This window comes from Schistocerca serialis, chromosome 6 (assembly GCF_023864345.2).
Source record: "Schistocerca serialis cubense isolate TAMUIC-IGC-003099 chromosome 6, iqSchSeri2.2, whole genome shotgun sequence".
Classification (NCBI taxonomy): Eukaryota; Metazoa; Arthropoda; class Insecta; order Orthoptera; family Acrididae; genus Schistocerca; species Schistocerca serialis.
Window position 1 is genome coordinate 712482014 of NC_064643.1, and position 72089 is coordinate 712554102.

Sequence of the window (72089 nt, forward strand, 5' to 3'; positions counted from 1 at the left end):
TTCATGGCAGATTAAAACTGTGTGCCCGACCGAGACTCGAACTCGGGACCTTTGCCTTTCGCGGGCAAGTGCTCTACCATCTGAGCTACCGAAGCACGACTAGTCGTGCACACAGTTTTAATCTGCCAGGAAGTTTCATATCAGCGCACACTCCGCTGCAGAGTGAAAATCTCATTCTGGATTCAATTGTACGTTTCTGGTTGTAAAGGGATTGAGAGTCGCCTGTATTCTGGGTTGGGAGTTTCTGAGGGAAAGGAATGCCTATATGGACCTCTCTCGAGGTATTTTCGGTTTGGGCAATAGGTAAGTGAGAGTGAGACTGGAATCGCTGCGCAATAAAACTATACAAGGCAAGTATTGTCAGAATGTTAAGGTGAAGTTTAACCTGCCAAAAATACTGCATACACTGCAGTGTTTTGGTGGGCGAGATTACAGCCGTCTGGTGGGGAGAATGTTAGTACCACAGAGTCCTGCCAATGAATAAACAGTAAAGTAGAGGAATCCACGTATCTGACACCAGAGCAACATATACAATTACCTCAAATGCTGAAGGAACGGTTCGCAGCTCGTGGTCTTGCGGTAGCGTTCTCGCTTACCGCGCACGGGGTCCAGGATTCGATTCCCGGCGGGGTCAGGGATTTTCCCTGCCTCGAGATGACTGGATGTTGTTGTGTCATCTTCACCATCATCATTCATCCCCATTATGGTCGGAAGAAGGCAATGGCAAACCACCTCCGCTAGGACCTTGCCTAGACGGCGTTGCGGGTCTCCCACACCGTCCCCTATGCTTCTCGGCGTACGGGACCTCATTATCATCATTGAAGGAACATATAGAGGTATTCTCTGAAGGCAGAGATACGTAAGATGCTAGAATGTGGAATAATTGAGCTGTCAATGTCACCTTATAGCAGCCCGTTACTAGCGGTTACAAAAGACAGTGGGAAAATGCTCGCGACATTAATAAAGTTATTGTACCAGTAAGGACTAGGCCAGAGAATTTAGAGGAGCAGTTGCAGAAGTCCCTTGGAGCAAAGTATCTTTCATCCATTGATTTGCTATTTCCCTGCTGGCGGATCCCCTTGACGGAACAGTCGAGATAGTGTACAGCTTTCACTTCGCTGGTCGGAGTTACCGGTTTAAAGTGCTCCCATTCGGACTAAATACGGGTGCTGGGGTATACATGGCAGCTCTTGATCCGGTGTTAGGCCCAGGGTTGCTTGATAGAGTCACCGTATATGTGGATGACATTTTTATTGCGACTCCTACCTGAGAAGAGCATATTGAGATAATAAATGCATTTCCAGGGGCAGATGTGGTCTCTGACCACAATCTATTGGTTATGACCTGTAGATTAAAACTGAAGAAACTGCAAAAAGGTGGGAATTTAAGGAGATGGGACCTGGATAAACTGAAAGAACCAGAGGTTGTACAGAGTTTCAGGGAAAGCATAAGGGAACAATTGACAGGAATGGGGGAAAGAAATACAGTAGAAGAAGAATGGGTGGCTTTGAGGGATGAAGTAGTGAAGGCAGCAGAGGATCAAGTAGATAAAAAGACAAGGGCTAGTAGAAATCCTTGGGTAACAGAAGAACTATTGAATTTAATTGATGAAAGGAGAAAATATAAAAATGCAGTAAATGAAGCAGGCAAAAAGGAATACAAACGTCTCAAAAATGGGATCGACAGGAAGTGCAAAATGGCTAAGCAGGGATGGCTAGAGGACAAATGCAAGGATGTAGAGGCTTATTTCACTAGGGGTAAGATAGATACTGCCTACAGGAAAATTAAAGAGACCTTAAGAGATAAGAGAACCACTTGTATGAACATCAAGAGCTCAGATGGAAACCCAGTTCTAAGCAAAGAAGGGAAAGCAGAAAGGTGAAAGGAGTATATAGAGAGTCTATACAAGGGCGATGTACTTGAGCACAATATTATGGAAATGGAAGAGGATGTAGATGAAGATGAAATGGGAGATACGATACTGCGTGAAGAGTTTGACAGAGCACTGAAAGACCTGAGCCGAAACAAGGCCCCCGGAGTAGACAACATTCCATTAGAACTACTGACGGACTTGGGAGAGCCAGTCCTGACAAAATTCTACCATCTAGTGAGCAAAATGTATGAAACAGGCGAAATACCCACAGACTTCAAGAAGAATATAATAATTCCAATCCCAAAGAAAGCAGGTGTTGACAGATGTGAAAATTACCGAACAATCAGTTTAATAAGCCACAGCTGCAAAATACTAACACGTATTCTTTACAGACGAATGGAAAAACTAGTAGAAGCCGACCTCGGGGAAGATCAGTTTGGATTCCGTAGAAATACTGGAACACGTGAGGCAATACTAACCTTACGACTTATCTTAGAAGAAAGATTAAGGAAAGGCAAACCTACGTTTCTAGCATTTGTAGACTTAGAGAAAGCTTTTGACAATGTTGACTGGAATACTCTCTTTCAAATTCTAAAGGTGGCAGGGGTAAAATACAGGGAGCGAAAGGCTATTTACAATTTGTACAGAAACCAGATGGCAGTTATAAGAGTCGAGGGACATGAAAGGGAAGCAGTGGTTGGGAAGGGAGTAAGATAGGGTTGTAGCCTCTCCCCGAAGTTATTCAATCTGTATATTGAGCAAGCAGTAAAGGAAACAAAAGAAAAATTCGGAGTAGGTATTAAAATCCATGGAGAAGAAATAAAAAATTTGAGCTTCGCCGATGACATTGTAATTCTCTCAGAGACAGCAAAGGACTTGGAAGAGCAGTTGAATGGAATGGATGGTGTCTTGAAGGGAGGATATAAGATGAACATCAACAAAAGCAAAACGAGGATAATGGAATGCAGTCGAATTAAGTCGGGTGATGTTGAGGGTATTAGATTAGGAAATGAGACACTTAAAGAAGTAAAGGAGTTTTGCTATTTGGGGAGCAAAATAACTGATGATATGTATGCTATTGTTGGTGACAGCTCTCTGAGAAAAATTAGCCGTGGATTTTAACAAACATAACAAGTAAAAGACTTATTAATTCTATTTTTCAAAACCATTTCATACAATAAGAATAACGGCACAGTTATCGTTGTATGAAGAATTCAGTAATAACCATTCAATTAATTAATCATTACGCTATAACAGCAACATATGCCCATCAACAACACGTACCTTAAATGAACTAGATGCAACAGTTCATAAAACCATTACTGTCACATTTTAGACTTGTAGCAATACTAAACAGGGAAAAGCTTGAAACGATTCTGATTTAAATCTGGGGGTCTGTTAATGATCATACTCTATAACTTCACAGCTTATTACAGGAAATCTATGACTCTGCATTAACCAACTTGCATTAGAATAGCTAACACAGTAAATATTTCTTTCTTAAACTCGATCTGAAGCAATTAAACAGAAAGAAAATCTAACTGCACTGGCTCTGAAGGAGCCTTTGCATTGCTTCATTAACTAACTATCCTAGTACATGAGGATCCTTAAACTTCCATGGTTTGAAGATCCATGCTCATTAACAAAACTACACGAATATTATGAGAAATTGTAAATATTCTTATCAATAATCACTAATTAAGTTGAGTACAACAAACTATAACTCTTTAAATAACAAATGTGCTTTGATAAGCAGGCTTCGAACCTACTCAAAATATAATTGGCTGCGCAGATGCAAACACAACATTAAATTCAAATTCAAACCATTTCCCATGAAATGAACACAGATAAAACGTCTTAATTATCAATCTTTTTTCATTTCAGATTAACTTCACTATTTTCAGAGGGCTTTCCAAGTAAGGTAAATTATTTAAAGAAATGACTGCAGATTGGTCTACAAATGCACTGGAAGTGGAGTATTTTCAAACTATATATCTGAGCTTTAAATACTATGACACCACACATTAGAAATCAATCATAACTATTTTTACAACTGCTGAATAAAACTTTCCATAATAAATTACGACACTCGGAATCAAATTTGCTAGGATAGGATTCCTCTCCAGGTTCGTGATTTGGAATAATCACAGGTGTAAGATAGAGTTTCTAGCTACACTTGATTATTATTAAAATCAACCAAATTTCACAAATACTTGATCCATTTACAGAGTGCCAAATATAAACAATCTTGTGGAAGGCTGATGGAACTGGTGGCGTAATTTGCAGTGGCTATTAACATGGCGGCGATACAGTCGTGGCAGTACTATTGGCCTCGCCCTGTTACAGATCATATTGGCGTCGGAATTATATTTTTATAGAGCTGAAAACCATGCCATGATAATATTATCACCAAATACAACATCAGAGGTCCACAAATACTGCTTTTAAGCTCTTCTGGCCTCAGAACTCCAAGAACATGAGCCACAATGATCCTCTACTGTTAGCGAGATGTTAACCACAGCATTGCTCTGCCCAGACTCCTAACCCATCACAAAGGACGAGTTGCTATTTGCGCGCCAACCCTACCTTTTGAACTCCTCTAGGCTACTTCTATAGCTGTGGGGCTTCTCCACATCTTTTACATTCAAACCCATGTTCCCTAACTATGGACCATGTCATTTACAGTACATTATACAACGATAATTCATGTAGCTACTTAAATTCAGAAGCATGACTTAAACAACATTGCACAAAAGTTAACATAACTGAATACACAGTCAAAGAATTTCCACGACAGATACAACATTCTATATAAGCAAAACCACAAAATGACATAGAAGAATCGATACAGATAAAAAATAAGAAGAAAATAGGTGTTACACATGCCCCATGGTTCACCGATGTTTCCTGATAGGGATACGTCAATGAAACATCAATAACACCTACATGGTGTCGAGCAGCAAAAAAAAAAGAAAAAAAAATCCTACCAAAGTTGGGCATGAAAAAAAAATTCATTACAAAACACACTAAAACACTGTATGCCTTATACATATCATTACCAAAACGAGACATATACATCAATATTCAATTCTGTACACCTATCATAATTGACTCTCATTTTGTGAAACAGTAAGTTGAGTAGTAATCAAAATTTTTCTGTACTGCTAAGAATATTGAGTAGCATGTTCTAAGCATTCAAAATATGTAGGTACACATATACAAGTATACACCTAACAATATCAGAAGAAATTTTAACACCGTACATGTAATACATCCTACAGAAAAATTTAGAAGTTACTATGCAAGTTGATAATTACATAAACATACAAATATAATTAAACTGAACCTAGTATTCTTTTCTCACTGCCCTTGTTTGAAACAGACAGTCCAACGCTGAAACCCATAGCAAAGCGCATATAACAGTAACCAAGATAATAATCAAATATTTTTGCTGCCTGCAATAGCGTCTGGAAGTCCATGTTTGCAAATATTTCAACACTGTATATTCATTATACATTAGACATTTGACTTCCCATTTTGGATTTTATGGCAGTTCATTACTGACACAAATTTAAACACATAAAACACTCAAAATGATTTCAGTTTCAAATGCTGCCTATTTGTGAGGTATGGCAGTCCATGTTTGACAACATTTTACGACATTCAGACATATGTTCTTGCCCCACTTTGGCAAGTCTATTATGCTGCCCACTCTATATTTAAAGCACTCAACATTTCTTTACAGCCGGCCGGTGTGGCCTTGCGGTTCTAGGCGCTTCAGTCTGGAACCGCGTGACCGCTACGGTCGCAGGTTCGAATCCTGCCTCGGGCATGGATGTGTGTGATGTCCTTAGGTTAGTTAGGTTTAAGTAGTTCTAAGTTATAGGGGACTGATGACCACAGATGTTAAGTCTCATAGTGCTCAGAGCCAGCCATTTCTTTACAATTTGGCAACATTTGCCTTTAGCCATTTGAATATAGGGTTTCACATATTTCACAACAATTTTTAGAATTTGAAACTTACAAGAAAGTATCAGCAATTTTACATAGAGCAATATTTTTATAAAGACATGAGTTATAGTTAAATATAGTACAGTAATTTTGTAAGGTAGGTATATGTCTTTTACAGTCAAGAACACCTTTAAGGCGTCAGCGACGCTAGTATGAACACCTCACTCAGTTTGAACTAGGTCGTGTAATAGGTCTACGAGAAGTCGGATGTTCCTTCTGGGCTGTTGCTGGAAGACTTACCAGAAATGTAGCCACTATCCGTGGTACTGGCAGCCGTGGTCACAAGAATCTACGGTCGCAAGAAGACCTGTCTCTGGACAGCCACGTGGCACAACCGAGAGGGTAGAGTATAGTGTTAGGCGTATGGCTCTGGCACGTCGTACTGCATCTGCAGCAGCAGTCAGAGCAGCAGTTGGCGCCACAGTGACACAACGAACTGGTACAAATCGGTTACTTCAAGGAGAGCTCCAAGACAGATGCCCTGTAGCATAAATCCCACTTAACACAAACCACCGCCGTTTTCGACGTTAGTGGTGTCAAGCGAGGGCTCATTGGAGGGCGGAGTAGAGGTCCGTTGTGTTTTCCCATGAAAGCTGGTTCCGCTCGATACCAGCTATGGCTGTGTGTTGATTAGAAGGGACCCTCCTGAGGGCCTTCAACCAACTTTTCAGGGTGCTAGACAGACTGGATCTACATCTGGAGCTATGTTCTGTTGTGTGCGCCCTCACTGCAAATTTGGGCTCACATGCCACTGTTGTAACGTAACGTGCTCTACACGGCATCGAGACGTTACCTTGGCCTGTGCGATCGCCAGATCAGTCTCCAGTGGAGCACGTATCGGACATCTCAGACGACAACTACAGCGTGATCCACAAACAGCATTAACAGTCCCCATATTGACCGACCAAATGCTTCAGGTCTTGTATCACGCCTGGATAGGCGGCGCGTGGATCTGCTCCTGTGAACTGCTTCTGCAAAACAGGCCTAGATTGAAAGATGCGAGTATGAGCAGGAAAAGATGAAATACTTCGGTGTTGTTGTTGTTCTGGTCTTCAGTCCTGAGACTGGTCTGATGCAGCTCTCCACGCTATCCTATCCCGTGCAAGCCTCTTCATCTCCCAGTACCTACTGCAACTTACATCCTTCTGAATCTGCTTAGTGTATTCATCTCTTGGTCTCCCTCTACGATTTTTACCCTCCACGCTGTCCTCCAATGCTAAATTTGTGATCCCTCAATGCCTCAGAACATGTCCTACAAACCGGTCCCTTCTTCTAGTCAAGTTGTGCCACAAACTCCTCCCAAATTCTATTCAATACCTCCTCATTAGTTATGTGATCTACCCATCTAATCTTCAGCGTTCTTCTGTAGCACCACATTTCGAAAGCTTCTGTTCTCTTCTTGCCCAAACTATTTATCGTCCATGTTTCACTTCCATACATGGCTACACTCAATAGAAATACTTTCAGAAACGACTTCCTGACACTTAAATCTATACTCGATGTTAACAAATTTTTCTTCTTCAGAAATGCTGTCCTTGCCATTGCCAGTCTACATTTTATATCTTCTCTACTTCGACCATCATCAGTTATTTTGCTCCCCAAATAGCAAAACTCCTTTACTACTTTAAGTGTCTCATTTCCTAATCTAATTCCCTCAGCATCACCCGACTTAATTCGACTACATTCCATTATCCTCGTTTTGCTTTTGTTGATGTTCATCTTATATCCTCCTTTCTAGACACTGTCCATTCCGTTCAACTGCTCTTCCAAGTCCTTTGCTGTCTCTGATAGAATTACAATGTCATTGGCGAACCAGAAAGGTTTTATTTCTTCTCCATGGATTTTAATGCCTACTCCGAATTTTTCTTTTGTTTCCTTTACTGCTTGCTCAATATACAGATTGAATAACATCGGAGAGTGGCTACATCCTTGTCTCACTCCCTTCCCAACCACTGCTTCACTTCCATTCCCCTCGACTCTTATAACTGCCATCTGGTTTCTGTACAAATTGTAATTAGCTTCTCGCTCCCTGTATTTTACCCCTGCCACCTTTACAATTTGAGAGTAATCCAGTCAACATTGTCAAAAGCTTTCTCTAAGTCTACAAATGCTAGAAACGTAGGTTTGCCTTTCCTTAATCTTTCTTCTAAGATGAGTCGTATGGTCAGTATTGCCTCACGTGTTCCAATATTTCTACGGAATCCAAACTGATCTTCCCCGAGGTCAGCTTCTACCAGTTTTTCCATTCATCTGTAAAGAAATCCAGTTAGTATTTTGCAGCTGTGACTTATTAACCTGTTAGTTCGGTAAATTTCACATCTGTCAACACCTGCTTACTTCGGTACTGCGTGTAAATTTAATGCACCTCCACTATAGGTTTTTTTTTTCTTTATTGTATTTCAATTCCCCATCGGGGCGGGCTGGCAGCAGCATATGCGCTGCTCTTCAGCCGAAAGACGTAGAACAAACAAGAGAAGACATTTAAAAATAACAAAGGAGAGAATATGGTGAACATAGATATAAAAAAGGGGGAACATCACGGAAGAAAAAAAAACGGGGTGACCGTAAAATGGAGATAATAAAACTGTGAAAACTGCTTAAAAGTAGCACACACAAAAAGCCACACACTGCGACAATTAAAAGAACACAAGGCACAGTATGACTGGAGCATAAAAGGTATCGACGGATGGCGTAGCACATAACAAAGACTGACGGCGAACCGCAAGGCAGTACACAATTAAAATCACACCTCTTGACGCACAGGAGAAACAGCACTAAACACAACATTGATGTGGCACACTGACGATGATCAAAACAGAGGATCTGCCAGGTGCAAGGAGATGAGGGAGACTGGAAGAAGGGAGGGAGGGGAAGAGATGGTGGAGATGAGTGGGGGGTGCGCTGAACAGGGCCAGGTAGGGAGGGATGTGGGAAGGAAAGAGGCAAGTATGCGGTGCAGGGTCTCGGGGGGGGGGGGGGGGAGAATGAGGAAAATCCGCTTTGGGAGAAGAAGGGAAGAGGAAAAAAGGGGGCCCTGTGGAGGGGGGGGTGGAACAAGGCCAGGTTATAGTTGGACGGAAGGGTAGACGTCACTGCGAAGTTCATCATCTGGGAGGGGGAGGCGTTGGAAATTGCCCTGATGAAGGAGATGGAGGGTGTGAAGGTGGAGAGAGGGAGGGATACAGCGATAGAGGCGCGGCAATGGGCGTGGGGTGGAGAGGAAGGAGGAAACCAGAGGGTGGGGGGAATCAAGCCTGCGGACAACGTAAAGGATGCGGAGATGTTGGAGGAACAGGAGGAGGTGGGGGAAGGGAATCAGTTCATACAGGAGCCGAGTGGGGGAAGGAAGGCGGATATGGAAGGCAAGGCGGAGTGCATGGCGTTCAAGGATTTGGAGGGTCTTGTAAAAGCGGGTGGGGGTGAAGATCCAGGCAATGCTGGCATAACAGAGGATAGGACGGATGAGGGATTTGTAGGTGTGGAGGATGGTAGAAGAATGCAATTCCCATGTGCGGCCAGAAAGGAGTTTCAGAAGGCGGAGGTGGGAATGGGCTTTCTGCTGGACGGTCTGGAGATGAGGGGTCCAGGTGAGGTGTCGGTCAAGGGTGAGGCCAAGGTATTTCAGGGTGGGGGTGAGCTGGATGGGACGACCATAAAGGGTGAGATAGAATCATGGAGGCGAAAGGAGCGGCCTATGATGATTGCCTGGGTTTTGGAGGGGTTGAGACGGAGGAACCACTGGTTACACCAAGTGGTGAACTGGTGAAGGTGGGTTTGGAGGGTAGGATAGAGAGCCAGGAAGGCGGTGTCATCAGCATACTGGAGAAGGTGGACTGGTGGGGGTGGCTTGGGCATATCAGCTGTATACAAGAGATAAAGGAGAGGGGAGAGGACAGAACCCTGGGGGACGCCAGCCGTGGGATAAAAGATACGCGAGTTGGTGTTGTGGAGGGTGACATAGGAAGGGTGGTGCGAGAGGAAGGAAGCGACCAGACGGACAAAATTGATAGGCAGGGCGTAGGTTTGGAGTTTAAAGAGGAGACCGGGATGCCATACACGGTCATAGGCATTTTGGAGGTCAAGGGAAACAAAAATGGCAGAGCGGCGGGAGTTGAGCTGGAGGGACAGAAGGAGTTGGTCTTCAGCAGAGAAGGAGGTTCACTATAGGAAGAATATGAATACGTAAATTGTTACTTAACTTGGGCTGAGACGAGCATGTAGCTGCGAAGCCATACATCAATCAAAGCTAACATCGTCTAGAAGTTACAAAGGCAAAATCTGTAGTGGCTCGCCCACTATGCAGTAGAAACAATCTTGCTGGGTCGTCTGCTCTTAATCAAATTGGCTGAATCTGCAGCGGCGCTCGTAGAGCTGCACAGCGCCGGCTAGTGGGCGCTGTCGTCGGCGAAGATCTTTCGCTCTCGTAGTGCCAACATAAGAACGGGGGCACCTACGCTGTGGCATCGTAGCTATCGATACCACAACAGGCATGGAACTCCTTCCCACAAACTGACATTTGGCTCCCATATCGCACAATGCATGCATGTTTGCGTCCTTGCATTCAATATTCTGGCGGTTACATCGGTTATTAATGTACCAGTATTTCACATTTGCAACTGCTTATCTTGCGCTTACATTAACATATGATCTTGCAATGTTAATCATTTAAAGATATTACCTAGAAAAATCTGTTCCCGAAATTTTATTACTCTACATTATGTATTTTTTGGCGTTGCGATTTTTTCCCGTCAGTCTATTTATTTATATCGTTAGATGGTCGTCTAAGGATCACGATAAGCTTACATCCTTACGATAGTCGTTCTCAGATTTTCTTCTCTTCCTTTGAGCCATAGGTTTCCCATCAATGCCCTGTACTCAGCATGGTGTTCACCCGACCATTCGTCAGCAGCTTTTAGTTTCTCATCTCAGAAGTCACAATCATCATTACAGTGGTTCTGTCTGCGTCTTTGCATGTGTTCTTGCTGCTTACCCATTTCATGTGCCACAGAATTTTTGTTACGAGTCGAAAATGTTCAAGGTTGTTGTTGTTGTGGTCTTCAGTCCTGAGACTGGTTTGATGCAGCTCTCCATGCTGCTCTATCCTGTGCAAGCTTCTTCATCTCCCAGTACTTACTGCAACTTACATCCTTCTGAATCTGCTTGGTGTATTCATCTCTTGGTCTCCCTCTACGATTTTTACCCTCCACGCTGCCCTCCAATACTAAATTGGTGATCCCTTGATCCCTCAGAATATGCCCTACCAACCGATTTCTTCTTCTAGTCAAGTTGTGCCACAAATTTCTCTTCTCTCCAATTTTATTCAATACTTCCTCATTAGTTATGTGATCCACCCATCTAATCTTCAGCATTCTTCTGTAGCACCACATTTCGAAAGCTTGTATTCTCTTCTTGTCTAAACTATTTATCGTCCATGTTTCACTTCCATGGCTACACTCCATACAAATACTTTCAGAAACGACTTCCTGACACTTAAATCTATACTCGATGTTAACAAATTTTTCTTCTTCAGAAATGCTTTCCTTGCCATTGCCAGTCTAGATTTTATATCCTCTCTACTTCGACCATCATCAGTTATTTTGCTCTCCAAATAGCAAAACTCCTTTACTACTTTAAGTGTCTCATTTCCTAATCTAATACCCTCAACAGCACCCGACTTCATTCGTCTATTTGGAATCATTCATTCTTTTTACGTGGCCATAAAACTGAATTCTGCGTTTGTGCGATTTGTCCGTAAATTTTATTTTAGAATAGATTTCTTGTTTAGATTTTTTATATAAACCTTAATTTTCTAATTTGGATCTAGTCATAGACTTGCTAAAAATAAAAATAAATAAACTAACCATTAGTGCTAGTATTCCCTTACTGAACAGGGAAGGACTACTGTTGTGCGACAACAATGCGTAAACGTGGTTGTTAGGTTTCTTTTTATGAACAGCGACAGGAAGAATGGAACGGGAAAAAAGAAAGAAAGAATGTTAAATTTCGCAGTTTAATCATTGGTGGTTATTTCATTCCTTCTACTATTATTATCGCATAATATTTTCTCAGAAAAATAATAGTTCTACATTACTCAGCTGATAGCACAGAGGCATGCTGAAAAAGAAGGGCTCCGACTATTCCATGTGAAAACTCTTAACGAGTTTTAAATAAAGCAAATGTTATTAATCTTCCGCATATTTAATATGTATTTCTTTCCAGAATACGTATTTATTTCTCAACATAGTCACCCTGGAGGTGAACACATCTCTCCAAAAGAGAGACCAGTTTGTTAATACCGTCATAGTAGAATGTTTGACTTTGTGTATTGTGCCACATATGGTTCAAATGGCTCTGAGCACTATGGGACTTAACATCTGAGGTCATCAGTCCCCTAGAACTTAGAACTACTTAAACCTAAGTAACCTAAGGACATCACATACATCCATGCCCGAGGCAGGATTCGAACCTACGACCATAGCGATCGCGTGGTGCCAGATTGAAGCGCCTTGAACCGCTCGGCCACAACGGCCTGCGATTGTACCATAACCTCACCTCTGCTTACACCGCTTAATTACTCTCGAAGTCATATCCTCGAACGTGTTCTGTAAAGTTCTGAAAACAGATGAAGATCGGATGGGACCAAGTCGGGACTGTATGGAGGACGATCGATGACAAGCGAACACAAGATATCGCAGCGCTCATGCGTCGTCTGGCACAGCCATGTTCAAGGCTGAGGGGGAGGGGCACCGTGTCTGGAAGAACATTTTCTCCGGTTAGAAATTCGATTGCAGCACGTTGTTTGCCACGCAGTGACTTAGTCCCGTTACACACCGCCATGTTATATGCTACAATTCGGAGCCGTTTAGCGGCAAGGCGATGCAAATATGAAGATATGAAGAATAAAGGTAAGTCAACAATCTTTGTTTTATTTAAAAAGCTTTAAGAATTTTCACATACAAAATTCGGACGCATTACGTTTCAACACACCCTATTATATGAATGTATGTGTGCGTTTAAGTTCCCTCTAATCATTCAGTTAGAAACGCACGGCTGCGACTCGCAGCGAAAATTTTCGACTTACAGCAAATCATGTGGTGTCCTCTGCCCTCTTTGAAGAAAGCTGCTAGCTAGAAAAGTATGTGAATACACGTCAAGCAAAGGACGGTGCTATACTCATAATATCTGAATTACCATCTAATACAAATAACTTACAGCATGTATAATTGTGTACTTGTATCTTTTCCAGGTTACTACGGAAGGAAATAACAGAAGCCGACAAATTAAGTTAATGGTATTCAAAACGAATGTGAGAATTAAACGACTAGTTCAAGATATACTGCATATCACAGCTACTAATTTCCATCAGGTTCAAGCAAATTAAAGAAAAAAATACAATAAAACTATCGAAAGTAAGGAAGAAAATTTGTGAGATATAAAAAGAAGTTAAGCACTGTGAAAAATAAGTGCACAACACAGACGCAGAAGTTGTGTCACTTCGGAAATAGTAAACAAGAACTGTAAGTAAAAAATTACTGAAAGATAAAATAGCCTTACTTCCCGTCTTTTGATATATACCTAATACAGAAAACTAGTAAAATACATTCATTTAAGATTAGATTAGAGTTTCATGTCCTCTCACACATTATACCAATGTCCGCCCCCGGTAGCTTAGTGGCCAGCGCGACCGAATACAGTCCAAAGGGCCCGGATACGATTCGCGGCTGGGTCGGAGATTTTCTCCGCTGTGGGACTGGGTATTGTGTTGTCCTAATCATAATCATTTCATCCCCATCGACACGCAAGTCGCCGAAGTGGCGTCAAATCGAAAGACTTGCACCAGGCGAACGGTCTACCCGTCGGGAGGCCCTAGTCACACGAAATTTACATTTTTACCGATGCTCTTGCAAGACAGAGACATTTAATGGAACACGGAGGTATTTCAACGACTATAGTGCATTGTAGCAGTCATTTACGACGTTCAATGCAACAATCGGAGCAGATATTGCGCTACATAATCGTAGGAGATTGTAACACGAGCTTTTTTGTAGCTATCATATGGAGAAAGTCACTGAAAGAGTAAGTACATACATAAAGTTATTGTAAAATTAATGAGAGTCTGTACCACAACTTTCATGAGTGGTTTCGAAATGAAAACAATGGAGCAGTATTTGTTTTCTGATGTATATATTTAGGCCCATTTTTGATTTAGGCATTATGAGTTCATGGAAGTTTTGAGATGTGGGATTGTGTCTGGGAAAAACGCGAAATTGTTTTCAAATATGTCTCACTAATTGATGGGCAGTAGAAAACTGCATGTCTCAGTGGTTCCAAAGTGAAACCACTTCCTTAAAAATTGTGATCGTTTACTATTTGCCAAATTCTTCTTGCATTCATTGTTTAGTATAATGATAAAGTGAGTTTCGTGGAAGTCGTCAAAATTATAGTTTTTTGTGTATTTGTGGGACTCAAAGGGTTAAGACAGACATGACTATTCAGCAGAAGCTTAAAAGCAAATATGATTTTATTTTGTTCTGTTCTTCAAATTGCTTTTGTTGTCGGTCATACCCTATAAATCACTAGGCCAGAAAATTGTATTCATCCCAGCAAATGGCGGCGCTTAGGTGCTTCAGTTCGGGAACATATCTACGCTACGGCGTGATGTATGGCTTTATGTATTTTCTTTTACATTAATTCTTGCGGTTACCAGACGCAAGTAATGGGATGTTTTACGGATAGAACACACTTGATTACTAAGTGAACCTATGTTGTCTAATACAAACGTGTCTCTTTGCAAATATTAGGGCTTCTTAGTAATAAATAGTGGAAAGTCACTTAGAAATCATAACAATCCATTTATGTTATTTCGTTTTACTGACCCTTTTCGCACGAAGCAAATTTTCTAACAACACCTAGACTACGAGCCGTGGCGGCTTCTATGAGTGTGCGGGCGTGATCCTACTGGCGCCATTTGTGCACGTGTTTCATCGACTCTGGCCCTCGTCGTATCATCTTTGCTGGGTCACGTATCCCCCCTGGGGCTGTATGGTGGCGAGTGGTATGTGTGAACGGAGCTGGATGTATGTGCCTGAGTTCTCTGCGTCCTGTCGATTGCAGCGAGTAAACAAAATGGTTCACGTGGCTCTGAGCACTGTGGGACTTAACATATGAGGTCATCAGTCACCTAGACTTAGAACTACTTAAAACTAACTAACCTAAGGACATCACACACACCCATGCCCGAGGCAGGATTCGAACCTGCGAAGCGCCTAGAGCCGCTCAGCCACAGCGTCCGGCTACGAGTTAACACTGTTGACCGTTGGGCTATGGAGGTCCGAGCATTCTCGCAGCGTTAGCCGTTGCCACCAGCGAGTTTAGTGGACAAGGAGCGGCTCTGGTCGCGTGCAACCTGGTTACCGCGTGCATCAGTCAATCGTGATGTGCTAAACAAGCCGAGATGTATTGAACAACTTGTTAGCAGCCACGAGCAGCAGGACAGTATTATCCGGGGCCTACCTGGAGTCCTGAAGCTATTGGCCACCTTGGCATTTGCTTGAACTTACCTGTGAAGACTGTTTAGTAAGTACCGTGGTTAAAGACTGTTAACTCTACCCGGTGTGAGCTTTCCAGGACTCCAGTTTCTTTCGGTGATCCCTTTGGGTCTGTGTGTCTAAATCTGGAGGTTTCTGGATGGGCCATGCTAGTGGGAATGGAAATGAGCGTATGGCATCGTTGGCCATGAGGCCCCGTTCTGGGAAGTTCGGCCGCCAAGTGCAAGACTTACTTCATTCGACGCCACATTGGGCGACTTGCGAGCCGGTGATGAGGATGAAGTGATGACGAGGTCAACACAGCACCCAGTCCACAAGCGGAGGAAATCTCCAACCCTGTCTGGAATCAAACCCGGCCCGCTTGCAAGGGAGACAAACATGTTACTACCCAGCTACGCAGGTGGACGGCCAAGCTAGTGTTCTGCAATGTTTATCTTCTACTTGAAATCATGGTTTGTTATTATTAAGTATTTGATACTACTGATTGTAATTTCTGTTTGTTGTAGACCTTATGGCCTTTCCTGAGGCGAGTTATCGGACCTGGTCTGTGATTACAGTTGTGTGCGCTCAGCCTAAAGGTACTTTAGGTTTGGGTCATGTGCCTGTGCGTGCTTGTATTTGCACACTCTTATTCCGTGACATGAAGCCCTTCGGGTTATAGTTGTACAGTTTAATCAGCCATCTGCCAAATGGTGCGTGCCCAATTACATCGGCTTGTGACGGTGCAAACCCCCGTTACTAGATGAATAGGTCTAGTATGCGAGGATTGCTTTGTGGAGAGCGAGCGCGCGAGATTTGCAACGTGTCGGCGGGATGTCTCCGCCGCTGGGCGGCCACGTGTCCCGCAGCTTGGGGCATTGTTTGGTTTTTTACGCATTACGCGAAAACTATGTAACTTACGGTGAAGAGCGATGCGGCAATGGATTGTGGCCAGCAATATGCACCTTCTGAAATATCTATCTTTATTTTAAGTCACGAGACGCAAAAGTTATAGTAACTTGAAAATCGGTTAATATCACGAATACTGAAAGATTAATAAAACTAGTAAATAACAACTTACAGGGATGAGCGAGCACTCATTAAAAATGTCTCATCATAACGGATCGAGTGCGATAGTCATATGTTAAGATTCATAAATAACTGAGCTCATAAAGAGCAATAAACAAAGATTGATGGGAAATTGTTTATAAAATTCAATAGAAAATTCATGACGTAAAGAACTGCATTACATAATATTTTGGGTGGGATCACATGTTTTTTTTAAACCATTTAAGTTATACTATACACGTAACTTGTAATAGGTTTCATTATTTTCAAATTATTATTAGCATTTATCGCTCATAATTAATTAATTATTATACATATGAAGATTTTGAGCAGCGCTATGTGTATATCACTATAGATTACGTCTAAAAACAGTGCTATATGCAGTTCTATGCTAAAACTTCGCAGCACAGATGTAAACAAACAAATTTGAGCTAAGTGGCGAAATTTTGCAAAAACTAAAACTTGATTTACGGGCGATAGAATAATCCTAGAAATTAATGTAAAATCGTAATTAAGATTTACTTTTTAGCGCGGTTCCTATGGTGTACTTATTTCTGTCGAGGGATGTGTGTATAAAAATTTGTGACTTTAACTGGTGAGATTGGTACTTAAATAACCTGGGGGTTGGACATCCGAGCCTATATAAGCGAGCGGCCATCTTGGCCAGGGGTCAGTCGTTGGTCAGTCAGTCGTTTTGGAGGGTGGGTGGCGATCGAGCCCCACTTGTGGGTCGCCCATGTGGTCGTTTGAGTAAGAACTTTTTCGCGCCAATTTATTTCGAAAAAGAGTATTGTTTAATAGTGCAAGTGTGCAAGCATATATTTGGTGAACTGGAAGTGTTACGATTATTTGTGTGAGTACGAATTACGAAGTATACATCGGCGTAAGTGTACATGTGACGATCTGTGATTTCGCGCCAAAACTGCTACAACAGAGAAGACAGTGGGACTTGTGGTTCTGTTCGAGCTGATTGAGTAACATTCGATTATAGCAGCCTACATTACTGCTATTGGGGGCTCGGAGTCAAATTATTATTAAAGAAAAACTGTAAACCGTCTCACCAGTGCTGATTTCATTGTGTGAAAGAAAAGGACGACGCCAATAAACAGTGATGATAAAAAGCTTAATTGAACTGTGTCGTGAAAAATGATTTTGCTATAGAAATCGCCTAATTTTTGTTCCCTAGCATAAACTGTACTTATGTCTGAGTGAATATTAATTCAAGAGCTGTAACTAATGCGCTGGTGTGGAACAGTGTAGTAATGCACCAAAGTGTGGAAATCATCCCCTGAGACTTACGTGAGAGCCAAAAATTTCCACTAACATTTTTAGAAAATGGTTCAAATGGCTCTGAGCACTATGGGGCTCAACTTCTGAGGTCATCAGTCCCCTAGAACTTAGAACTACTTAAACCTAACTAACCGAAGGACATCACACACATCCATGCCCGAGGCAGGATTCGAACCTGCGACCGTAGCGGTCTCGCGGTTCCAGACTGTAGCGCCTAGAACCGCACGGCCACTCCGGCCGGCGACATTTTTAGAGAACATTCGCATATGCACATTCGTGTGAACGCTGCAATCGCACGTATTTTCCGCCCCGTCGCAGGCTATTAGCCCCTAAGAGGCCCCAGTAAAGGTAAACCTTGATTTTTTAAAAATCTTGTTCGAATTACTGTGTAATTATCCTTTTAAATGACCTAGTACATTGTGTCTTGTTATTGCTGGGAAGATTAATTTGCAGTGTTATGAGCCGGCCGTTCCCACACTGAAGTTAATAGTTGAATTTTCAGTTGCCTATTTAAGTATTGCTGTGTACGTTAATTTTTATCAAACTTGTTTTGCTGTTTGTTGTTTGGTATATGTTGACAGCCTTGTATCGGCAGCGGTTGACACGTAGCTGTTTCGCTGGTCCGGGGCAGGGACGGCTTTCCCTTCTGCTTCGGCGCGGCGGCAGGTCACACGCGATTCTGGGGATCTCCTGTTCCAGCCTCAAGTCGAGCAGTTTGTTGCTATTCTTTTTGTGCCGTGCTACGGCGGGTTTGTCGCCTGATTGGGAAGTAACTGATTCCGTATTTCTGTTATTGTAAGGCCCTATGGGAGTGTGATGAAAGTCTTCGGGCAAACTGAGCACTGAATTCCTTGTTTTCTTTTTAAAAAATTAAGGGTTTAATTGTCATTATCGTTTTAGTTATGTTTTACGAACGCGGTAGTTTATTTAAGCACTTAATGTGATTTATGGAGAACGGGCTTGGGACCAGTCTATGAAGTACTACTGTTGCCTCGGTTTTACATGTGGGTAGCCTTTGTGCAGCTTGGCCGTATCTTGTCTATATAAGAGCATAATAGCCATTGGAGATGTATACATTTTAACGTTTTTTTATTTAATGTTTGTTGAACTTATATTCAAGTCCTGTTGAATCAGCCCACAGTTGTGATATAGTTACGGGGACAGCGTCCCGCCGCAGGTTTACTTAATTAATTAACTAAAAAATGGCTCTGAGCACTATGGGACTCAACTGCTGAGGTCATTAGTCCCCTAGAACTTAGAACTAGTTAAACCTAACTAACCTAAGAACATCACAAACATCCATGCCCGAGGCAGGATTCGAACCTGCGACCGTAGCGGTCTCGCGGTTCCAGACTGCAGCGCCTTTAACCGCACGGCCACGACGGCCGGCAATTAATTAACTGTTTGTAGTGGGGCCACCATAGTGTTGCACAGTTGACATTTCTTAGCACTCTCTGTACGTATTTCGCAAGAATCTTTCTAGCTGTTAGTTGATTAACGATTGAACAACAACGCAGAACCTACTACAGGAATCTAACATGAAAAAAAATCTCACGCTCCGTAGTTTAGCTGGAAAGAGCTATGAAATGTTACCAGTGGACTTATTGCGCTTCTGCAGCATATGTAACGTCATTGTAGAGTGTAAACTGCCTGAATACTGATACGGCATGTATTTCGGCAATGTGGAGAGTATTGTAAACATGCTGGACAGAGCTAGACACTGCGTAAACTAAGCCGTTTCCTACTGAAGCTATTATTATACGGCCGGCCGGTGTAGCCGAGCGGTTCTAGGCGCTACAGTCTGGAACCGCGCGACTGCTACAGGTTCGAATCCTGCCTCGGGCATGGATGTGTGTAATGTCTTTAGGTTAGTTAGGTTTAAGTTCTAAGTTCTAGGGGACTGATGACCTCAGATGTTAAGTTCCATAGTGCTCAGAGCCATTTGACCCACATTATTATACAGCACATCTCCTCGTTTTCCAAATATTGTTACCTTGCCGTAAGAAGCGATTACCTTATTTTCCAGAATAATAACGTAATTAAAGAAAGAGGAATAGCACGGCCACCGATTCAAGTGAGAAATCACGTCCACATTTAAATGATCCTCATCGCGCTCAAATGCTGCACCATACGACGACACCGCTTTCAACGCATGTTACATGAACAGTACCGGGCATCGGTGAAACTTCTTTATTAAAATTTTGTTCTGCTTCTGTTGCTGAATGAAGTGGGAAGTTGAAGCGTCTACGTTATTTAATCCTGAATCAGCTGAGTAAAACTGAACGTACTGAGCCTACTTTCTCTTTACCTTTTTTTTTATCGTGTCAGCACTGACCCACAATATTCTAGCGCAGCGTAATCCGACTGCTCAACCAAAGAATAACCTGACTTCAAATAATTAATGCAAAACAATGGCCCCGAATAATAAGCAATCCTGACAATAACCTACACATTTCATTAAGCACTTACATCACAAAAATCTTCATTACGCGAACTAGTACAATACAGCGAGCGTCAATACTGCCAGCTATATAAAAGATTCTAACTACTAAAGCCACTAACTAGTAATAGGCATATGGTTAGCAAAGGAAAGATTTTGTTGCAAACCAAGTAATGTATTTTTTACCTTAATAATGTAACATCCAGTTGAGACACGAATATAAATCGTCATTGACATCTAGCACAAAGGTATATAATCATGAATAATTTTCAGTCTCCAAGTCGAACATGTACAGATCGTTAGCCTACGCTAACATTTCAGACCTCTACCCTCCATCAATGCTAACTTCTCACATCTAACATCCATCACTGCTGGCTGTTCATCTCCAAGTACACAACAGTACTTCCATCACTGTTGGCGACTAACTTCCAACTGCCCAACGCTTCCGGCGATTGACTTCCAGCAACGAGTCCAACCAGCCGCAGAGTCTCTTACAAAGAAAGCGCAGTCAGAGATCCACTGCAAAGCGCTACACGGCGCTGCCAACACACAAGCAGCCCACTTACATCGGCTCTTCGAGAGGATAGAACGCGTCTGCTCTCACTGTTTAAGCTATACTGGGCACCGGATAGGCAGGGTATGGTTTCAACATTAAAAAAAAGCGTGATATTCCTTTACGAAGAAATTGAGATTTTTACTCATATAAAAGAAACAGGATCTGATAAAAATTTATATGGATGTTCGCCACACAGTGCACTCCAAGAAAATAAATGGTTGGGTATGATCCATCGTAGAGTGTCAGTCAGGCTAGTCTTACTAACAAGACTGTTTGCTAAATCGTTTACCTCACGTTTCATGCCTTTCTCAGTATTTTATCATTAAATAATAAAAAAATTTTAGCTGTGTTTTGTGGCGTAACAAATATGGTTCAAATGGCTCTGAGCACTATGGGACTCAACTGCTGTGGTCATAAGTCCCCTAAAACTTAGAACTACTTAAACCTAACTAACCTAAGGACATCACACACATCCATGCCCGAGGCAGGATTCGAACCTGCGACCGTAGCGGTCGTGCGGTTCCAGACTGTAGCGCCTTTAACCGCTCGGCCACTCCGGCCGGCGTGGCGCAACAGAACGCTGCGGCACCGCTCACTTTAGTGCACACCTGTTAGATGCAGGACAGGTTTCTGTTTGCTGTTTCGTAGATACGAAACGAACCAGTTCGCGTTATCCCTGTTTCTGTATTGTTTGTAACATTCGTCAGTTACGTTTGCCAAAATTGTTCATTGGAGTAATAATATGAAATAACTTGAGTGTTGGGCAAAATCTTTCTTCTAAATATCTTCAGTGAAGTAACGAAATCAACGTACACTGAAGCGCCAAAGAAACTGGTATATACATCGTATTCGGAGATATCTAAACAGCCAGAGTACGGCGCTGCAGTCGGCAACGCCTATATAAGACAACAAGTGTCTGGGGCAGTTGTTAGATCGGTTACTGCTGCTACAATGACAGGTTATCAAGATTTAAGTGAGTTTGAACGTGGTGTTACAGTCGGCGCACGAGCGATGGGACACAACATCTCCCAGGTAGCGATGAAGTGGGATTTTCCCGTACGACCATTTCACGAGTGTACCGTGAATATCAAGAATACGGTAAAAAAATCAAATATCCGACATCGCTGCGGCCGAAAAAAGATGCTGCAAGGACTGGACCAACGACGACTGAAGAGAATCATCCAACGTGAGAGAAGTGCTACCCTTCCCCAGATTACTGCAGATTTCAATGTTGGGCCATCAACAAGTGTTAGCGTTCGAACCATTCAACGAAACATTATCAATATGGGCTTCCGGAGCCGAAGGCCCACTGGTGTACCCTTGACGACTGCACGACACAAAGCCTTATGCTTCACCTGGGCCCGTCAACACCGACATTAGACTGTTAATGACCGGAAACATGTTGCCTGGTCAGACGAGTCTCGTTTCAAATTGTATCGAGCGGATGGACGTGTACGAGTATGGAGACAACCCCATGAATCCGTCGACCCTGTATGTCAACAGGGGACTGTTCAAGCTTGTGGAGGCTCTGTAATGTTGTGGGGCATGTGTAATTGGTGTAATACGGCACTCCCGATGCGTCTGGATACGACTCTGACAGGCGACATGTACGTAAGCATCCTGTCTGATCACCTGCATCCATTCATGCCCAGTGTGCATTCCGACGGACTTTGTCAATTCCAGCAGGACAATGCGACACACCACAAGTCCAGAATTTCTGCAGAGTGGATCCAGGAACACTCTTCTGAGTTTAAACACTTCCGCTGGCCACCAAACTCCCCAGACATGAACGTTGTTGAGCATATCTGAGATGCTTTGCCAAGTGCTGTTCAGAAGAGATCTCCACCCCCTTTTACTCTTAAGGATTTAAGGACAGTCCTGCAGGATTCATGGTGTCAGTTCCCTCCAACACTACTTCAGATATTAGGCGAGTCCATGCCACGTCATGTTGCGACACTTCTGCTTGCTAACGTTATTAGGCAGGCGTGCCGGTTTCTTTGGCTCTTCAGTGTAAGTAAGATTGCTTTCATGATAACGTGGCTATAACAGCCTAAGAATTAGTGCATGCATCTCAGAACGAGTGCCATAACCTGGTTTTCCACCAACTTCACTCAGTGGAAGAGCAGTCAAAGTAAGTGTACACTAGGTTCATCCGTAGATATTCATCCGTTTGTGAGAATGTGACCCTGAAATTTTCGAAGTAATTTGTGTACTTTTAAGCGAGTGAACATTCCAACCGAAATGACGGAGTCCTTCGCACCACAGTCTCTCTCTCTCTGCACCTATCCAGCTTTCGGACGTACCGCCCTCCTACTTTTACTTTAGCCAGTTTTTTCTCTAACTCGGCTACGTCCGTACTGCGATAATGCCGCTGCGCATGACATCCACGAAGGCGATCTAATGCTTTCTTCAGCAGCACAGGTCATCGAATGTGGTTGAGGGGAAACATCTCCACGTCGACTGGTGTGCGATCTGGCGACCGGTGTGGGATCCTTACGGACGTCCAGTCTGCACGGTACCTTACTGTCAATGGGAAGCAAGTATGCCGGCCACGCGTTCACGGGATTCACCTCGCTGACACCCCGTTGTGTGTCGCCTGTGATGTTCTGGACATGGACGAGCATGGCCTGGTGTGCGGATCGGCGGTAGGTGTCTGGTTCTTGGCGCGACAGATGCTGGCCTAATTAGCCGAACGACTCCTCATCAGGTATCTACTCACCTGTTCCTCTTTCCGCACGCAGGATACTATCCGCAAGCGAAGACGAGCTCTGTGAAGTGGATTTGTGGACACGCAGTTTACTACCTCTTTGCTGACTGCGAGAAAAATGTCCTTGACTTATGGGCTTCATCAATGAAAGTCATTGTCTAGTTGTTATCAAACCGAAATACAGACAATTTTTCTCTAATTTCCTTCGTAGTGTCTTTCTTAACCCACCTGAGAGTTGGGATGTTACTGCAATGAGTAGACATAAGCCATTTACAACCAGGCCTCAGGTTGTGACCCCTGACCACTTTCGAGCCTCGTGTTCGAAACCCGACTGTTCGTTTTTCATTCTTATTTTCGTTTTTCATTCACGAGTGCCTACCAAAGTCTGTAGAAGATTATTACACGATTGTTTTCCACTGTATACTGAAATAAAGCCTACTAATAGTACGTCTGGTGAATGAATTTAAAAAAAGAGAAAATAAATGAATGTAAACATTATTTGAAATAGTTTTCGTTGAAGTTCCTGTACTGTATCTTAATTCGTAATCAGTTACAAGCTCCAGTTTTCGGCAAAGTGATCCGTCGTGCGTGGTCTGGCGCGAAATTATTCCCAAGATGTGAAATCTTCAGCGCCAGCCCTGGGTGGCCGAGCGGTTCAAGGCGCTACAGTCTGGAACCGCGCCACCGCTACGGTCGCAGGTTCGAATCCTGCCTCGGGCATGGATGTGTCTGACGTCCTTAGGTTAGTTAGGTTTAAGTAGTTCTAAGTTCTAGGGGACAGATGACCTCAGAAGTTAAGTCCCATAGTGCTCAGAGCCATTTTCTTCAAGTCTTCAGCATTTTACACGAGGTTTCTTTCCCAAGTGAGACTCATATTAATGAATGGCGCTATGGCAAACCTCCCTTCGCATGATGCTCGAGGTGTTCGGAATTACTGTTTTCCGATGTTTCTACTATTGGTATCAGTCAAGGCAATGCACCAAGTCTTCCTGAAGAATAAACATAAGAATAAAATAGAAAAATTAAGGATTGATGTAAGAATGATATGTAAGAATATAGAATTTGGAAACATTGTAACCTCTGAAAATACAATATGGATTATACATATATTGTATAATAAATGTATGATGCTTATTGTGGAACCCAGTTTTAATTTTACAATTAATTCGAGTATAATGCCCTTGTGAGACCTTAGTTTTACCCAATGTGTACACTGTACAAATAACTTTCGGGAATGCAGCAAGGCGACTCGGCAACAAGAGCACATCCTGTCGTTTTCAAGACAAAACTGCTGCATCTAAGCGCTGTGAAAATCAATTTAAAACCTCGGTTTTCGGAGAAACTCCGTGAAGATAACACGCACACTGAAAGCACTAGCGCCATCACAAACCAAAGATGGTCGACATCAAATCAAATGCCTCTGAGCACTATGGGACTTAACATCTGAGGTCATCAGTCCCATAGAACTTAGAACTACACTACTGGCCATTGAAATTGCTACACCACGAAGATGACGTGCTACAGACGCGAAATTTAACCAACAGGAAGAAGATGCTGTGATATGCAAATGATCAGCTTTTCAGAGCATTCGCACAAGGTTGGCGGCGGTGGCGACACCTACAACGTGCTGACATGAGGAAATTTTCCAACCGATTTCTCATACACAAAAAGCAGTTGACTGGCGTTGCCTGGTGAAACGTTGTTCTGATGCCTCGCGTAAGGAGAAGAAGCGCGTACCATCACGTTTCCGACTTTGATGAAGGTCGGATTGTAGCCTATCGAGATTTCGGTTTATCCTATCGCGACATTGCTGCTCTCGTTGGTTGAGATCCAATGAGTGTTAGCAGAATATGGACTCGGTGGGTTCAGGAGGGTAATAAGGAACGCCGTGCTGTATCCCAACGGCCTTGTATCACTAGCAGCCGAGATGACAGGCATCTTGTCCGCATGGCTGTAACGGATCGTGCAGCCACGTCTCGATCCCTGAGTCAATAGATGGGGACGTTTGCAAGACAACAACCATCTGCACGAACAGTTCGACGATGTTTGCAGTAGTACGGACTATCAGCTCGGAGACCGTGGCTGCGGTTACCCTTGACGCTGCATCACAGACAGGACCGCCTGCGATGGTGTACTCAACGACGAACCTGGGTGCACGAATGGCAAAACGTCATTTTTTTCGGATGAATCCAGGTTCTGTTTACAGCATCATGATGGTCGCATCCGTGTTTAGCGATATCGCGGTGAACGCATATTGGAAGCGTGTAATCGTCATCGCCACACTGGCGTATCACCCGGCGTGATGGTATGGGGTTCCATTGGTTACACGTCTCGGTCACCTATTGTTCCCATTGACGGCACTTTGAACAGTGGACGTTACATTTCAGATGTATTACGACGCGTGGCTCTACCCGTCATTCGATCCCTGCGAAACCCTACATTTCAGCAGGATAATGCACGAACGCATGTTGCAGGTCCTGTATGTGCCTTTCTGGATGAAGAAAATGTTAGACCGGTGCCTGGCCACCACATTCTCCAGTTATCTCACCAATTGAAAACTTGTGGTCAACGGTGGCCGACCAACTGGCTCGTCACAATACGCCAGCCACTAATCTTGATGAACTGTGGTATCGTGTTGAAGCTGCATGGGCAGCTGTACCTGTACACGCCATCCAAGCTCTGTTTGACTCAATGGCCAGGCGTATCAAGGCCGTTATTACGGCCAGAGGTGGTTGTTCTGGGTACTGATTACTCAGGATCTATGCACCCAAATTGAGTGAAAATGTAATCACATGTCAGTTCTAGTATAATATGTTTGTCTAATGAATACCCGTTTATCATCTACATTTCTTCTTGGTGTAGCAATTTTAATGGGCAGTAGTGTACTTAAACCTAACTGACCTAAGGAGATCACACACATCCATGCCCCAGGCAGGATTCGAGCCTGCGACCGTAGCGGTCGCGCGGTTCCGGACTGAAGCGCCTAGAAATGCTCGGCCACAGCGGCCGTCATGATCGATATCAGAAGTTATCGATAGTGATATTAATAATCAACGGGTGTGATAGCATAAAACTGTCCCTCTGTTTTTGATAAGTGAGAGAGCAGGATTCCACTCAGAATTTAGACCAAAACCACAATCTCTGTTCATAAGGTTACTTGCTAATTTAATTTCAAACGCTCCCTTAATAACGCCAAGACAATGTTCTGCAATCGCGGATTTGTTCCGCTGTTGTAAGCGTGTGTGACGCTTATGCTCAGCACACAGGTCCTCCACAGGGCGACCTTGGTCTCCGTAAGGCGGTTGTCTACCGTGTTGCTTGCAGTTGTGGTATGTCATATATTTATCAGACCATCAGGACTGTGGAGGACCGGTTTACTGAGCATGAGCGTCACACACGCATAAAACAGCATTGTCTTGGTACCAGTCATCTTATGGAATATAACAACAGGGAGATTCTGGGATGCACTTCCAGCTACAGGGATAGTAGGAAGAAGTTGACATTCAGTTTGCAAGGAAGCTTGTAAAAGGAGACGAAGGTTTCTGCTGTAAATACACATGGAGATTTCTGCTTAAATTTTGCGTGCAATCCTACTCTCCCCCTTATACTGGTTGTTTAGCAGTTTTCACTATCGATACCTTGTTGGTCATCTTAGCTTTGTGTGGTGGTGTTGGTGTTTTACTGTGTGCGTGTGTGTGTGTGTGTGTGTGTGTGTGTGTGTGTGTGTGTGTGTGTGTCTGTCTGTGTGTGTGTGGGTGTGTGGGTGTGTGGGTGTTTTATCTTTACGGAGTTTCTCTGAAAACCGAGGTTTTAAACTGCTTTGCACAGCGCTTACTTGCTGCAACTTTGCCTTAGAAATGACAGGGTGTGCTGCGGTCGAAATATCTGGAGCTGTCGACGACGTCACCAGCTGCATTCTCCTAACTTATTATAACGCCCTCGCGTCTCCTAACTTGATACGAAAGATTCTACAAACTTGGGTAGAAAATCAAAAAATTTAAATAAATACAATTAATAATCGGGTTTCGGAAAAGCAAAAGTGAAAAAGGGCTATTATGCCACCAAGCTGGAACGAGCATACAGCGCGCGCTAAAAGGCGTCGTTTCCGCAGAAACGGTAGGGTAGCCACATATTAGTCGAGGCATGCATTCGCTTATTGTGGCTCCTCTTTCACTGAGCGATGTTTCTCGGAAATCGGGTTGTGGCACATGCTATTTTCTCCCCGTCAGTGAATTCTTCAATGTGTGACAAGTTTATTACTACTCTTAAATAAAAATGTGTTTAATGTTTTTTGCTTATCCCGCAGTCATGAGGTCTATTTAAGCTCCGTGGAAGGAACATTAGAATACCACTTTTTTATATAACTATGTACTATATATTCTTGGTTTATGCTTCGCAACTGCCAAATTGTATGGGAATTGGATGTACGTCCTAATCTCCTTCTCACACCTCTCTCTATCCCTCTCCCCATCCCACCCCCTTTCTCTATCTCCTCCTCCTTCTCTATACATCTCTTATCCCCATTCTCTCCATCCATCTCCTCCTGCGTCACGTCTCTGTCCATATACTACTTCCCCTTTTTTGTCTCAATTTCCTTTCCGTTCTCTGTCCATTTCTTCCTCCCTTCTCACTGACCTTATTTATTGTTATTGCAAACGGAACTTTGACTTGAAATAGAAGTCAAAATGAATGGTTAAATCGGTTGGAATTATTAGTACACTAGGTATGAGAGAGACCTTTCCAACTGTTGGATCTGTGAGGGTAGTGCTTTATTCACAGTATGTCTACGAACAGGTAGGATTATAAAGTTAGCCACAAACACAACTTTCCAGTTTTAAGTTAAAAGTTGCAGCGACAAGGAAGACAAAATCAAACATTTTCATAGCACAGTTTAGCATGTTGTTTCTCGTAGCCGGTTTAACAGGAAGTGTTGATTTATAACATGTCTTGGCTCCATTTCTTGAAGGTGAGAATTGTTTGTCAGTAAATAAAGCAGTTGAAATAGTGTGATCTCAGTAAATTGAATTTCAGTAACATTATGATTTATTTGATGTGAAATAAATGGGGATTCATTGTTGAATGAAGTAGTAGAAATTGTGTGATCTGTCAAAAACAATTTCAACAAGTTTATGAATTATTTGAGGTGAAATAAATCGGAATTCATTGTTGCTGACTCTAATTTTTTAGTGTGTTTTATGAGTTCATCGCAATGCTTGGTGATGAACGATATTTTTTGACCTTCCATCCAGAGGGAAAACGAATAGCTCCCGTGGTTTACCCACTTCCGAGCAAGCCACGCACAACCGACCATAGGAAAAACACGATAGTTAAAGGTTTATTCCGCAAGCTTCCATCCAGAGGGAAAACGAATAGCTCCCGTGGTTTACCCACTTCCGAGCAAGCCACGCACAACCGGCCATAGGAAAAACACGATAGTTAAAGGTTTATTCCGCAAGCTTCCATCCAGAGGGAAAACGAATAGCTCCCGTGGTTTACCCACTTCCGAGCAAGCCACGCACAACCGACCATAGGATAAACACGGTAGTTAAAGGTTTATTCCGCAAGCTTCCATCCAGAGGGAAAACGAATAGCTCCCGTGGTTTACCCACTTCCGAGCAAGCCACGCACAACCGACCATAGGAAAAACACGATAGTTAAAGGTTTATTCCGCAAGCTTCCATCCTGAGGGAAAACGAATAGCTCCCGTGGTTTACCCACTTACGAGCAAGCCACGCACAACCGACCATAGGATAAACATGGTAGTTAAAGGTTTATTCCGCAAGCTTCCATCCAGAGGGAAAACGAATAGCTCCCGTGGTTTACCCACTTCCGAGCAAGCCATGCACAACCGACCATAGGATAAACACGGTGGTTAAAGGTTTATTCCGCAAGCTTCCATCCAGAGGGAAAACGAATAGCTCCCGTGGTTTACCCACTTCCGAGCAAGCCACGCACAACCAACCATAGGAAAAACACGATAGTTAAAGGTTTATTCCGCAAGCTTCCATCCAGAGGGAAAACGAATAGCTCCCGTGGTTTACCCACTTCCGAGCAAGCCACGCACAACCGACCATTGGATAAACACAGTAGTTAAAGGTTTATTCCGCAAGCTTCCATCCAGAGGGAAAACGAATAGCTCCCGTGGTTTACCCACTTCCGAGCAAGCCACGCACAACCGACCATAGGAAAAACACGATAGTTAAAGGTTTATTCCGCTAGCTTCCATCCAGAGGGAAAACGAATAGCTCCCGTGGTTTACCCACTTCCGAGCAAGCCACGCACAACCGACCATAGGAAAAACACGATAGTTAAAGGTTTATTCCGCAAGCTTCCATCCAGAGGGAAAACGAATAGCTCCCGTGGTTTACCCACTTCCGAGCAAGCCACGCACAACCGACCATAGGATAAACACGGTAGTTAAAGGCTTGTTCCGCAAGCTTCCATCCAGAGGGAAAACGAATAGCTCCCGTGGTTTACCCACTTCCGAGCAAGCCACGCACAACCGACCATAGGAAAAACACGGTAGTTAAAGGTTTATTCCGCAAGCTTCCATCCAGAGGGAAAACGAATAGCTCCCGAGGTTTACCCACTTCCGAGCAAGCCACGCACAACCAACCATAGGAAAACCACGATAGTTAAAGGTTTATTCCGCAAGCTTCCATCCAGAGGGAAAACGAATAGCTCCCGTGGTTTGCCCACTTCCGAGCAAGCCACGCACAACCGACCATAGGATAAACACGGTAGTTAAAGGCTTGTTCTGCAAGCTTCCATCCAGAGGGAAAACGAATAGCTTCCGTGGTTTACCCACTTCCGAGCAAGCCACGCACAACCGACCATCGGAAAAACACGGTAGTTAAAGGCTTGTTCCGCAAGCTTCCATCCAGAGGGAAAACGAATAGCTCCCGTGGTTTACCCACTTCCGAGCAAGCCACGCACAACCGACCATAGGATAAACACGGTAGTTAAAGGCTTGTTCCGCAAGCTTCCATCCAGAGGGAAAACGAATAGCTCCCGTGGTTTACCCACTTCCGAGCAAGCCACGCACAACCGACCATAGGATAAACACGGTAGTTGAAGGCTTGTTCCGCAAGCTTCCATCCAGAGGGAAAACGAATAGCTCCCGTGGTTTACCCACTTCCGAGCAAGCCACGCACAACCGACCATAGGATAAACACGGTAGTTAAAGGCTTGTTCCGCAAGCTTCCATCCAGAGGGAAAACGAATAGCTCCCGTGGTTTACCCACTTCCGAGCAAGCCACGCACAACCGACCATAGGATAAACACGGTAGTTAAAGGTTTATTCCGCAAGCTTCCATCCAGAGGGAAAACGAATAGCTCCCGTGGTTTACCCACTTCCGAGCAAGCCACGCACAACCGACCATAGGATAAACACGGTAGTTAAAGGCTTATTCCGCGAGCTTCCAATGACTCGCCTTGCGATTCATTAATCGCCTTTGCGAATGCCAGGCGAACCGAAAACTGGACACGCTTAAACGGAAACGGGAAGTTGTTTGGAACCGATGGTGTTCTTGGAATTAGGACAACCTCGGCTTTGAACTAACCTATGATTATCGTTGCTTCAGTGACTTTCATCAGCTTCTTAACAGAGCGTCGTGTTTCACTGAATAGTTTCGGTTGGTTCAGACTGCGTAACACGATTATCTACGAGGTGACCTTGAGCTGCAAACTGTGCGCTGGCATTCCTGGTAAATCCAATGAATTCATGAACTGAATTGGATAACTGACGACTTCATCTGGATGCGCAATAGAATAGATCGAGTTAAATGAATGCAACTGGCAAATGATTTGGCTCTGAATTTTCATTTTCAAATCGTCTGCTATTTTTCGCTGCCAAAATGGCTTGTTCGCTCAAGCGAATTTGGTTTTTGTAAACTGTAGCAATTTTCTGAACCTCTTTCATCATCAATTTTTCTTTCGATGTTGTGAGTTCAGGAACATTAGGTGGAAACGAAATGAGGCTAGTGGAAGCGTCAAACAGAATTTTTCCATTGTAAATGTCTAGTTGCTTGGAAAACACTTCTGCCGACTCACATATAAGTGATTAGCATATTCGATGTTAACTTGGGAGTTTTGACGTATCCCTACAAAGCTGACGATGTTAAACATGGCAGCTCTTGATCGTGGAATGACCGGCAGCGTTAGGCGAAAATCGTCGGCCAGCAGAATCGTGGTACGTACAAAGAAGTCCAGATTGTTGCGTAAATCTCTCAACGTGCGACCGAGTGTCCCCAATGTTAGTCTGTGCGCCACGTACACTCGTACCAAATGATTATTTTGAAGTTCTGTTGTACTTTCGCCACTGCTGAATTTTTAGCATTGTTGCACGTCAGTTCACCTATTGTTTGCACGTTATTCTGTGCGTAAGCTCCAACTGAGCGAGTCTAAATCTACTGAATCCGTTGTTCCGGAGTCATAGTGGACCGCGCTAGAGAAATTCTTAGTCGATTTGCCTCCAAACGCTGTCTACGTTCTTGGTTAGCCCTTCGACGGTCACGTAGTTGGCTTGCGGTGCGCGTACGCCGAATGATATTTCGAAGCCTCACTGGTGGCATTTTCTTCCAAAGCAGTAAACCACAAACTGAAATCAACAGAATGTTTGCAACACACCAAATTACCATGCACTGACATAAATTCAATCTTTGCAACACACCAAGGATACGTTCATCACCGATAACACACCAAAATCTCTCTTTAATTGTACTCCTCTTCGGAAAGTATCAATATTCAATGCAGAATTTGTTGTTGTTACGAAAACATGCAACACCAGAACTGTGAAACTGAACATCACAGTTTTTTTTTCTGTTTATGTAAACATGTGGCAGCAGAACTGTCAAACCGACTGTCACATTTTTTTCACTGCGATTTTCATCCGAAAACGCCATCCGAATCACCGACTTTTCCGATGAATTTTCCAAAAATTTTCTTTCGTACATACCTTGTTCTGTCAGTTACGTACACAACAAACAAACATTAACCAAATCGGTCGAGCCGTTCTGGAGTGATGATCTTTCATACGTGTAGCAACTGATTTTTACATAACTTCTACATCCTTGAGAATCTCCTCGTAGTGGAGCTATGCAGCACAACCTGTGGCTAATGTCATCCAATCTGATCTTATATACTGCCATCTTAAACACCTATGAAAGCACCTGTAGTAATAATATTGTAACTGTCTATGCAGGAGTGGTTAGAGAACCAGTGCAAGGCTACAGAAGCATGCATGAAGATCCCACCTACAATTAAAGATAGCTTTAGAGAAAGGAAAAGCACTTCCGTGAAACCAAGACTCTGACGGCAAGCTAGTATTAAGAATTCTCATTCTGGAAACATCCCCAAGGCTGTGGCTAAGCCATGTCTCCGCATTATCCTTTCTTTCAGGAGTGCTAGTTCTGCAAGGTTCGCAGGAGAGCTTCTGTTAAGTTTGGAAGGTAGGGGACGAGGTACTGGCAGAAGTAAAGCTGTGAGGACGGGGCTTGAATCGTGCTTGGGTAGCTCAGTTGGTAGAGCACTTGCCCGCGAAAGGCAAAGGTCCCGAGTTCGAGTCTCGGTCCGGCACACAGTTTTAATCTGCCGGGAAGTTTCATACCAGCGCACACTCCGCTGCAGAGTGGAAATCTCATTCTGTAAGCTAGTATTAAACAAAGAATGGAGAGCTGAGAGGTGAAAGAACTATACGTACAAAGGAAATGAACTTGAAGGCTACGTTATAGAAATTGAAGAAAGAGTAGATGGAGATGAGATGAGAAATATGATACTGCTAGAAGAAACTGACAGATCTCTGAAAGACAGATCCCCTCAGAATTATTGAGATCCTTGGAAAAATGAACCATTAACATGATAATAGTCAAACACCCTCCAACTGCAAGCAAAATGCAATAATTCCAATTTCAGTGAATGCTAGTCCTGAAAGCTATAAGCATTTCCAAACTATCAGTCCAGTAAGTCATAACTGCAAAATTCTAATACGACTTATTTACAAAAGAACGAAAAACAGGTAGAACCAACCTCGGGGAAGATCAGTTTGGGTTCCATAGAATGTAGGAAAACGCGAGGCAATACTGCCCCAACTACTTATAAGATAGTTTGAGGAAAAGCAAACTTACATTTATAGCATTATAGACTTGGATAATTATTTTGAGAAAGTTGCCTGGACTATGGTCTCCGAAATTTTGAAGGTGTCAGGAAAAAAATACAGGGAGCAAATGGATATTTATAACTTACGCATACACTCATGTACAACTACACTATTGGCGAGAAACTGCAGTAAACAGTATCTACCATTAAATGTCTAGGAGCAACGTTAAATGGAATGACTACATAAAACAAATAGCCGGAAAAGCAGTTACCAGATTGAGATTCATGGGAAGAATCTTAACGAAATGTAACTCATCCACGAGGGAAGTGGCTTACAAGGTGCTTGTTGAACTTCTCCTTGAGTACTGTTCAGCAATATTGGATCCTTAACAGATTAGACTGATTGAAGAGATAGAAAAGATTCAACGAAGAACGGCTCGTTTCGTCAAAGGTTTGTTTAGTCGGTACGAGAGCGTTACCGAGATGCTAAACAAACTTGATTGGCAGACATGAAATGAATTCGCAGTTGCGAATAAGGACAACCGTCAACTGTAGAATGGAATGACAACGATGAAAATCTGTGCTGGACCGCAGGACTCGAATGCGGAGGATTTGCCGCTTATCGCGAGTGGTCCCCTTATAATTTGGCTATCCATGCATGACTCCCGGCCACACCCAAACTTCCATATGTCGTCAACCATGCATCTAGACCTCTACTCGTTCATACATAATGTATATTCCTGTACACGTCAGACATGCATGCATGTGCAAAGGAACTTTGCATCGTAGCCAGAATAACACAAGCACTACAATATCGTATCAGTTGGCAGATGTTACAAGAGAGGCTGTAAGGGGTTCATTCTGTAAGAGGTTTACTGTTCACTACCGTACTGGAGCAAATGTAATTTCGATGTATTGCTCACGCGCTGCCTGCGATACAAAACATCTCTGCTGCAATAGAATCGCAGGTCAGTGCAGTATCGGCAGCAGTAATAATTGCTCTCTCCTACAGAGGACTCGGAATAGTTCGTTGTTGTGGAGCAGTCGCAATAGCTCGCTGTTACGGAGAAGAATCATAAAAGAAGGTTGTATACATGGAAGAAGCCTGGAGATACTGACAGATTTCAGATAGATTATATAATGGTAAGACAGAGATTTAGGAACCAGGTTTTAAATTGTAAGACATTTCCAGGGGCAGATGTGGACTCTGACCACAATCTATTGGTTATGAATTGTAGATTAAAACTGAAGAAACTGCAAAAAGGTGGGAGTTTAAGAAGATGGGACCTGGATAAACTGACTAAACCAGAGGTTGTACAGAGTTTCAGGGAGAGCGTAAGGGAACAAATGGCAGGAATGGGGGAAAGAAATAGAGTAGAAGAAGAATGGGTAGCTTTGACGGATGAAGTAGTGAAGGCAGCAGAGGATCAAGTAGGTAAAAAGACGAGGGCTAGTAGAAATCCTTGGGTAACAGAAGAAATATTGAATTTAATTGATCAAAGGAGAAAATATAAAAATGCAGTAAATGAAGCAGGAAAAAAGGAATACAAACGTCTCAAAAATGAGATCGACAGGAAGTGCAAAATGGCTAAGCAGGGATGGCTAGAGGATAAATGTAAGAATGTAGAGGCTTATCTCACTAGGGGTAAGATAGATACTGCCAACAGGAAAATTAAAGAGACCTTTGTAGAAAGGAGAACCACTTGCACTAATATCAAGAACTGTGAGGGAAACCCAGTTCTAAGCAAAGAAGGGAAAGCAGAAAGGTGGAAGGAGTATATAGAGGGTCTATACAAGGGCGATGTACTTGAAGACAATATTATGGAAATGGAAAAGGATGTAGATGAAGATGAAATGGGAGATATGATACTGCGTCAAGAGTTTGACAGAGCACTGAAAGAACTGGGTCGAAACAAGGCCCTGGGAGTAGACAACATTCCATTAGAACTACTGACGGCCTTGGGAGAGCCAGTCCGGACAAAACTCTACCATCTGGTGAGCAAGATGTATAAGACAGGCGAAATTCCCTCAGACTTCGAGAAGAATATAATAATTCCAATCCCAAAGAAAGCAGGTGTTGACAGATGTGAAAAGTACCGAACTATCAGTTTAATAAGTCACGGCTGCAAAATACTAATGCGGATTCTTTACAGATGAATGGAAAAACTAGTAGAAGCCGATCTCGGGGAAGATCAGTTTGGATTCCGTACAAATCTTGGAACACGTGAGGCAATACTGACCCTACGACTTATCTTAGAAGCTAGATTAAGGAAAGGCAAACCTACGTTTCTAGCATTTGTACACTTAGAGAAAGCATTTGACAATGTTGACTGGAATACGCTCTTTGAAATTCTGAAAGTGGCAGGGGTAAAATATAGGGAGCGAAAGGCTATTTACAATTTGTATAGAAACCAAATGGCAGTTATAAGAGTTGAGGGGCATGAAAGGGATGCAGTGGTTGGGAAGGGAGTGAGACAGGGTTGTAGCCTCTCCCCGATGTTATTCAATCTGTATATTGAGCAAGCAGTGGAGGAAACAAAAGTAAAAATTCGGAGTAGGTATTAAAATCCATGGAGAAGGAATAAAAACTTTGAGGTTCGCCGATGACATTGTAATTCTGTCAGAGACAGCAAAGGACTTGGAAGAGCGGTTGAACGGAGTGGATAGTGTCTTGAAAGGAGGATATAAGATGAACATCAACAAATGCTAAACGAGGGTAATGGAATGTAGTCGAATTAAGTCCGGTGATGCTGAAGGTATTAGATTAGGAAATGACACACTTAAAGTAGTAAAGGAGTTTTGCTATTTTGGGAGCAAAATAACTGATGATGGTCGAAGTAGAGAGGATATAAAATGTAGACTGGCAATGGCAAGGAAAGCATTTCTGAAGAAGAGAAATTTGTTAACATCGAGTGTTGATTTAAGTGTCAGGAAGTCATTTCTGAAAGTATTTGTATGGAGTGTAGCCATGTACGGAAGTGAAACATGGGCGATAAATAGTTTAGACAAGAAGAGAATAGAAGCTTTCGAAATGTGGTGCTACAGAAGAATGCTGAAGATTAGATGGGTAGATCATGTGACTAATCAGGTGGTACTAAATAGAATTGGGGAGAAAAGGAGTTTGTGGCATAACTTGTCTGTAAGAAGGGATCGGTTGGTAGGACGTGTTCTGAGGCATCAAGGGATCACCAGTTTAGTATTGGAGGGCAGTGTGGAGGGTAAAAATCGTAGAGGTAGACCAATAAATGAATACACCGAGCAGATTCAGAAGGATGTAGGTTGCAGTAGGTACTGGGAGATGAAGAAGCTTGCACAGGATAGAGTAGCATGGAGAGCTGCATCAAACCTGTCTCAGGACTGAAGACCACGACAACAACAACGGAGAAGTCGTAGTAGCTCACCACTACAATACAGTTGCTAGCCATGTAAGATCAACAGCAGTCGCCGCAGTGCAGCGCAGTTCATTGCCATGCAGTGTAAGGTAAACTTTATTATTCTTCATCCCCATGTGCGTACTTAAATTTGTTGTCTCAGATGTTAATATGAATTTGTTTCAATCTTTTTGTGATTTGTCAGCACTAATTAAGTCAGACTTTTAATGTTCAGTTTTTTATGTAATGGTTTGCAGAAATGTTTTCAATAATAAGGTTTTTTAGAACACAATTTTTCCCAATCATGTACTTAAATTTAAATATTTTTCAAATTTTCCCAGATCGTAGTCATGTGGTAATTAATAATCAGAAGACCAGCTATGCAGCTGTGTCAGCAAGCAAAGTCAGTTTTTTCTAGTAATGCAAATCTCAGACAAATGTTGTTCAGTAGTAGTAGATAGACCAGCAATGCACTAAGCTGTGCCATTTAGGAGCAGATATATAGACAGCGTTATCCGGCGACGCCATTATGAGGTAAGAATTTTTCACCTTATTCAGGTTGATTTCACAGGGCCATGACGTAGAGCTGCGTACGTCCGAAATTTATCAGTTTCAATTCTCAGTCAATTTTGTACCGGAAATTTTTATATACGGGAAGGTTACAAGGCTTTGTACATTACGGAGAGATTTAGTACCGAAATTTCGAGAAGGCACTTACCGGGAAGAGTCGGTCAACTTATTACATCCTCCCACATACATCTGACCTAATGACCACGACGAGAAAATGAGAAAAATTTGAGCCAACACAGAGGCTTACCAACAATCATTCATTCCACGCGCCGTTCACATGTGGAGTAGGGCTGGAGGAATCAGTTACTGATACCAGACGCACACTCCGCCGTACACCATGGGGTGGCTTGGGGAGTATGAAATAGATGTAGCTGTTGACTTGTACAGAAAGCAGACTGCAGTTATAAAAGTCGAAGGACATAAAAGAGGACCAGTAATTGAGAAGAGAGTCCGATATGGTTGTAGCTTATCTCCGATGTCATTCAATCGCTACATTGAGCAAGCAGTGAAGGAAACCAAGCCGAAATTTACAAAGGGAATAAAAGTTCAGACAGAATAAATAAAACTCTGAAGTTTGCTGATGACATCGTAAATCTGCCAGAGAAATCAAAGGGTTGGAAGAGTAGTTGAACGAAGTACGTAGAGTTTTGGAAGGATGTTATAAGATGAACACTATAGTTTAATAAATTACGGAATGTAATCGAATAAAATCAGGCGATTCCGAAGGAATTAGTTTAGAAAATGAGACAGTAAAAGTAGTACGTGAGTTCTGCTATTTTGGCAACAAATTACTGATGGCTGCTGAAGTAGAGAGAGCACGTAAAATGCATATTGGTAGTAGCAAGAAAGGCATTTTTGAAAAAGGGAAATTTATTACCATCGAATATAAATTTGAGTCCTAGCAACTATATTCGCAAAGTATTTGTTTGGAACGTAGCCTTGTACAGCACTGAAACGTGGACGATAAACACTTCAGAGAAGAGGAGAATAAAAGCTTTTGAAGTGCGGTACTACATAAGAATGCTAAAGATTGGATCCAGTAATTAATAAATGGGAGATGAATCTAACTGAGGAGAAAATAAATTCATGGCACAACTTTAATACACTACTGGCCATTAAAATTACTACACCAAGAAGAAATGCAGATGATAAACGGGTATTCATTGGAAGAATATATTATACTAGAACTGACACGTGAGTACATTTTCACGCAATTTGGGTGCAAAGATCCTGAGAAATCAGTACCCAGAACAACCACCTCTGGCCGTAATAACGGCCTTGATACGCCTGGGCATTGAGTCAAACAGAGCTTGGATGGCGTGTACAGGTACAGCTGCCCATGCAGCTTCAACACGATACCACAGTTCATCAAGAGTAGTGACAGGCGTATTGTGACGAACCAGTTGCTCGGTCACCATTAACCAGACGTTTTCAATTGGTGACAGATCTGGAAAATGTGCTGACCAGGATAGCAGTCGAACATTTTCTGTATCCACAAAGGCCCGTACAGGACCTGCAACATGCGGTCGTGCATTATCCTGCTGAAATGTAGGGATTCGCAGGAATCGAATGAAGGGTAGAGCCACGGGTCGTAACAAATTTGAAATGTAACGTCCACTGTTCAAAGTGCCGTAAATGCGGACAAGAAGTGACCGAGACGTGTAACCAATGGCACCCCATACCATCACGCCGGGTGATACGCCAGTATGGCGATGACGATTACACGCTTCCAATGTGCGTTCACCGCGATGTCACCAAACACGGATGCGACCATCATGATGCTGTAAACAGAACCTGGATTCATCCGAAAAAATGATGTTTTGCCATTCGTGCACCCAGGTTCGTCACTGAGTACATCATCGCAGGCGCTCCTGTCTGTGATGCAGCGTCAAGTGTAGCCGCAACCATGGTCTCCGAGCTAATAGTCAATGCTGCTGCAAACGTCGTCGAACTGTTCGTGCAGATGGTTGTTGTCTTGCAAACGTCCCCATCTGTTGACTCAGCGATCGAGACGTGGCTGCACGATCCATTACAGCCATGCGGATAAGATGCCTGTCATCTCGAGGCCGTTGGGATCGAGCACGGCGTTCCGTATTACCCTCCTGAACCCACCGATTCCATATTCTGCTAACACTAATTGGATCCCGACCAACGCGAGCAGCAATGTCGCGATACGATAAACAGCAATCGCTATAGACTACAATCCGACCTTTATCAAAGTCGGAAACGTGATGGTACGCATTTCTCCTCCTTACACGAGGCATCACAACAACGATTCACCAGGCAACGCCAGTCAACTGCTGTTTGTGTATGAGAAATCGGTTGGAAACTTTCCTCATGTCAGCACGTTGTAGGTGTCGCCACCGGCGCCATCCTTGTGTGGATGCCCTGAAAAGCTGATCATTTGCATATCACAGCATCTTCTTCCTGTGTGTTAAATTCCGCGTCTGTAGCACGTCATCTTCGTGGTGTAGCAATTTTAATGGCCAGTAGTGTATTAGGGGCCGGTTGACAGGACATATCCAGAAGCACAGCGAAAATGTCAATTTGTTAATGGAGAAAAGTCTACAAGGTAAAAATTGTAGAGACAAAACAATGGTAGACTACATTAAGGAGGTTTGAATGGATGTTGGCTGCAGTATTGACTCAGAGATGGAGAGCATTGTGCAGTATACACTTATGTGGAGAGCTGCAACAAATCAATCTTCGGACAGCAGATCGCAACCAACAACAGTCTGCATTGTCTTTGAGTCTGATTTTGTTGAGGTTCTGCGCGGAATGGCTCCATCCATCGCAGACCTTCGCAGCGTCACCTCAGGTAAAGGCTATGCACCCCTCGTGTAACAGTGTGTATCAGTAGAATGGCGATATTTGGCCTCTAATGGATCCTGCTTGGGAGTGACCACAAACCGGGCAGCCGAGTTGCGACCGCAGACAGCACATTAGGAGCATTAGGCCGCCACGACACGCGCTCTCGTGGTCTGGTCTGCAAAAAAAGCCACTTCCGTCGGCAGGCGCCTGCACAGAGGGCACAGTGACCGCTCTGGCGTCCATGTGCAAGATGTTGTCCATCATTTTATCTATTAAATTTTATATGTTACTCGTGTTTATTGAACCATACTGACAAAAGATTAGTACATATATAAGAACATGTACAGACAGAAGCCACAATTTAAATAGTTTGAATACTGATTTAACAGTAATTTACTTTACACGCAGAGGCACTCTCTTGACATTAGTGTAGACTAAACTTAACATACAGTATGGGATCAAATGTATCCGGACACCCCTATGTAATGTGCTGTTGGTCAGTGAATGTCGTCAGAGGCTGTGGCACCACAACAAAAAAAGGCGGAGAGTTCAAATGTTCAAAAATTCCTAAGGGACCAAACTGCTGAGGTCATCGGTCCTTAGACTTACACACTACTTAAACTAACTTATGCTAAGAACAAAAGTCACACCCATGACCGAGGGAGCACTCGAGCGGGCCGCTGTGGCCGAGCGGTTCTAGGTGCTTCAGTCCGGAACCGCGCGACTGCTACGGTCGCAGGTTCCAATCCTGCCTCGGGCATGAATGTGTGTGATGTCTTTAGGTTAGTTAGGTTTAAGTAGTTCTAAGTTCTAGGGGACTGATGACCTCAGAAGTTAAGTCCCATAGTACTCAGAATCATTTGAACCATTTTTTGGAGCACTCGGACCTCCGGCGGGAGAGGTCTCGCAATCCGTGACATGGGGCCTCAAACCGCACAGCAACTCTGCGCGGCAGGCGGAGAGTATTGTGTTGTCAGTAGAGAAGCAATATCAGCAGAATGGTCAGGTGACTTCGAAAATGGACTCGTCATTGGATGCCACCTGAGTGACCAATCCGTCAAGGTCATTGCAGCCCTTCCACAGTTGCCCTTAGTCGACAGTTGGTGATGCGACTGCGAAATGGAAACGCGAAGGAACAAACTCAGCTATACCAAGGCAGGCAGAAACACGTGCTGTCGGACAGAAGACGTTGAGCATCGTGGAGATTGCTTGTAACAAATCGCATGAAATCGGCTGCGTAAATCAATCGTGAGTTTCAAAGCGCTAACAGTAGCAGATTGAACTCCAGCATATAAAGGGAGTAGAAAAGAAAATCATCCGATCTTTTAAAAAATCATAACTATTATGTTATTTGGGATATGCGCGTGAACAACGTTGTCGAGTTTTACACGGTTCCCGCTAGGTAGCAGCACTGTGGCCCACTTAAGTTCTAGTAAAAATGGTATCGGGACAATAGCAAGCCCAGTGTGGGTCAGTGTTAACTGTTCAGCGTGACTTTTGTACAAGAGTATGGTGTGGATCCTTCTACAGCACAGAGCATTAGACGATGGCATGCACAATTCCGAGAAACAGGTTGTTTGTGTAAAGGCAAATCGCTGGGCCGTCCCCGAGTGTCTGACACAGACGTCGAACGCATCCGCCATAGTTTCACAGAAAACCGTTCGCCGTGCAGCTAGACTGCTCAACATGCCCCCCGATGTCCGTCTGGCGTGTGTTGCGTCGACGTTTACACACGGAACCGTACAAAATCCAGCTACTGCGAGCTCTTCGTGAAGGTGACAATCACCAACGTGTGGAGTTCTGTAATTTCGTTCTTGGCAAGATGGAGGACGACAGTTTTCTTCCACACTTAGTGTTTAGTGACGAGGCAACATTCCATTTAAATTGAAAGGTGAACCGTCATAATGTTAGAATATGGGGTATGGAACAACCACATGAAGTTGTACAAAATGAGAGGGACTCTCCAAAATTTCACACGAAAAGGTGTATGATCCATTTTTCTTTGCCGAAACACTGTTACAGGAAGGGCATATCTCGATATGCGTGACAACTTTCTTTACCCAACTACTTCGAACGACTTCACTTACCAGCAGGATGGGGCACCGCCACACTGGCTTCTGGAAGTGCGGGAATTTTTAAAAATGGTTCAAATGGCTCTGAGCACTATGGGACTCAACTGCTGAGGTCATTAGTCCCCTAGAACATAGAACTAGTTAAACCTAACTAACCTAAGGACATCACAAACATCCATGCCCGAGGCAGGATTCGAGCCTGCGACCGTAGCGGTCTTGCGGTTCCAGACTGCAGCGCCTTTAACCGCACGGCCACTTCGGCCGGCGGAATTTTTAAATCAAAGGATTACCGAATGATGGATCGGTCGCACTGGACCAAATGATTCAGCCTTATATTACTGGCCTCGGAGGTCGCCAGACCTGACTGTATGTGACTATTTCTTGTGGGGGTTTATGGAAGACTATTTACGTGCCTCCGTTACCAACAACAATGGATGAACTGAGACATAGCATAACAGCAGCTATGGAAGCTGTAACTCAAGACATGCTCGCTGCAGTGTGGGAAAAATTTGAATACCGCATCTACATATGCCACGCATCTCAAGGAGGGAATATTGAACACCTATGAAAAGTTATGAAAAAAAAAACTTTTTGAGTTTCCTGTTCATCAAAAAACAAATTTATTGTATACATTTATTAGTTTCAGAAATATAGACGTGCCAGTACACCATTTTCTTCCTGGCCGAGATTTCACACTGGATTCGCACATAGATGTATGGGAACCTTCTAAATGCGAGCCCCGGTTCTTATAGGATTCATGTACAACCGCGAGTTCCACCAGTTGGTGGAGAAGGCTAATGGTTCTGGACCTGTAATTAACGCCCACTGCCATCATCCGATTTCAAGGTATGGATACTGAGACCGGCCGAATGAGAACGAGCAGAGAAATGGCGTCTTGTACTCTGACAGAGGCCAATACTACGTTGCGATCCGATCGGTAATTAGAAACCCAGGTTACGAAAATTTCAGACGAGCAGACAGTTGCTACGGATGCGTGCCGACGGCAGCTCATCTCCTTTCCATTTGCAGTGAATAGTCACCAAGCACAATTACTTTTGTGACTGTCGGTGACAAGAAGGAGGAGATGTTAACCATTTGCTGTTTCCCTGTAGCTTCTTTCAAGCACAGCAAAACCGCGTACTCCAAAAACTTATTAAAAATAAAGACAGCCCTTCCAGTAAGTGCAACAGTTTCATTGTGTCATGAAGAGAGTCAAGTGTTCAAAAACCTGTTTGATTTTACACGAGACAGTAACGCGAGTTCATGACATTTTGTTAATTGTCACTTACTACACAGACAGTTTACTCTTCAGGTGTACGCTCCCCAATCTATGTTGAACTTCTTTCACTATCTGATCAAAAATATTCGGAAAATTAATGGTGGACATTAATATGGGGTGCATATACCACTAGCCGTTACGAGGCTTGAACTCTGCTGGGGACACTTTCAATGAGGAGACTGTATGTCTGTGGAGGAGTGGGAGCCCATTCTTCCTCAAGAGCTGAAACCAGAGAAGGTAATGATGGATGCTAGGGTCTGGAGCGACATATTCTGATTCATCCAAAAGGCGTTCCACTGACAAGGGGACCCTCCATACTGTAAATCACTGATTTTGATGCGCTTCAAGTATGTTGTAGAGGCACTTACCCTGAGTACCTGGCTATCCGGGTTTTTATCGATGGGCCTTGGTTTTTAAGAAAATCGATTTTGAAGTTCATTGCGTGCTGTGTATACCCATAACATTTGCCTTCGTTTCGAGCAAGTCAGCGTAGCGCAGTGGTGGAGGATGACTGCTACCGAGCTAGAGGTACTGCGTTCGAATCATGCTCGTGTACTTTCGTGGTGTTTTTTTTTTTTCAAAATCGACCGAATTTATCAATTTAATTTCAAAGAATATAAACAAACAGTGTAAGGTGTGCGAAATTATATGTCATACAATGTCACAAAATCTTATTTTTCATGGTCCACATTGTCCGCCCCGGTAGCTGAGTGGTCAGCGTGACAGACTGTCAATCCTAAGGGCCCAGGTTCGATTCCCGGCTAGGTCGGAAAATTTCTCCGCTCAGGGACTGGGTGTTGTGTTGTCCTAATCATTATCATTTCATCCCCATCGACGCGCAGGTCGCCGAAGTGGCGTCAAATCGAAAGACCTGCACCAGGCGAACGGTCTACCCGACGGGAGGCCCTAGCCACACGACATTTATCGTCGACATTGCTTGATGTTCCAGAACAATATTGTGGGTGATACTTATTATAGAAACAACCAAAGCACAAATATTCTCAGCACCACGCGCATTTTATGAAGGCAACCGTCTTTCAGGCGCACTTTTTCTTCATGAGCGATACCGGGAAACACAATTCTTTTGTATTCAAAAGGATTTCTCTTTCATCCGCTAATTTCGATGCGAACCATGCGTATCTAATCAAGCTTTCAAAATTAGGTGCGCTGAATTGATGTAGGATTAGCGAATGTAATTTTATCGAATCTTCCCTAGAAGCAATCTCTCTAATGTCTTTCGTCAAGTTGGGATCATTCTGAATGATTTTCGTGGAGATTTTCACCTGTCGGTAAAAATAAACATCGCAAGGGGTTGCACTTTGGTGGGACCACTTTTAGGGTGCAGGTGCTCGCTTTCCTTTCATCAGTGAATAGATGATCGTATAAAGTTGAGTCGGTTTGCCCTCCCCTCGAATCGATGATGTACAAAAAAATTTCTGTCCCACGTACGGAAGAATTACAGAACGCAAAAATTCTTCATACACCAGTTTCGTGAACTTCCCGTGTAGGACACGACTACATTTCTGTATTTCCCAGTTAATTCATCCACTCGTTTTTGAACGTCAGGATCAAATTATCCGGACGGTTCTTGCATACATAAAAAAACCTATGGGAGCAGGATTCGAACACGGTACCTCCAGCGCGGTAGCCGTGAACCTTCACCACTGCGCTACGCTGACTTACTCCAAATGAATGCAAATTTTATGGGTATACACAGCACGCAATGAAATTCAAAATCTATTTTCTCAAAAACCAAGGCCAGTCGCTAAAAAAAACCGTACAGCCAGGTACTCAGGGTAAGTGCCTCTACAACATACTTGAAGCGCATCGAAATCCGTGATTTACAGTATGGAGGGTCCCCTTGTGAGTTCAGGTCGGGACTCTGGGTATATCAACCCATTTCAGCTGGAATGTTGTAGTCCACAAGCCATTGCCTCATAGATGCTGCTCTGTAACAGAGTGCGTTGTCATGCTGATACACACAAACATCACCTCCAGCTGTTCCTTTAAGCGGTGCACAGCCGGCCGGAGTGGCCGAGCGGTTCTAGGCGCTACAGTCTGGAACCGCGCGAACGCTACGGTAGCAAGTTCGAATCCTGCCTCGGGCATGGATGTGTGTGATGTCCTTAGGTTAGTTAGGTTTCAGTAGTTCTAAGTTCTAGGGGACTTATGACCTCAGCAGTTGAGTCCCATAATGTTCAGAGCCATTTAAGCGGTGCACAGCACCGTAAAATGTGTTCGTATCTGTCCGGATTCAATGTTTTCACAAGCGCAATAACGGGACCGCAGTCTAACCACGAACAACACCCTCATCACAAAACAAGTTCTTCAGCACTTGACTGTTAGCACTACACGTGATGGCAGACCACTCCAAATCACTCATTCCCAGTCATCCACTGTCCACTGGCGTCGACCTTTACACCACCTCAAGCGTCACTGAGCACTCACTACAGAAATGTGTGGCTTATGAGGAACTGCTCCACCACTGTATCCCATTCTTTCAAACTTCCTATGAGAAGTCATTACTAGGGTTAGAAGTTTAATAGTGGGAACTATTTATTTACAGCTCGTGCAAAATAGATACGTGATTCAAAGTTTTACTGACCTTCAAAGTAGTCACCATTATCGCGTATAACCCGTTGCCAGGGATGTGGAAGTCGTAGGATACTCTTAACAGTGCCACTTGTGTTGACAGTTCGAGCGGCGCGGTGCATTGCCTGACGAATTTGTAGCAGTCCTGAAGTGAATGCCTTGAAGTGTTTCCTTCAGTTTAGAAATCGAGTTGAGCTCCCGAGGGCTTAAGCCGGGGGAGTGCAGTATGTAGTATAGCACTTAGCAGCCCCATCAGTCAAACAAATCAGTAACAGTTTGCACTGTACATGCTTGAGCATTGTCCTACAAAATGATGGTCAGGTCCTGCAGAAAGTGTCATCACTTCTGTCTCTAAGCTGGTCGTAGGTTGTGTTACAAAAATGAACGGCATAGAGACAGAAGTGATGACACTTTCTGCAAGACCTGACGATCATTTTGCAGGACAATGCTCAAGCACGTACAGTGCAAGCTGTTACTGATTTGTTTGACTCACGGGGCTGCTAAGTTCTGTACCAAGTACTGCACTCCCCTGACTTAAGCCCTCGTAAGTTCAACTCGATTTCTAAACTGAAGGAAACACTTCACAGCATTCGCTTCAGAACTGCTACAAATTCATCGGGCAATAGACAGCGCCGCTCGAACTGTCAACACAGATGGCACTGCTAAGAGTATCCTACGACTTCCACATCGCTGGCAGCTGGTTGTACACAATGATGGTGACTACTTTGAAGATCAGTAAAACTTTGGAACACGTATCTATTTTGTACGAGCTGTAAATAAATAGTTGCCACTATTAAAGTTCCAACTCTTGAAATATATATATATATAGAGTCAAATTCGTATCAGGTTAGCGCATTTTTGTTAATATTCAAAGATATAGCAGAGATTATATGTCTCTGTACGATTGCTAATGTCTGTTGCCTTACTCTCATGATTCCTGTACGAGATGTACGATAGTAGCAGGCAAACAGTCACTTAGCCTTCCTGGAATATACGAGGCGTATTCGGAAAGTAAGGTCCGCGATTAGGAGTGGAATGCAAAACACTGTGAAAAATCCGATGGAACTTTGCACAGATGTATTATGAAGTACCTCGAAGAAAACGATTTATTGACACGTAGTCAGCACGGATTCTGAAAATATCGTTCTTGCGAAACACAACTAGCTCTTTATACTCATGAAGTAATGAGTGCTATCGACAGGGGATGTCAAATTGATTCCATATTTTTAGATTTCCTGAAGGCTTTCGACACCGTTCCTCACAAGCGTCTTCTAACCAAACCGCGTTCGTAGTAGCAGACGGAAAGTCATCGAGTAAAACAGAAATAATATCCGGCGTTCCCCAAGGAATTGTTATAGACCCTCTATTGTTCCTTATCTATATTAACGACATAGGAGACAATCTCAGTAACCGTCTTAGATTGTTTGCAGATGATGCTGTCATTTACCGTCTTGTAAAGTCATCAGATGACCAAAACGAATTGCAAAATGATTTAGATAAGATATCTGTATGGTGCGGAAAGTGGAAATTGAATAAAGAGAAATGTGAAGTTATTCAGATGAGTACTAAAAGAAATCCGCTAAATTTCGATTACACGATAAGTCACACAAATCTGAAGGCTGTAAATTCAACTAAATACTTAGGGATTACAATTACAAACACCATAAAAATTGGAACGATCACATAGATAATGTATTGGGTAGAGCCACCAAAGACTGCGATTCATTGGCAGAGCACTTAGAAGGTGCGAGAGGTCTACTAAAGAGACTGCTTACACCACGCTAGTCCGCCCTATTCTGGAGTGTTGCTGTGCGGTGTGGGATCCGCATCAGATGGGACTGACGGATGACACCGAAAAAGTACGAAGAAGAACAGCTCGTTTTGTATTATCGCGAAGCAGGGGAAATAGTGCCACAGACTTTATATGTGAATTGGAGTGCAATCATTAAAACAAAGGCGTTTTCCGTTGCGACGGGATCTTCGCATGAAAATTCTTCTCATGAAGTTTCAATCGCCAGTTTTCTCCTCCACCTGCGAAAATATTCTGTTGGCACCCACCTACATAGGAAGAAACGATCATCACGATAAAATAAGAGAAATCAGGGCTAGCACAGAAAAATTTAAGGGCTCGTTTACGCGCGCCTTTCGAGAGTGGAACGGTAGAGAGACAGCTTGAAGGTGGTTCATTGAACCCTCTGCCAGGCACTTTATTGTCATCGGCAGAGTAATCACTGTAGATGTACATGTAGATTGGGCTGTGTCTTTAGTGTGCTTGTCGATCGCTTCACGTCGCTCTTTTCACTTCAGAGCGCAAATTGGTCACGTGGGAATGCAACAACAGTGTCTCCCGCCAAGTATGTGGATCTGGTGTGAGATTTCGCCTGAAGCTATGCAGCCCGCAAACATAAATGTCATGCGTTTCTTACTTCGAGACAATTTTCAGCCGCACGCTGCAGGGGAAATGAAGAAGCCCCTTCAGCTTTTTCGATGGGGGAGTGTTTTATCACCCACAATACAGTCCTTAATTGGCTCCCTCTGTTATTCATGTCTGCTCACATGAACCGCTGGCTATGAAAACAACATTGTGGCACAAACAGCGAAAGGCAGACCAGCGTAGAGAATTGGCGGAAAGCACAGATGGCTGCTTTCTGTGGCGAGGGTACTGGAAAGTTTGTACAACGCCACGGCAAATGTCTAAGTCGGAGCGGCGACTATTTAGAGAGGTACGGTAGGTAGAAGGTGTGGCTAACTGTTGCGAAGAAAATATTTTTGATTTTCACTGTGGTTGACATTTCGCGACCGATCGGATCTTGCTTTCCGAACGGCCCTCGTAGTTCTCTACATGCCCCACATGACTTCGAAAGAACATGCCGGCCTTTTTCCCAAAGATTCGCATGGACTATAACAGTGACCTTCAGCTCAGCTGAGTGTTGAACAATTTTTTGTCTGAACGCGCGATCCAGAGCTCACCGTAATTTCTTACTCGCTTAAGAACAGCATCCTGCCCACAAAAAGTGTCGCAATAACACAGAAGGATATATTGTGGTATCGATAGCTACGATGCCACGGCGTAGGCGCAAGTTCTTAGGTTGGCACTACGACACCGACACCGACGACAGCGCCCTCTAGCCGGCGCTGTGGAGCTCTACGAGCGTCGCTCCGGATTCAGCCCGTTTGATTCCGAGAAGACAACCTAGCAACATTGTTTCTACTTCATAGGGGGCCATTACTCACTTTGTTACTCCAATGATAGTTTGTCTCACTACTAGTTGTCCTTACCGTTGATACTTGCACGGCTTCGCACCTACGGGCTCATCTGTACGCAAAGTTAAGTAAAAGAGTTTCTAACTTATACGCAATACCGCAATACTTCCTTTTCCTGCTCCTACTCGCTTCCTACATTCGGCCTACCCTTCAGTTTACAGGAGCAGACCCACGCGCCGCCTTCCAGGTGGGATACGAAATATATATTTTTCGAATATGCGTCCACATGAGCGTATAACATTGTATGTCCCAAATTTAAGGAGAAAACAAAGTTAATTGTTCAAAGGTTGGCGCCAAAAACTGAAGTGATCAGGACAGCTGGTAAAAAAAAGCTGTTTCTACCTTATTTCATAGATGCTTTTCGCATATATCAGGTAGCTACAATTAAAATTCAGCTACTCACCTAAGTCCATTGTGGGCTGTAATAATCGTGTGGCAGCGAAACTTGGTAGATATGCTAGTGCCTTAGCGCGGAACCAATATACGCTGGAAAAAATTGAGTTCCAATTTTGGCCACCAGGTGCAAATCTGGCCCTGTGAATGCAAGAAAGTCTTATAGAAATGTTTCCTTACGTAATGGGTTAGGAACTGGACGTCCATAGGAAAGGTCAATCAAGTGAGAAATGCATAATGTGGGTTTTATTTCTAACCGCCGCCTACACAATTTGCACCGCATGCGCACCGGAGACGTCGACGTGGTGCCGCACCCGTAAAACGACGTGATCAGCAGTTGGTCGCAGCAGTTCCGGTGGAACATGAGGAACGTGATCCCTTATGCTGGGCTTCAGATCAGACAGAGACCGAATGTATCCCTGGTAAATGCTTTTCTTTTAGATATCCCGAGAGCCAAAAGCCTCATTGATTGAGATCAGGTGATGTTGCAAGCCATGTATGTGGAAAACCTCTGGAGATAACACGTTCTCTAACTGGTTGTGTTAATCAAGGCTTTCACTGGGAGAGCGAGATCAAGTGTTGCCCCATCTTGCATGCAAACAATGGTTTCCGCACAGTTGCGTTCCTCCAAATGAGGGAACACATGCGGAGTGAACCACGGTTAGAGGTGCATGTCACGAATCGCGCAAGCCCTCCCGCCGTAGGTTCGAGTCCTCCCTCGGGCATTGCTGTGTTATCCTTAGAGTACGTCAGTTTAAGTGGTGTGTAAGTCTAGGGACCGACGTTCTCAGCAGTTTGGTTCCTTAGGAATTCACACATACACAGACATATGTTGTGTAAGGAGGTCTCGATAAGGTGCAGACGTCACGGTAGACCTGAGAGGCCCTCTGGGTTATTCTCTTCAAAGACGCACGGATCGAGAATAAAGATGCTTGTGAATCCATCCCACATAGTCACGAATGGCGAGTGGAGAGGCTCTCCGTGCACAATGCGCAGTTTAACACTATCCCAAATTCGGCAGTTACGATTTATCCACTGCACGCTGTAATGTAAAACGTGCCTCTTCACTCGGTAGAATATTGCCCGGCCACATGGCACCAACTACGTTCCATGCCAGGAGCCGAAGGGCAAGCTCAGAATGTTGCTGTGGAACATTGTTTCAGTTGCTGCACCATTTCTATCTTGTACGAGTACCAGTGTGATATGGACCGAAAACCTTTCCCTTCCCGCGTCCGGCCATCCTGATTTAGGTTTTCCGTGATTTCCCTAAATCGCTCCAGGCAAATGCCAGGATGGTTCCTTTCAAAGGGCAGGGCCGACTTCCTTCCCTAATCCGATGAGACCGATGACCTCGCTGTCTGGTCTCCTTCCCCAAACCAACCAATCAACCAACCTTTCCGTGCTGTTGACTATGGGCAGGACAATTCTCATGACACTGCACGAGCGCAAGAACTACCCAGGATACGTGCTGCGAGCTCAGTTACAGTAACAGCAAACTCATTAGTACATTCTTTAAGCCACTTAGTGATATCGGGCCTCTGATCAGACCTTTTAGCTGTAATCAAAATATCCACGGGTATGCTGCCGGTCTATAGTGTCCAACGGGCACAATATTTCGGCGATCAAACATGTCGCCATCATCAGGTGAACTGACGGACTGAGCTCCTGTGAACGTGCTGGCACGGAGATCCGTACGCTATGGCTGCTCAGAGGGAACTGGGTTCGGTCGCGGCGGCGGCCGATTTAAATACCCTCCGCCCGCGGCGCGCTCCCTCCGCCGTCCGCGCCCAGCGCCACGGTCGCGCGGTGGAACAGATTGCGACGGCGTCTGAGATGACGTCGGTGTGATGGCTCTGTCCGCCGTGCTCGTCACAACTATACGTCTGCTCGATTTACTCTTGATTAACCCGATCGCTGGTTCCCAAGCCTTGCTAAGATTATAGCCACAGTCACGGTTTATGAGGTCGTCATTGGTGCGAATTTCGATGGCCTCTCTAACAACGCTGTCCCAGTATCTCGACGTCTGTACCAGAATCCTCGTGCGGTCATACTCCATGGCGTGATTTTCCGACAAACAATGTTCAGCGACCGCCGACTTGCTCGGATACATCAGTCGAGTGTGCCTCTGGTGTTCACGGCATCGATCCTCGACGGTACGCATCGTCTGACCAATATACGACTTGCCACATTGACACGGAATCTGGTACACGCCGGCCTTCCTCAAACCGAGGTCATCTTTGGCGCTCCCCACCAGTGCACGAGTTTTATTTGGAGGACAAAACACAGTTCCGACCCGGTGTTTCTTCAGAATGCGGGCGATTTTCCCAGAGAGTGCGCCTGTGTATGGAATAAATGCAGTGCCTACCTCCTCCCTCGTGACTTCATCCATCTCAACAGGTTGTGCTGCAGTGGTTGGGCGGAGAGCACGTTGAATCTGCCACTCTGAGTACCCATTTTTTCGAAATACAGTTCTCAGATGTTCCAATTCCTGGGGTAGACTCTCTGCGTCAGAGATAGTGCGCGCCCTATGTACTAGAGTTTTAAGTACCCCATTCCTCTGTGAAGGGTGGTGGCAGCTGTCTGCATGCAAATACAGATCAGTGTGCGTAGCCTTCCGATACACCCCATGACCTAGGGTGCCGTCAGCCCTTCTCTTGACCAAGACGTCAAGGAAAGGTAATTTACCCTCCGTTTCAGTCTCCATAGTGAATTTGATGTTGGGGTGTATGGAGTTTAGATGTGTAAGGAAGTCAAGGAGTTTATCCATACCATGTGGCCAGATGACGAACGTGTCGTCCACGTAACGGAAAAAGCAAGTAGGTTTCCATACGGATGACGACAGGGCTTCCTCCTCGAAGTTCTCCATGTACAAATTCGCTACCACCGGTGAGAGTGGGCTACCCATGGCGACTCCCTCCGTTTGTTCGTAGTATTCTCCATTAAAAAGAAAATACGTGGAAGTCAAGACATGCCTAAAAAGTTCAGTGGTCTTCTCGTCAAACTTCTGACTAATCAATTCTAGTGACTCTCGCAGGGGTACCCTCGTAAACAAGGAAACGACGTCAAAACTCACCATGATATCTGACTCATCCAACCTGAAGCTATCAAGGCAATTAACAAAATCGACGGAATTACGGATGTGATGAGGGCATTTACCCACATAAGGACTTAATATTCCCGTCAGGTATTTGGCCAACAAATATGTAGGTGCCCTGATGTTGCTGACAATGGGACGTAATGGTACCCCCTCTTTGTGAACCTTCGGGAGTCCATATAGTCTACGCGGTACCGGACCTTGGGGTAACAATTTCTTAGCGTCACCCTCCGGTAAATCTGCGTCCTTGAGAACTAGACGAGGGCGCTTCTCAAGGACGCAGTTTACCGGAGGGTGACGCTAAGAAATTGTTACCCCAAGGTCCGGTACCGCCTAGACTATATGGACTCCCGAAGGTTCACAAAGAGGGGGTACCATTACGTCCCATTGTCAGCAACATCAGGGCACCTACATATTTGTTGGCCAAATACCTGACGGGAATATTAAGTCCTTATGTGGGTAAATGCCCTCATCACATCCGTAATTCCGTGGATTTTGTTAAACGCCTTGATAGCTTCAGGTTAGATGAGTCAGATATCATGGTGAGTTTTGACGTCGTTTCCTTGTTTACGAGGGTACCCCTGCGAGAGTCACTAGAATTGATTAGTCAGAAGTTTGACGAGAAGACCACTGAACTTTTTAGGCATGTCTTGACTTCCACGTATTTTCTTTTTAATGGAGAATACTACGAACAAACGGAGGGAGTCGCCATGGGTAGCCCACTCTCACCGGTGGTAGCGAATTTGTACATGGAGAACTTCGAGGAGGAAGCCCTGTCGTCATCCGTATGGAAACCTACTTGCTTTTTCCGTTACGTGGACGACACGTTCGTCATTTGGCCACATGGTATGGATAAACTCCTTGATTTCCTTACACATCTAAACTCCATACACCCCAACATCAAATTCACTATGGAGACTGAAACGGAGGGTAAATTACCTTTCCTTGACGTCTTGGTCAAGAGAAGGGCTGACGGCACCCTAGGTCATGGGGTGTATCGGAAGGCTACGCACACTGATCTGTATTTGCATGCAGACAGCTGCCACCACCCTTCACAGAGGAATGGGGTACTTAAAACTCTAGTACATAGGGCGCGCACTATCTCTGACGCAGAGAGTCTACCCCAGGAATTGGAACATCTGAGAACTGTATTTCGAAAAAATGGGTACTCAGAGTGGCAGATTCAACGTGCTCTCCGCCCAACCACTGCAGCACAACCTGTTGAGATGGATGAAGTCACGAGGGAGGTGGTAGGCACTGCATTTATTCCATACACAGGCGCACTCTCTGGGAAAATCGCCCGCATTCTGAAGAAACACCGGGTCGGAACTGTGTTTTGTCCTCCAAATAAAACTCGTGCACTGGTGGGGAGCGCCAAAGATGACCTCGGTTTGAGGAAGGCCGGCGTGTACCAGATTCCGTGTCAATGTGGCAAGTCGTATATTGGTCAGACGATGCGTACCGTCGAGGATCGATGCCGTGAACACCAGAGGCACACTCGACTGATGTATCCGAGCAAGTCGGCGGTCGCTGAACATTGTTTGTCGGAAAATCACGCCATGGAGTATGACCGCACGAGGATTCTGGTACAGACGTCGAGATACTGGGACAGCGTTGTTAGAGAGGCCATCGAAATTCGCACCAATGACGACCTCATAAACCGTGACTGTGGCTATAATCTTAGCAAGGCTTGGGAACCAGCGATCGGGTTAATCAAGAGTAAATCGAGCAGACGTATAGTTGTGACGAGCACGGCGGACAGAGCCATCACACCGACGTCATCTCAGACGCCGTCGCAATCTGTTCCACCGCGCGACCGTGGCGCTGGGCGCGGACGGCGGAGGGAGCGCGCCGCGGGCGGAGGGTATTTAAATCGGCCGCCGCCGCGACCGAACCCAGTTCCCTCTGAGCAGCCATAGCGTACGGATCTCCGTGCCGGCACGTTCACAGGAGCTCAGTCCGTCAGTTCACCTGATGATGGCGACATGTTTGATCGCCGAAATATTGTGCCCGTTGGACACTATAGACCGGCAGCATACCCGTGGATATTTTGATTATCAAATACGCCGGGAGAAACTCAAGAATCACTTTTAGCTGTAGTTTCCGCCGCTCTCATAAAACAGGTTCACTAACAGCGGCATGTCATACGAAAACAAACGACGTTCACCGCCAGGTTTGCATCTAGTGGCTTAAATTGGAACTTTTTTTTCAGCGTAAATCGGTTTCCCATTAACATATCATAACATCTACAAAGTTTCGCTGCCGTACGATAATTGTCTTCCACACTAAATTTCCACGAGTAGCTGCACTTAAATTACTTGGTATTAACTCGTAATGAAAAACTACTCCGTAAGGTGCAGTCGAAATCGATACATTAGTGTTTTATTAAGCAAAGCTATAAGTACGCATAATTCGCAAATAAGGGTCGTAAACACTTCATTGACGGAAGCAGACAGTATTTGCTCAGACGTGCCACTGGTGGTAGATGATAAAAATTGTGATTGAACTAAACAGGTTATCAATTTAAAGTTTGCAATGACCTGAATTGATTGGCAGACTGATATGCAAATGACGCCACGTCGACCGCCAAAATGTAATAGAATATACTGGTTGACAAATTGAAAAAGCGTCTGCCTCACGCTAGGGCCCAAAAAATAATACACTACTCGCCATTAAAATTGTTACACCAAGAAGAAATGCAGATGATGAACGAGTATTCATTGGACAAATATATTGTACTAGAACTGACATGTGATTACATTTTCACGCAGTTTGGGTGCACAGATCCTGAGAAATCAGTACCCAGAACAACCACCTCTGGCCGTAATAACGGCCTTCATACGCCTGGGCATTGAGTAAAACAGAGCTTGGATGGTGTGTACAGGTACAACTGCCCATGCAGCTTCAACACGATACCACAGTTCATCAAGAGTAGTGACTGGCGTATTGTGACGAGCCAGTTGCTCGGCCACCATTGACCAGACTTTTCAGTTGGTGAGAAATCTGGAGAATGTGCTGGCCAGGGCGTCAGTGGAACATTTTCTGTATCCAGAAAGGTCCGTACAGGACTTGCAACATGCGGTCGTGCATTATCCTGCTGAAATGTAGGGTTTCGCAGGGATTGAATGAAGGTTAGAGCCACGGGTCGTAACACATCTGAAATGTAACGTCCACTGTTCAAAGTGCCGTCAATGCGAACAAGAGGTGTCCGAGACGTGTAACCAATGGCACCCCATACCATCACGCCGGGTGATACGCCAGTATGGCGATGACGAATACACGCTTCCAACGTGCGTTCACCGCGATGTCGCCAAACACGGATGCGACCATCATGACGTTGTAAACAGAACCTGGGTTCATCCGAAAAAATGACGTTTTGCCATTCGTGCACCCAGGTTCATCATTGAGTACATCATCGCAGGTGCTCCTGTCTGTGATGCAGCGTCAAGGGTAACCGCAGCCATGCTCTCTGAGCTGATAGTCCATACTGCTGCAAACGTCGTCGAACTGTTCGTGCGGATGGTTGTTGTCTCCCAAACGTCCCCATCTGTTGATCCGGGGATCGAGACGTGGCTGCACGATCCGTTACAGCCATGCAGATAAGATGCCTGTCATCTCGACTGCTAGTGATACGAGGCTGTTGGGACCCAGCACGGCGTTCCGTATTACCCTCCTGAACCCACCGATTCCATATTCTGCTAACAGTAATTTGATATCGACCAACGCGAGCAGCAGTGTTGCTATACGATAAACCGCAAACGCGATAGGCTACAATCCGACCTTTACCGAAGTCGGAAACGTGATGGTACTCATTTCTCCTCCTTACACGAGGCATCACAACAACGTTTCACCAGGCAAAGCCGGTCAACTGCTGTTTGTGTATGAGTAATCAGTTGGAAACTTTCCTCGTGTCAGCACGTTGTAGGTGTCGCCACCGTCGCCAACCTTGTGTGAATGCTCTGAAAAGCTAATCATTTGCATATTACAGTATGTTCTTCCTGTCGGTTAAATTTCGCGTCTGTAGCACGTCATCTTAGTGGTGTAGCAATTTTAATGGCCAGTAGTGTATAATAATGTAGTGAAATAAATTTGTTGCGAGAATGACCTAAAATTCCCCCACGTTTCGTGTCAATATGTAGAAAATTACGTTCAAAACTACTAAGTACATGGAAGATATACATTTATTATTATCATACATAGGTGAAGAGAATAAATATAATTTCAGGACTGATTTGGGTGGTGTATCGGAATCTTGAATAAAACCAACTTGCTTTCAGACAAAAATGTGTTTCATTACTCATTGAAAACCCGTCGTATATTCCCCCCTGGAAACAGACTAGAATTCGGATCGCCATTCCAGGTATCTGTGGTCTGTCACGCTGTACACGTACTTCTGTTGATAAAGCAAATCGCACCTAGTATTAAGAAGGGCCGAAATCATCCTGGAACTTCGGTATTTATTGTCCTGCTGAGGGAAATGTACGTCAGGTTTGCAACACCTGTCTCTTACCCACTGACAATGCTAATGCTCGTAGGTAGCGCACGGCTTCACTTCCAAAGTATGTAAAAATGAATTTCGCGTTCTAATACTTCGTCATGAGGTGCTCTGAACAAATATCCTCCACCTCTGTCGCATCTGGACGTAGTGTGATTTTCCCGAAATCGAGACAGCTACGGTTTAACTGAAGTGTTTCCTTCGCTGCTATTTTTCTTGACTTTCGGAAGGCGTTCGATACAGTTCCGCACTGTCGCCTGATAAACAAAGTAAGAGCCTACGGAATATCAGACCAGCTGTGTGGCTGGATTGAAGAGGTTTTAGCAAACAGAACACAGCATGTTGTTATCAATGGAAAGACGTCTACAGACGTTAAAGTAACCTCTGGCGTGCCACAGGGGAGTGTTATGGGACCATTGCTTTTCACAATATATATAAATGACCTAGTAGATAGTGTCGGAAGTTCCATGCGGCTTTTCGCGGATGATGCTGTAGTATACAGAGAGGTTGCAGCATTAGAAAATTGTAGCGAAATGCAGGAAGATCTGCAGCGGATAGGCACTTGGTGCAGGGAGTGGCAACTGTCCCTTAACATAGACAAATGTAATGTATTGCGAATACATAGAAAGAAGGATCCTTTATTGTATGATTATATGATAGCGGAACAAACACTGGTAGCAGTTACTTCTGTAAAATATCTGGGAGTATGCGTGCGGAACCATTTGAAGTGGAATGATCATATAAAATTAATTGTTGGTAAGGCGGGTACCAGGTTGAGATTCATTGGGAGAGTGCTTAGAAAATGTAGTCCATCAACAAAAGAGGTGGCTTACAAAACAGTCGTTCGACCTATACTTGAGTATTGCTCATCAGTGTGGGATCCGTACCAGATCGGTTTGACGGAAGAGATAGAGAAGATCCAAAGAAGAGCGGCGCGTTTCGTCACAGGGTTATTTGGTAACCGTAATAGCGTTACGGAGATGTTTAGCAAACTCAAGTGGCAGACTCTGCAAGAGAGGCGCTCTGCATCGCGCTGTAGATTGCTCGCCAGGTTTCGAGAGGGTGCGTTTCTGGATGAGGTATCGAATATATTGCTTCCCCCTACTTATACCTCCCGAGGAGATCACGAATGTAAAATTAGAGAGATTAGAGCGCGCACGGAGGCTTTCAGACAGTCGTTCTTCCCGCGAACCATACGCGACTGGAACAGGAAAGGGAGGTAATGATAGTGGCACGTAAAGTGCCCTCCGCCACACACCGTTGGGTGGCTTGCGGAGTATAAATGTAAATGTAGATGTAGAAAGGTCTGTTCCGCCTAGAGACTAACAGCAGGGGAACACAGTTCAGCCTCAAACACTTGTGGGCACTTGAGTGAAGGCTTACAGCCAGTCTTGTTACGTTTATTGGATTCAAAACAAAAAGTCTTTTATTGGCCAATATCGCAATTAATTATTTTTGTTGATTACTCGTTTCGGCTAAGGTTGTTATGAGAATAACTGGGCACGTTATGGGGTAGGGATTAGCCACTGCACAGAATCAGTGTTACATAAATGCGCGAGCAGCTAATGCAATGTTGTCATCTTCTTTGTGTGGTGTAACTGCTGGGTGACAGCCTATGTCTGTTACTGTGTGTGCAAGCGGTGTCTATTGTCTGCAGTGAATAACTGACAGGGGTAGAGTCAACATAATATTTGGAAGCTGAAACCAGACAAGAGGCACACAGCTGAATGCTTAAAGATTCACGTATCGGGACAGCAACGAAGTCCATTCAACATGTAATGGAAAACGAGAAAGTCACAAAGTGACGACATACACCAGAATATATGCAGGGATCCAGCTCAAAGTCTGAAAGCTGAGTCGACAGTAGACTGGCATGCCTCCAAAAGGCAAAGCTAGGACACTTCCCGCGAAGCAGCACACAATTCACTTTTTCTCAGATATCTCTGGGACCTCATCTCACTGATTAATCCTATCCTGTCCCTGGCCGACAGTTATATTCTGTTTTTCCCACTGTGTCCTCCACGGTACTGAATTTTACATCACCTCGTCTTTGTCCATTTGCAATCTCACCCACTGAACGATCGACACTGGGCAACGACACCTACCAGTCTTTCTGCGGGGACCCTAAGACTGCTGCTCTCTGGAGTCTAAAAGTCCCTGGGCAGTGCACATAGGGAGGTATTTGCCCAAAAAGCTGGCCAAAACTTCACCTTTCAAATGCGAGTAATTGTTGGAGTGCATAACTTTTTGTCACAGTCTGACAGACGGAGCATTGCTGAGGTTTTCTGTTACTTGCTTATTGCGCACCTATTAGGGGCAGACCTAGTCTACGGCTCGCTTTCAGGGCACCTGAAGCTTCTCTACTGGCTTAAAATCGCTCTGCGTTTGTGAATGTGTTAAAGTGTGTTTTATCCTGAAGTGTGATGGAAAGCAATATCGATTCCGACGCGCCGGGTATGTACCGTTATTTATAATTATTTTCATTCACATTAGTAACAACTTTTATTAGTAATCATTCTTTTTGTCGTAGTTCAGGGAGTTTTACAGCATATTTTTCAATGCAGTGTGACGGAAAAATCATTTCTCTACTGGATACTTAAAAAAGTAGCCACTGAATACCGCAGTTTGATTTTGTATGTTTTTTTTACTTTTTTATTTTTTATTATTTTTTTTTACATTAATGGGTGTAACAGCACTTGTTGGATTCAGATACATTGGTGTCCAAAATTAAAGCAACAAACTACTATTTCCGCGCCCTGTGTCTAATCCGCGATATAATCATACAAACTTTCAACAGATGTTGTTACGATTGTGTTCTGCACAGAAGATAGCACAGTGTTATAGGCCCTTTGCTGTTCCTTATCTATATAAACGATTTTGGAGACAATCTGAGCAGCCGTCTTCGGCTGTTTGCAGATGACGCCGTCGTTTATAGACTAATAAAGTCATCAGAAGATCAAAACAAACTGAAAAACGATTTAGAAAAAATATCTCAATGGTGCGAAAAATGGCAGTTGACCCTAAATAACGAAAAGTGTGAGGTCATCCACATGAGTACTAAAAGGAACTCGTTAAACTTCGGTTACACGATAAATCAGTCTAATCTAAAAGCCGTAAATTCCACAAAATACCTAGGTATTACAATTACGAACAACTTAAATTGAAAATAACACATAGAAAATGTTGTGGGGAAGGCTAACCAAAGGCTGCGTTTTATTGGCAGGACACTTAGAAAATGTAACAGACCTACAAAGAAGACTGCCTACACTACGCTTGTCCGTCCTCTTTTAGAATACTGCTGCGCTGTGTGGGATCCTTACCAGGTAGGACTGACGGAGTACATCGAAAAAGTTCAAAGGAAGGCAACACGTTTTGTATTGTCGCCAAATACGGGACAGAGTGTCACAGAAATGATACAGGATTTGGGCTGGAAATCATTAAAAGAAAGGCGTTTTTCGTTGGGACGGAATCTTCTCACGAAATTCCAATCACCAACTTTCTCCTCAGAATGCGAAAATATTTTGTTGACACCGACTTACATAGGGAGGAACGATCACCACGATAAGATAAGGGAAATCAGAGCTCGTACGGAAAGATATAGGTGTTCGTTCTTTCCGCGCGCTATACGAGATTGGAATAATAGAGAACTGTGAAAGTGGTTCGATGAACCCTCTGGCAGGCACTTAAATGTGATTTGCAGAGTATCACTGTAGATGTAGATGTAGATCAATGGACAACCACATGGCATGTGGCTCTGAGCACTATGGGACTTAACTTCAGTGGTCATCAGTCCCCTAGAACTTAGAACTACTTAAACCTAACTAACCTAAGGACATCACACACATCCATGCCCGAGGCAGGATTCGTACCTGCGACCGTAGCGGTCACGCGGTTCCAGACTGAAGCGCCTTTAACCGCACGGCCACACCGGTCGGCTGGACAACCACGCCTGCAATGACGTCAGGGTATCTATCAAAAGCGATAGTGTTTGCCGGGTAGTCCCACATACACAATCGCTGTGTACACTATCACAGAGAAGACAATCCCGTCTCCGGCCATCCTGATTTAGGTTTTCCGTGATTTCCCTAAATCGCTTCAGGCAAATGCCGGGATGGTTCCTTTGAAAGGGCACGGCCGATTTCCTTCCCCATCCTTCCCTCCCCCGAGCTTGCGCTCCGTCTCTAATGACCTCGTTGGCGACGGGACGTTAAACACTAGTCTCCTCCTCCACAGAGAAGACGCCTAACAGGCTCTCTGTGCTGGAGAACCATAGGATGAATGGAAGGAGGAGAGTCGCTAACTGATGTGGCCCAGTGGCTTAATCTGAATCGTACTGTTGTTTCTCGGATGAGGCGACAGTTTATAGAGACCGAAACTGTATTCCGAAGACCAGGACAAAGCCGACCACGTGTGACATCAGAACGCGTGGACCGTTACTGGGCTGTAATCCCACGAATGTACCGCCTTAGAACTGCACTGCAGCTGGCATCCGACCTCGCTTCATCCCCTATACGTGTTGTATCGAGTGGCCTTTATTGTTGGAGACCTGCTGGCTCTTTACCTCTGGCGTGTCTTCACAGGAGGTAACGTCTAGAGTGGAGCCGTCAACATGCCACCTGGAAGGTGGAACAGTGGGGCAATGTTCTTTCCACAGATGAGTCCCGATTTGGTCTGGAGAGTGATTCTCGGCTGATTCGAATCTGGAGCGACCGTGGAACACGATTTTAGGACCCAAAAATTGTGGAAAAGAGTAGTATCTAGGAATATCCGTAGTGGTGTGAGCAGGTACTATGTTGACCACTCGAACATTTCTTCTTGAAATTGTACGGGTGAATCAGATACATTTAACAGCTGTCAGGTACCGTGAGGAGATCTTGGGATGTCATACGCGTTTGTTGCGAGGTGCTGTGGGCCGAGACGTAATACTGATGGACAATAATGCTCGACCTCTAGGAGCACAGGCGGTTACGTTTCTTTGGAAACGGAAGCTATTGTGCACATGGTGTGGCCTGCTCGCTCTCCAGACTTCAGTCTCATAGAGCATGTCTGGGATGCACTTAGGAGATGAGTTGCATCACATTAACATCCACCAACCACTCTCGAAGACTAGTGAACAACGTTGCAGGAAGAATGGGCGTTATTGCCTCAACAAGAGATTGATGACATCATTCACAACATATCCCGTCTTATTAATGTCTGTATTGGTGCCAGAGGTGGTCACATCACGTACTGAACACATTAACCAGTTGTAAGAACGTGTGTGCAAATCCGTTAAGTTGGAAAAAAGACGAACTTTTTGTCTACCATTATACATGTTGCAGTTGATTATGTCCCGTATTCTTTACTTTGTTTCTACTTTACTATCACCTATTTATACTGTTTTGTGGGAAAATAAACGCAATCTTGCAAAATTTCCATTTTTTGCTTTAATTTTTGACACTAATGTACATAGCACACATGGGTTATCAGCTATAAAAAATGTCGTCTCCGAGATGAATTCTGGAAGCATATTGTATTTATCCTTGGTCCTTCGAAAGTCAAAATTATGACACGAAGAGGCCTCCATCTCCTTATGAAGAGATATCCTGAAAAGAAGCTTTTAAAACGGTTAGACTTTATGGAAAATTTTATATTATCAGATTCTACTTTCCCTGATGAAGCAAAGAACGGTTTTAAACATAAATTGTCTTACATAAAGTCGCAATTAAACAAATGATGGCTTGATTCACACAAAGTTAAAAGCATCTTCTTAAAAATAGCCATAATTGTCTGAAAAGTATCATTAAAATTCCATGTGCAAAACTTGGGTTGCTAGGCCATCAAAGTTGTTCGTAGTGTAAGCGAACGCAGTGAAAGGTGTAAGATGTATCCATTATGAAACGATTTTGGGGCCACAGAATAACGTATTCCATTCAAATGAAGCTCCGAGACTCTGGAAATAGTGCGCGGTCCAACGTGGCTAAAGATATTACTTCTTCTCCTACGCTAGGCGCGAAATACAGACAAGGATTAGATCGGAATGATAGAGACTTGCAAGCAAAGAAACGGCCGGCCGCTGTGGCCGAGCGGTTCTAGGCACTTCAGTCCGGAACCACGCGGCTGCTACGGTCGCAGGCTCGAATCCTGCCTCGGGCATTAATGTGTGTGATGTCCTTACGTTAGTTAGGTTTAAGTAGTTCTAAGTTCTAGGGGACTGATGATCTCAGATGTCCCATGGTGCTTGAACCATTTGAACCATTTTTTGCAAAGAAACGACTTTCACATATACATGCTTTGCCAATACTTTTGGAAGCCTCGCTGACAAGGAAACAGTACGAAATAATCTGAGCAGCTGATAAGATCTACCTTTGTTACAGTATCCTTCAAAAGGCTACAAAGCAGCGCCCAGTGCTAACCCGTAACTAAATCCATCAGATGGCTGCCACATGTGCAGACATTTAACTTCAAGTCTTGCTTAGCCACATATGTGATCGATTAATATATAATTCGAAGGGGTTATAAATGCTCTTCCAAATCACGACATAAATGCATTGGAATTTATCTATAAATGAGGTCGTGATGGTTCACAGTAAATCCAGTTTAAACAAAAATTTGAAAACAACCATGAGTCTGGTGCGAACATATTTCATTCATCTTTAGTGCCTCTCCAACTTATTAGTAGCATTAATAGAGATCTAATTGTTTTGAAAAATCCTACACCACCATCTCCTCGCTTTTTCAGACCAATACGAATTAGATTTATTCAGGAAATGAAAAACTGGTGATACTAACAGGCAAATTGAGGCATTACAAGAAAAAAAATTGCGAGAGCAGAGAGTGATTTATCCATAAAACACACATTGCTGATGACTATGGTAGATGCGAAGGTCTGCAATCATGAAGTGGCAAATCCATTCAAACGAGGACAAGAAACTTGTTCAAGAGAGGAAAGAAATCACACAAGAAATGTTTATAAACCGATGGAGATGAACTATAGATGTTCCCAAGCAAGGCTACGGAAACAGCAATGACGGAAATACCAGTAGAAGATTTTTTTGTAGATCCTGAAACATCTCCAGAAATAAAAGGTGTAGAGCTGAAACTCATCTATCGATACATATTCCAGAAGCTATTTCCAGTGGAAATAAGATAGATATAGACAATTTTCTTCTTACGAGGTGCGACAATAAAGTAATGAGACTGATTTTCTCTGCAAGATGTGGCAACCATGTAGGCTTGCGTAGGCACAATATCTTTGACCTTGGTCTATAAGCTGCTTCTAGTCAAAGTGGCACATCGATGCAGCTGTTCAGTCATGAGTTGTGCTGTAATAAGTTAACACATATTTGTGCCTCTCGTCACGGAAATGGAACCGCATAATATTGAGCACCGGTATGCCATTTCTTTTTGCGTTAAATTGGGTGAAAACGCGACAAGTTACGGTAAGCTTCAGAAGGCTTTTGAAGAGGAGGTTATTTCAAGAGCTCAAGCTTTTCGTTGGCATAAAATGTTTAGTGAAGGCAGAACGAATATTGAAGATGAAGACCGCAGTGGACGACCATCAACCTCACGGACGGATGTCAACTTGGCCAGGTTGCGTGAACTCATTCGATCTGATCGAAGAATATCCGTGAAAATGATTGCAGAAGAACTGAACATCAATCGAGAAACGGTTCGTCTAATAATAACTGAAGATCTTGGTATGAGAAAGATTTGTGCAAAAATGGTTCCCAAAAATCTGACACCACAACAGCGAGAAACACGGAAAAATGTGGCAGCTGATCTGTTAGAGCAAATGGAAATCAGTCCAGAATTGCTGTGCCATATTATCACTGGTGATGAAAACTGGTTTTTTCAGTACGATCCAGAGACAAAACGCCAAAGTTCGCAGTGGTGCTCAAAGGGATCACCCAGACCAAAGAAGGCTCGGATGTCAAAGTCAAAAGTGAAATGCATGCTTGTGTGCTCCTTTGATTCCAAGGGAATTGTTCATGAAGAGTGGGTGCCTCCAGGACAAACAGTTAACCAATATTACTACAAAGAAATTTTAGAAAAACTTCGTAAAAGAGTTCTTCGTGTCCGTCCCAACATTGCTGATAATTGGATTTTGCATCACGGTAATGCGCCATCCCATATGCTCTGTCAGTACAGCAATTTTTAACCTCAAAATTATTCACCAGATATCGGTGCGACTTTTTTCTATTTACAAGAGTCAAAACTGCGGTCAAGGGACACCAATTTCAAACAACACAAGATGTCTAAAGAGCTGTGACGAGGGTCTTAGAGGATATTACAGAAGATGAGTTCCAGAAATGTTACCATCAATGGCAGAAGCGCTGGAAAAAGTGTGAACAATCAGAAGGTAACTACTTTGAAGAAGACAACATTAAATTGACTAAAACGGTACGCCGGCCGAAGTGGCCGTGCGGTTAAAGGCGCTGTAGTCTGGAACCGTAAGACCGCTACGGTCGCAGGTTCGAATCCTGCCTCGGGCATGGACGTTTGTGATGTCCTTAGGTTAGTTAGGTTTAACTAGTTCTAAGTTCTAGGGGACTAATGACCTCAGCAGTTGAGTCCCATAGTGCTCAGAGCCACTAAAATGGTACGCAACATTTTTTTTTCAAATCATTCTCATTACTTTATTGTCGCACCTCGTATAATGCTAAAATAGCAAGACTGATGATTCATATCAAGGGCGTGCTATGTCTCCCACTGTACATAAGATTTTAGTACATGGCCCAATTGTTGTTGAACATGTCGTCATCCCACAGGCAGTTTATCAGAAGAAGCAGCCGAGGTCCGGAATAAGCATTTTGATCTGTACAGACAAACGTTTACCAGGAAATTCTTACGAGAAGAATAAAGTCAGGGCCTAATAAACAGGTACTACCGACATCCAGTCTATTAATAACAGGTATGAGACCGAAGTGAAAGAAAACCAGCAAACCTTCCTTTAAAAAAAAGATTAATTTACTACTCTCCGAAGGATGGATTAGACAGGTTCTTCAAGCTGAAAATGATGATGAAGGGGAGTCCCCCACAGAAACATACTGTTCAGATGAGCAAGACTGGTAGGAATCATATGAATACATAGCCTAATATCGTAGGTAATTTGTTTTATGTTATAATGTATGTAAATACATTATTATCTTACAGATATGTTCTCTAGGGTTTCACAGTACAGAGCATACCAAATACTAATTTTGGCCAACATTTTGCATGGAATAAATGTGCGGCGGCTGGTGTGCAGCATGCGAAATTTTGCATTGTTCTTTCCGGCATTTCACACTGTGGGCTGTGGGTCCCGTAGCGGCCTCCATGCCGGATTTTCTTCTGAAAACTGCTACGAATTCCTTCAAGTTTTTATTTGGGTTCCAGGGTTGTCAAGAAGGCTGCGTTCCTATAAATCCACTTGTTTATAACAAGCTTGTTACTTGACGTGGTGAAATTGGTGATACTTAATTTGTAATTCTTTACATTTATTAGATTCAGAAAAAAATTACTATTCAAGATCGCAATTTATTATTTTAATTGATTTATAGTTGCGGCTGAAGTTGTAAGACATCTTCAGATCACAGGACAAAAATTATTTTCTGATTATTTTCTGTGCACAATAACCAACAGGTAAGACACATCATCATAAATTTTGTGCAAGCTACTAACTCCATCTCATTACACAGTGTGATTTTTTCCATCATGTACAAACGCTAGGGACTGATCGATGAGAGGATACAGAACAAGAAAGGTATAATGAATTCATCTCCGGAAGTGCATCGTTCCCATGCTAGAGACCATTTATTCAATCATACTTTGTTACAGAGACTGCTGTACCGTGCAGTCACAGTTACAGAAAGCACTGTTTCCCTCTAGAGGGTGGTACTGTTCCTCATACGTCATGCTCTAGCGCCATCTCCTACCGTGGTAATTGGCAATGTTGTGTCCAGTTCACTTCCCTTGCTGACTCACCTTGTAGTGGATGTGATACAGCGTTGTACACAATAGTTCCGTATTCGAATCGAGAGACTGCCGACATGTTTCCTTATAGCTGGCAGCAAGGTTGTTATCAGGAGACCTATCCCCGACGATAATAACGACGGCAATCAATGTTTCTTCGTTTCAGGAACCAGGAAATCATGAAGGACGTACCCGAAATGTTCGGACACAAGACTTGGAGGAAAATGTGATCAAGACTGTGGAAGGCGACCCCCGTGTCAGTACCAGGCAGTTGGCTCGCCAGTACAGGTTACTCCAGACAACCGTGTGTAACATTCTCCATGACAATTGTTACTATCCTTATCACTTTCAGCGTGCGCAGGGCTTACTAGCGACAGACTTTCCACATCAGGAGCAGTTTTGTCACTGATTGCTTCACCAGGCAACCACGACTCCAGGATTTGTGTCATCGATCCTATTCAAAGACGAGGCAACTTTCACACGGAGTGGTACCTTCAACTTTCGTAACAGTGATCTACGAGTAGTATGCAGAACCCCATGGTATGGGACAGCGAATCATCAGCCGAGATTATCGGTCACATCTGTTACCTTTACAACATGTAATTATTTTGTCTGCTGGTGTACGTAACTACTACGTCTAGTGGCTGTTTACAGTGCCAGGGTAAGTGTCTACTTATGACTGCAATGCTTTTATTGTATGTCTATGTTGATTTTGTAACCAATTTTTATTCGATGTGTAGTTAAGTGATTCATTTTATTTCAACAGATATCAGATGACAACAAACACCGAAACGCGTAGTGCTGGATTGATAAAGTCATTTTGCATTCAGTGAATGAGTTTTCCTTTAGCGACCAACTCAGAAATTTGCAGGCTACATATATTTTTCAACGTAGTCGCACGCACTTCGTTACTTTGAAGTACAGTGTCCACAACGGACGGAGTTCATATGGGTACGAGCTCTTGAAGCTATTCTTCAAGCACCCACTCCGACATTCTGCACAAGTTGAAAATCCTAACTGATGAAGATTAAACAAGAATTTTCTCCCCGCTTCTCATGATTATGAGTGAAAAGTTTTGACTGTTGCGTGACTCCTACGATAGTACGTTCATATTTCAGAAACGTGTGCAGACTCAGAAGAGACATGTCTCATAATCAGACTAACGTGATCCCACTTCCGCTCATTCTGTTTGTCTTCTCTGAAGCGCCTTCTACTCTGTGTAAGGCATCTGTCCGGTGAGGTGCTGGCCCGTGCGTAAAAATGAATATGGTAAAAAGAAGAGCGCGAAACCGGAGACACAATCTAACGGCCGCAATTTGACGTCGACGGGATAATATTCCACATAATGGGCAATCAGGCGCTCATAACAGCCGCTGCCGTATTCAGATGCCAAGAAATCAGAGCGTGTTAGCGGCAAGTGAATAGCTGCTCATTATAATGTGTTAAAAATCACGGCGCGGCCAAACTGTGTGTGAAAAGACAAGGTAATTGCGGGGTGTCTGCCGCCTTCGCGACCAACAGAAACGGGGCACTCTTTCAACTAGCGCTTTTTTTGTGTTATTATTTTTCGCTCACTCTTTCTTTTCGTAAGAGCGACGGTAGTTATCTGGTTTTATAGGTGGCTGTCGCCAGCGTGCGACGCCCTGGGACATCGCCGTACTGGGATTTTTATTCATGGATGCGGTTTAGAACGGACTCGGTTGCCATTGATAATGTCGAGAAGGTGAGCACATTTCACAGCAGAAAATATCGCATTTTTGTTTCCACTTATGCATCAGGTTCCGTGCAACTAAACTACTTGGACATGAAACTAGTCAGCACACAGTTCACAGAAAATTTATGACAGAAGAACCAAAGAATTAATAACACACGGAAAAATTTTTTCGAGAGGCTATACGAATGAGCAACATATTACAAACAAAAACTCTGAACTAGAGCGAGGAACTCCTGAACAGAATAGAAGGAGAGTGACGCTAGAAAACGTTTCAACTTACATTTCAAGACTTGTGGATTATTACTCATTTTGTTTCAGTTCTTGTAGAAGTTTTCTGAAAATGAAATCATTTGCAGGTGGTGCAAACACCATGCTTCCCATGCAAAAGTTGATATTATTTCACAGGATGACTTACGGTGCAGAAATGAAATAGAAATAAGCATGAACAGTCACAACAGCAAGAAACTTTTTTGTTTTCAAGGTTGCCGGTTTGAGCAGTTAGCGTTTGTGGAGACCTAACGGTTGCTCCGTTCACCATCAACGTCTACCATCATGGTCGTAGGTCTGAAGATAGTCCAAAACATACCGAAACCGGTAACCTCATTTTAAAAAATAAGTTTTTTGCGGTTGTGACTGCTTATGTTTACTTTTTAAGTAAAATAAACAGCTGTTGTCCAGAAGAAATGTTCTCAAAAATTACTTGAAGTAGAGCTTTCAATATTCTAAGCTGAGAGCAACTGCAGATTTAGACGGATACTTAATAATTTACAACGGCTCAGTTAATGACAAAAGAGCTAGTAATAGAGCTGCTGTATGATTAGCTAATAAACAGAAACATAGAGTCGCATATTACACTTACATAAATGTCGGAATCATACCATCGAGATCCAGAACACGACGAGGGCATCAAACAGTGATAGAAGACAGAAGAAAGAAGAGACTGAAGCTTCTTATCAAACCCTACAAAGAGAAGTGCATAAATACAACAAAACAGACCACCTGTTAATCTGCGGAGATTTAAATTCCTGGACAGAAAATAACCCAGTGTCTCAAACAGTGAGAACTTTATGCGGTCAACACATAAATGATACTGGACGTTCTCTTACACATTTTTCCTCAGGTAATGGATTCAAAATTGCTACTTATTTTGTTAGGAAGAGAGATATACGGAAATACACTTTGGGCGCGAGGGGACAGAGGTCAATAATACACTGAAGGAGCCGGCCGCGGTTGCCGAGCGGTTCTAGGCGCTACAGTCTGGAACCGCACGACCGCTACGGTCGCTGGTTCGAATCCTGCCTCGAGCATGGATGTGTGTGATGTCCTTAGGTTAGTTAGGTTTAAGTAGTTCTAAGTTCTAGGGGACTGATGACCTCAGAAGTTAAGTCCCATAGTGCTCACAGCCATTTGAGCCACACTGAAGGAAAAAAATCTTAATACCAAAAAAGAGTTAATGTAGAGTAGTAAAATTTCGGGAATACATTTGTCCAGGTAACATATGTAAGTAATAAACATTGTAAGATCACAGGTTAATATAAGAGCGGGATGAGCCATTGCGAATGTGAAGTGCTGGTACATTAATATGCAGTGTAACCGCCAGAATATTGAATACAAGCATGCAAACTTGCATCCATTGTGTTGCACAAGAGCGGGGTGTCACTTTATAGGATGGAATTCCATTTCTCTTCACTTGACCGGTTAATGCTGTTTGTGAGTGACGCTGCAGTTGTCGTCCGATGTTGTCCCAACGTGCTCGATTGGAGACAGATCTGCTGACTGAACAGGCCGAGGCAACACGTCGACACCGGTATGTGGGCGAGCGTTGTTGTTGTTGTGGTCTTCAGTCCTGAGACTGGTTTGATGCAGCTCTCCATGCTACTCTGTCCTGTGCAAGCTTCTTCATCTCCCAGTACGTACTGCAACCTACATCCTTCTGAATCTGCTTGGTGTATTCATCTCTTGGTCTCCGTCTACGATTTTTACCCTTCGCGCTGCCCTCCAATACTAAATTGGTGATCCCTTGATGCCTCAGAACATGTCCTACCAAGTAGAAGAAGTTCTAGTCAAGTTGTGCCACAAACTTCTCTTCTCCCCAATCCTATTCAACACCTCCTCATTAGTTATGTGATCTACCCATCTAATCTTCAGCATTCTTCTGTAGCACCACATTTCGAAAGCTTCTATTCTCTTCTTGTCTAAACTATTTATCGTCCATGTTTCACTTCCATACATGGCTACACTCCATACATATACTTTCAGAGACGACTTCCTGACACTTAAATCAATACTGGATGTTAACAAATTTCTCTTCTTCAGAAACGCTTTCCTTGCCATTGCCAGTCTACATTTTATATCCTATTTCGAACATCATCAGTTCTTTTGCTCCCCAAATAGCAAAATTCCTTTACTACTTTAAGTGTCTCATTTCCTAATCTAATTCCCTCAGCATCACCCGACTTAATTCGACTACATTCCATTATCCTCGTTTTACTTTTGTTGATGTTCATCTTATGTCCTCCTTTCAAGACACTATCCATTCCATCCAACTGCTCTTGCAAGTCCTTTGCTGTCTCTGACAGAATTACAATGTCATCGGCGAACCTCAAAGTTTTTATTACTTCTCCACGGATTTTAATACCTACTCTGAATTTTTCTTTTGTTTCCTTCACTGCTTGCTCAATATACAGATTGAATGACATCGGGGAGAGACTACAACCCTGTCTCACTCCCTTCCCAACCACTGCTTCCCTTTCATGCCCCTCAACTCTTATAAATGCCATTTGGTTTCTATACAAATTGTATATAGCCCTCCGCCACCTTCAGAATTTGAAAGAGAGCATTCCAGTCAACATTGTCAAAAGCTTTCTCTAAGTCTACAAATGCTAGAAACATAGGTTTGCGAGCGTTATCCTGTTGAAAAACACCCCCTGGAAT